The sequence below is a fragment of the Notothenia rossii genome (assembly GCF_949606895.1).
Source record: "Notothenia rossii genome assembly, chromosome: 4".
In the NCBI taxonomy this organism is placed as follows: Eukaryota; Metazoa; Chordata; class Actinopteri; order Perciformes; family Nototheniidae; genus Notothenia; species Notothenia rossii.
The window spans coordinates 74635758-74687485 of NC_136902.1; the positions used below are offsets into that span (position 1 = coordinate 74635758).

At 42.5% G+C, this 51728-nt stretch overlaps 3 protein-coding genes across 3 annotated transcripts; 2 read left to right on the forward strand and 1 right to left on the reverse strand.

Moving 5' to 3' along the window:
• Nucleotides 1-5635: 5635 nt before the first annotated feature.
• On the reverse strand, nucleotides 5636-9666 carry LOC307037467 (extracellular calcium-sensing receptor-like). The gene is made up of 9 exons (XM_079678352.1): nucleotides 9524-9666; nucleotides 9158-9452; nucleotides 8830-8916; nucleotides 8357-8626; nucleotides 7992-8192; nucleotides 7629-7904; nucleotides 7049-7276; nucleotides 6817-6940; nucleotides 5636-6637 (listed from the first exon to the last, which is right to left on the reverse strand). Exons 1-9 carry the CDS (start codon nucleotides 9631-9633, stop codon nucleotides 5739-5741), a joined length of 2490 nt encoding a protein of 829 aa, XP_079534478.1. The 5' UTR covers nucleotides 9634-9666; the 3' UTR covers nucleotides 5636-5738.
• An 8471-nt stretch (nucleotides 9667-18137) lies between these two features.
• Nucleotides 18138-23006, forward strand: LOC307037468 (extracellular calcium-sensing receptor-like). Its single transcript, XM_079678353.1, has 8 exons — nucleotides 18138-18259; nucleotides 18659-18953; nucleotides 19041-19330; nucleotides 19565-19860; nucleotides 20741-20946; nucleotides 21066-21287; nucleotides 21778-21901; nucleotides 21978-23006. The coding sequence occupies exons 1-8, from the start codon at nucleotides 18153-18155 to the stop codon at nucleotides 22877-22879; spliced, it is 2442 nt and encodes an 813-aa protein (XP_079534479.1). The 5' UTR covers nucleotides 18138-18152; the 3' UTR covers nucleotides 22880-23006.
• A 1384-nt stretch (nucleotides 23007-24390) lies between these two features.
• LOC307037294 (extracellular calcium-sensing receptor-like) lies at nucleotides 24391-30865 on the forward strand (the record flags this gene model as incomplete). Its single annotated transcript, XM_079678065.1, has 9 exons — nucleotides 24391-24512; nucleotides 25268-25498; nucleotides 25941-26235; nucleotides 26323-26612; nucleotides 26857-27152; nucleotides 28746-28948; nucleotides 29069-29290; nucleotides 29600-29723; nucleotides 29800-30865. The coding sequence occupies 9 exons, from the start codon at nucleotides 24391-24393 to the stop codon at nucleotides 30699-30701; spliced, it is 2685 nt and encodes an 894-aa protein (XP_079534191.1). The 3' UTR covers nucleotides 30702-30865.
• Nucleotides 30866-51728: the final 20863 nt, after the last annotated feature.

A 51728-nucleotide genomic window follows, 5' to 3' on the forward strand; every position in this document is an offset into this window, starting at 1 on the left:
AAGGGTTCAAAGGGAGGTGAGCATAGGGTGTCCAGTACCAAGGGCAGGTCCCATGTAGTATCCCTTGGGACGTTCGGGGGGCGCAACCTCAGAGCTCCCCTTAAGAAGAGGGATACCAGCCTGTGGATCCCCAGACAGTCTCTTCTCTGTCATTGTAGACCGCAAATACCTCATTCCTTCCGTCTACTTGGGTCCGAATGCGCCGCCCCGTTCAAATGAAATCGCCGCCAATCACATTTCCTCGCTCGCGCCAGGGCCGGGGGAGGGGTTACAAGGCTCGCGTCTTGTGCTGCATTCACTTGGACATTAGGGATTTTCTCTCATAAATGTCCGATGAGCCACAACCTTTATTTCAAAACAAAGCTGCCAACTGGGGTGGCAAGGCTATTTTTAGGGTGGCAGTTGCCACCGCATGCCACCCCGGTAGATCCGCCCCTGCTTGACCGGTACTTGCTTTTTATTAAAGTCAATGCGGAAAATCCGCACTCACACAGGTAGGCGGAGGTGAAGGGAATGAGCCCTTTTACAGCCTTTTTGGCGAGGTGGGGGAACTCGGTTTCCACAGAGAGCCAAAAGTGTGCAAGTGACGCTTTCTGCCAGACGCTGTCTCCTCTTTCACTTTAGGTAACTTCACAAAAAATCGATCCATGTTGCCGTTCGCATAAAGTTAGCTGAAGTTAACTAGAGATTTCACTGTTTCTCGTTATTTTTTTCTCACGCTGCGCCTCCCCTGAAGCTCTCTCGGGCGCGCCTCACACTTTGAAAACCGCTGGTTTATATGAAACGGGGGGTTACGTATTGTAACCCTAGTTATATAAGCACAGGCGGAGCCCTCTACTGGACTCTATGGGTACTACTCTCTATCATGCTATGCGGGCATTCACCTACTGAGTTGCATGAACGTAGCCGGCCAATCAGGGCGAGCCTACCTGAATGCAGGCGCAGGCCTACAGTATATAAGGGGGCTACGCCTCCCGACTGTCATCCTACACCCTCTTCAGCGAGCGGCATAGGAAAGACAGGGCCCCAGGTAGAGGGCTCCGACTGTGCTTATATAACTAGGGTTACAATACGTAACCCCCCGTTATATATCAGACAGGCTCAGCCCTCTACTGGACTCTATGGGTACAGTGGGTGGAGCCCTGATGTATAAACGCCCTGTCGTCCAACAACATCGACCCATCACACTGCCCCTGACCGGCCTTTGGTTAACAGCCACCACGAACCCCACTTCCTCCCATCCGGTTGTTACCGTGGAGAAGTCGGGGCCGCAGCTTGGATAAGACACACTCACACACGCTTATGTAAAGGAGGGGTAATCATTTATGGAGAGGAAAAGGGTTCTTTTACATCAGGTGGAGAGCAAAACTGGGTAATCAAGGAGCCGACTACCAAGTTTAAAACACAATAATTTATTCAGTAGAACATAACATCTTTACTAAGAAAACTAAAATCAGAGCTGTCTAAAATATAATCTCAGTAAAAAGATAGTTTAAAACTATTTTAAAATACAATTAAACGCAGTTAAAACAATACAAAGAATTCAAATGTTAAAAGGGTTAAAAGTCTTTTCTCAAAACCAGAGTCTTTCCAGGGCTGCAAAGGTGCTCCATCGACCCTCTCTTGGACTGCCGTGGTCTTTTAATCCCTTTGTTGCGTGTGCCTCTGCTCCTGCTGCATTCTGTCTCCTTCAGTTTCTCCCAGTCCCAGTCCCAGTCCCAGTCCCAGTCCCAGTCCCAGTCCCAGTCCCAGTCCCAGTCCCAGTTTCCGTCTGTCCTCTGCTGCTCTTCTCCTTCCCATTATAGGTGTGTAAATTGGCTCCAGGTGTGGTCACTCATTGTCAATCAGCATGGCAAGGCCAATCCAAACATTTCAAAAATAAAAGCATGCAGCAGGAAGTTAAAACCAGTTAAAAAGGCAAACACATTTCAGAGTAAAATAACACAATAAAAAGGTATAAAACACACACACTTAAAACCATGCAATAATGAATAATTAAAATACATTGCCATGTGACACTTACCTCGAGTGTGCATGGAAAAATTTTTGCGGAAGACTCTGTATGGAGCTTACTGCGCATCATGTTCCCCAGGTCCCTAAGGAGCATGGGAAAAACATAAGTGCACTCTATATCAGGGGGGGTCAGCAGACTACTGACCTCCCCCCTCTCACCAGTCATGTGTTGCCCCGACAAGCACAGACGACGAGAAGGAGCCAGACATGTCCAAGAGATAAAACTTTATGAAGGGGCCTGGGGTAGACCAAGACGCTGCCGTGCATATATCCTCCACACTCACGCCGTTGAATAAGGCTGCTGACAAAGCCATAGAGTGTGCACGGACCCCAGTGGGGAGGGCTCTCCCCACCCGTCCATAGGCATGTGTAATGTACTCGCAGAGCCATCCTGTCAGGCGCCTCTTGGAGAGAGCTTTTCCAGCCACACCATCCCCAAAGCACACAAACAGCTGTTCAGTGCGCCTAATGGCAGCCGTGCGCTCTACATAACATGCCAGCTCGTCGCAGCCTTTTGGAGGGCGAGTTGCGTTTAACCCGAAGCTCCAACCGACGCGATCATAAGGCTACAGATAGCAATGAGCTTTGAATAAGCAAATATTGATAGCTTAGCTTGGCTACTGCTCTTAGAGTAGTTGCCTGCGCAGCGAGAAGATGAAAAAGGACTGAACTCGTTGACAGCACCGGAACACAAATGATTTCAGAGGTAAGAGAGAGCACGCTCGTGAACTGTCAACGGGGGCGGACGCACGCTCGTGAACTGTTAGCGCCGTGTTATGCATGCCCACTGCACCTCGCGGGAACGCGCACAGCGTAAAGCAAAAACTTGCAGAAATTTCAATGATTTGTACGGCAAAGTTAGGTTTGGAAATGGTATCATTTCCTTTTTGGCGGGCATGCATAACACGGCATAACACCGGAGCCTCGCTGCTGGGAAACTTTGGCGCTGTTCTAACTTTGTTCTAATCTGTCAAAATGAAAATCCGGAATGTGTCCGGAAAATATTCGGTTAACGCGACATCTGCGTGAGACAGAAGATATCCAGTGCTAAGTAGGGGTGGGCGGATCGATCCCAAAATATCGATACTTCCGATATTACGTTACGTTTCAAAATATCGATACTAGAGCCAATAGGATCGATACTTTTATACTTTTTTTCCCGTCTCCTCTACGCGTCAATTTCTTCAAAAAACAATGTGCAGACGAATATAACGAGTATATGCTCTTTTCTTCTCTCTCCACTGCTGTCCTCCTCTCCTCGAGGCTCGCGCAGCGCGCTCCCTGCCTGAACGCCGATTATCAAGCTGACTGACAGCAGCCGGCAGGGCAGGACAGCAGCAGCCAGCGACTCGCGAGTGCAACACACACACGCGCATGATGGCTGAGAGAAAGAGCAGCGTTGTGTGGAGCAATTTCACAACTGGCAATTAAAACTTAGCGAACTGTGATGTGTGCAAGAACACAGTTCACTACTCTGGCCACTTTGTATTATTATTTTTCATTTTTGCACTTTAAATTTGCAAAAGTAAAACGTTTATTTGTCTATAAAAACTGTCCTGTCTTTATTCATGAAAATGAATTCAAATTTAGTCTATTTATGATGATTTCTTCTCAAAAATCATGTCATGCAACTCCCCCCTGAAAGTACATAAGACGCTTTTCATTTAAAAAAGTATCGATATCGGTATCGGCGATACTGGCCCTGAAATACTTGGTATTCGATCGAATCCAGATTTTGTGGTATCGCCCACCCCTAGTGCTAAGCACTGCCGCTGGGGTCAGTAAGGATGAAATAGAACTGCTTTTGACCCGTTGAATCATGTGGAACTTATGTGCAAACATCCCGACCACAGCTGTTATAGTCTTTAACAAATGCACAATTGTTGTGAATATATAAAGTATACATTGCATGTTACACAATGTAAATAGTTAATTTATATACAGGATATATTTGTTAAGAGGATATTTATTTGACTAATCAGACAAGTTGAAAATATTTTTACATTTGAACAAAGTTTTACTTTAAGAATTATGTCATTTCAAATACACAATATAACAATACTAACGATTTTTAACATGTATTTCATAATTCAAAAGTATCTTTAGAATTTCATTAAAGATTGCTTCTTGTGTTTACATTCAGCAAAGTAAGATTTTCTTCCTCAGTATATATAACGCATAATTTGTACACATGTGTAAAACGTAGCCTTTTCAGCTGAGCTGTTGTGGCTTTCGATAATGTCTGCAGAGGAAAGAAAGATATGTGTAGTGCACCTAAAACAGCCCTACTATAACCACATAACAAGGTTTTTGCATTTAATTAAGATTAAGGATGAGGGACAACAAGAAAAAGGAGAACAAAAAGACAAGGTAGATACACAACAAAAATGATGTGTCTCATGGCCTCCCCGCTCACATCTGATTCTATTCTTCATATAAGATTACTTAATTGTATAGGCAGGGATATTGTATGTTGTGCCACCCATCAGGGAACAGACTGGGGGCAGGACAAAGTACACGTTTTAATTAATCATGTTAAGTAAACTTTAGAATATATGCTATGTCATATCAGCAAATACATTATTTGTTTCAGCAAATAAGTCTATAACCATATATTTAATTTTTTATTCTTAAGTTTTCTTCATGGAATAATGAACACACCAATATCAGTGTTTTTTTTATGAAAGCAACATAGAGAAGCTATAAAATGCAATAATATAAAGGGTTTCAATCTAGGAATAATAGTTGAAAAATCCATTCATCCAAAAACACATCATTTTTCTAGAACAGATTACAAATCACCTGAAAATGGTACAAACAAGTGGCAACATGTGTGATGAAGGCGTTTTGCTGGGCTATATCATGCAATCGAAAACTTAAACTTGCTCCATTGCGGAGATATTCCCGCGAGAGTGCGGAAAACTTTAATTCATTTATTTCAAATGGGACATTTTACCAATATACTCACGGACCACTAGGGGGCGCTCACGGACCACCAGTGGTCTGCGGACCACACTTTGAGAAGCACTGGTGTATATGCACATGATATTTAATCTGTTCGTCTCAAATGCAAAAATGCAAAATATGATACAGTAAAGGAAAGGTGTACAATTCAGATGGTAAAGTAAGAGCAACCTAGGCTGAGTTATGATTCTTTTTTAGACAATGTTATCTTTACATCAAACTGTCATATATTTGCTTGTGTTATTGTATTAAAACACAGGGAATGAAGGGAATAATAAAGGAATAATCAGTTTTACCCAGACATTTAATTATTTATTCTAGAAATAGATTAAATATTTAAGTCCTCAGGCAACACCACATGGGTATTTTCAATAACATACCAATTACGATGGCCTTTGGTCCACACCCAAACAGCTTCTAAGTCCATTGAACATTAAGCTTATGTAAAACTACCAAGGTGTTCAGGAACTTCATTTTCAATGTAAATGCGTGGACAAGGAGAACAGAGTTTTGGCTTGTAAGTACACAAATGTGGCTGCCAACGCCATTGGTTATTGACCTGTTTGGCTTTTGACCCGTTGTGTTTTCAAACCTTCCCATTGGCCTCAAATACCAACTCATTGTGTTGTGACTTTTAAAGTGTGAACAGGACTTCTATTTGGACAAAGGAAATAAAACATTACAAAAAAAAAGTTTATATGTTATAGGCCTCGGACCATTTTATCTATTTATTGTTTGTGCTACATTTCCATATTGGTTATTCAACGACCCATGATAGCTTTCTTTGTGTTCCTCTCTGGTCTCAGCAGCATAATGTAACATTTGGGACCAAACAGTGCCATCAAGAGGCCAAAACTGGAGGCCAGGATGGCAAATACTTCTACTGCATCTGCATATTTGCCTGGGGAGTTTATGTAAGCAGGAACAAAGGCCACCCACACAGCACAGAAGATCAGCATGCTAAAAGTGATGAGTTTGGCCTCATTGAAGCTATCTGGAAGATTCCTTGCCATAAATGCTAACAGGAAACTAAGTATAGCCAGTAGGCCAATATAACCCATTAACACTGAAAATCCAACTGTGGACCCGACTACACACTCATACACTATTTTGTCATTGTAGTATTGAGTGTTTTTTTGAGGCACTGGTGAGGAAGAGACAAGCCAAGCAGTACAAATCACTGACTGAATGGATGTAAGAAGCACAACTGTCCCTCTCTGCTGTCCAGCACCAAACCACTTCAGACTGGCTCCACCTCCTGGCTTGGAGGCCTTGAACACAGCCAGAACCACCATGGTTTTAACAAGAATACAAGAGATACAAAGTACAAAGCTTATCCCAAATGCTGCATGTCTCAATTGACATGTCCACAGTCTGGGACGGCCGATAAATAGCAGTGAACACAGGAAACATAGCTTAAGTGATGCTAAGAGCAGGAAACTCAGTTCTGAATTGTTGGCACGTACCATGGGTGTGCTACGGTGATGGATAAAGATTCCTAGGACAACAGCACAGATACACGTGCCGAGTAAAGAGGCGGTTGTCAAGCAGATACCAAGAGGCTCTTGATAAGAGAGGAACTCCGTTTCTTTAGGAATACAGTGGTCACGCTGGGGGCTGGACCAGAAGTCCTCTGGACAAATGCTGCACTCCATGGAGTCTGTTAAAATAAGAAAAAAGAGAACACTGACAGTTAAGTTGAATGGGCCACTAATGCCCAAAACTTTATTGCTCGCTATGTATCTAGTAGTGGACATGTGCTTTTTTTACACCTGGGCATCAAGAAAGTGACAAATGTATAATCGCTGTTTTCGGATGTCGTTTTATAATGATACCAACCAGTTTCATTGCTGTACTTTCCCTCAGAACAAGCGACACAGTCATAACAGCAAACAGGCTGTCCCTTTTTTCTGGTCATGCGGCTACCTGGAGAACAGCTCTCACTGCACTTGGACTGGGGTGGCTGTCAGGATTGTAAAAGTTGTAGAAGAGTTATTCAACACTTTTTGATTGTGTTATTGTGTGTCATAAAGTACCAAGATAAAAAGAAAAAACAATAAACAGGATTAACCTGTTTGAAGACAAAGCTCCAGAAGATGTTTTCTTCATCAAGTGTGAGTTCTTCACCTTTGGAGGCAGACTTCTTAACAACACCCACATTCTGAACATTTATTTTTCCATCAGGGAGCCACTGCCAGTTTATGATGTCATATATTGGTAAGGCATCACCATTCTCATCAAATGATACTTGATCCCCAAATGTTGTTGTAAAGTTGACCTTTTCCAAGTAATGTATAAGCTACAAAGGGATACAACACAGACATACAATTTGAGAAGGTCAGACAAGACACTTACTGTTGTTGATTTTGGATTAGTATTGTGATGTTCTGTATGATATATTGTGGATTTATTTGTCAATTATTATAGTCAAAAACATCAACCACTGTTGCCATTAAGTAATTAAGTTTGTCACAAGAAAAAAAGGGAATTTTATTTTGTCTTGTAACTTCTATGATTAAAGATGTCCTCCTCTACTCAAAAACAATCAGGAGAGTATGTCTTCTTTTCCCCAAATCTATTTAATTAATTAACTCAAGATAAACCAGGAGATTTCAAAAACTAAACAGCTTTAGTGCAAACTGATATCACACCTGCCATGGCTCCAGTGTTTGCAAAGCAGCACAGCTGTGCCCACTGAAAGGCCCTCTCCCTGGCACACAGCGCAGCATATCATCAAGGGCATATGCCAGGGAATACACAGCCTTGTAGATATTGTATTCTGGCCTGAGGTTTGAAACATCCAAAAACTCAGTCTCCACACTTGCTAGATCTTCCTGCCCAGTGCATAGAGCTCCCCCAGCTTCCACCCAACCTGCTGGAGGTGGTGCAAATTTACACCGAAATGTGTATTCCCAAAACTGACTTACCTGAAATGTAATTAAAACAAATAATTTACAGAAATAGCAATTATAATTATGGAATTTATAGAAACGTTTGTAAGGTAACACTCTTACCATTCTATTTCTATGATTATTGGACTTGTCAGGACTTGTTTTAAGTAGAAAATCCCTAAGCCCAGATATTTCTCCTCGACGGATGGCAATGCCCAGGGTGCCACCCAGGTACGGCATGAAGCGTGGGGTCTGGAGCCCAGTTGCTGTAGTCCAGGCTTCACTGGCCATCCACTGCAGGCCTGTCATATTCTGCCTTACCACCTGTAATTTGCTCTTTTTTAATCACATTTTTCAGACTGATGTATACATAACATCATTTACTTACTAGGAATGAATACTTAAACTAGTACACATTATATTTAAAACATATATTTAAGATGGGTAGATTATAAATTGATAGAGATATAGATTGATAATATAAATACCTCTTCCATTAGTTTAATCATGTGGATCTGATGTGCAAACACAATGACCACACGAGCGGTTGATTTCTTCATTAAATGGACAATCCTCTTAAGTTCAGCTGGGTTGTCACCCCAGGGCAAAATCTCAGAGTAGGCCAGACAACCTCCAATAGACTCAGTTAAGTCAGATTGGAAGGACCGGGCAACATGGCGGCCATAATCATCATCACTGACCAGCAGACCGGCCCAAGTCCAGCCAAAGTGTTTCATAATCTGAATCATAGCACGCACCTAAATAAATATAGAGCACAGGGATACATGTTCATGTCTCACAATAAAATAAGAGTCAATTTTACCACTACACTTATTTTCTATATCTACGTAGTTTCATTAAGGATACACAACGCAAACACAGTACATTTACACAAAATTACAGCTCAGTAAACTCTTTGTAAAACATATGTATTGCATTTCTAGAACATAGTTTGTTTCACCTGGAAAGCATCACTTGGGATTGTTCTGAAGAAGGATGGAAACCTCCGCCTATCACTCAGGCATGAACATGTGGCAAAGTAACTGACCTATAAAAAGGTACAGTATTAACACAAGTAGTATGACTTTTTTACTATTACTTCAATTCAGGGTAAATAAATAAATAATTTCAGATTTTACAAAGGAACTGTTTTAAAATATGCATTAAAAATATAACTTCTACCAAATAAAGCCTGAGATTTAATGTAATATTTACCATCCTTTCACTTTTAAGTATATATACATTTGGTGCGTCAAAATAACAGCTAAAACTGAAGACAGGAAACTTACCATGGGCAATTTGAATAAACCTATCACATCAGATGTGGCGATAGAAAATGTTGAAAAAGGATCTCCCACAATCCCAAGGACTGGGGGGGTTCCTAAACAGGTCTCTTGAAGCAGAAACTGCTCCTCTCGACCGCTGGCTAGTGACAATGCAGCACTGAATCCAATTACAAGTGTGGCACAGTTGTCATAAAGACTGTATCCCAGAGACACATTCTGTAGCAGGTTGGGGTTTTTGTTGATCTCATCAATAGCATAGGCCATTGTCATGGCATGTCTAAACCCTGGAGGGTCAAAACTAACAAAAACATTTCCAGATTAAATATAATTATCGGTAAATGGTGTCTACTTCATGTGTTTGAAACTTACCCTTGGCAGCTGACCTGATTTGGCTCTGACGTGAATGTCGGCTCATGGAAGACAGAGGTGTAGTGGACCTCAAACAGACCACCGAGGATCACATCACCAGCCTTGTGCATATCATTCAAATTAAACTGTTTCCTTAATGTACAGGAGGAGAAAAGAGAGGAAGACTCAGACAAGAACCAAATCAAGAACAGAAATTTGTCTAGAAATGCCCCCATAATGGCCCTCCTTCCTACACCCATTTCATGGCTTCATGCAATGTTACCTAATTTTATTAATAGGGCTAAGTCATGTCTTTTGCTGGTTTTCGTCATAGTTTAACACCGCCCATCGGGGCACAGGCAGTAGTGTAAGGGCAGGGCATACATATCAAACCAGATTTACAGGCAATGTGATGATGACTTATTTATTTGCTGTATTTTCTGTTAATTTCTTCGTCCGAGTTACTTCATTTGTTTGTTATTTTGAAGTTAGAGTGCAACCTAAAACTCTGTAAAAATGTTGCCGAATGGAACAATTGATAAATCATCTTTATAACTCAAATACATGTAGAGGAAAATAAAAGTAAACAGGAATAAAGAAATATAACAGAGATAGCAATTATTTTCCAGCTCCGGATCAACCCAGAATAGTCGATTACTCGAGGATTGGATCTTAATGTGACTGATTTGTCTACCAGTTACACTGTTGCTTTATAGTAAGAGTAGGAAAATATGGTTTTGAAACAGACACTCATTCCATTCAGGCTGTGGTGTTGATGAATATCTGATTCGATCTCTCTCTGTGATGTGTATATCTTTTAGTCTTTGGATTGCTCGGGTTGTTTGGAATTGGGGCCAAAAGTTTTATATTGTAGAGCCGATTGAATTGGAGTCGCGGCGGTGTGTTAAGTATGGAACTCCACACTTTTTTTTTCATTAGGTTACAGACAAAATAATATACTTGCTACATGCTACCGTGAAGCTGGAATGCTAACAACAACAACGACTGTAGCAAGGTACCACCCACTAACTGGTCCGTGGTGCAACACACTATATATGAATAGGTGAATAGGTGAATTATGTCCCGTAATGTTCCACCACACAAGCCCCCCCAGAAATCACCCATACACAAAGTCCGTGCGGCGGGGAGGAACGACAAGCCGACCACCACGACTCCGGAGAACAGGAGCCGGAGAGGCAACCCCTGCAGGGGCGGCCAATGGGAGCGGTGGGACCAGAACCGCAGGCCCCAGGTCGGTGACAGGGGTCAAGGTCGGGGGGTGGCCCCGTCACGGAGGCCGTGCCAGCAGCCGGCTGGTGCAAGTCCAGGTGAGCAGCCTTCACCCAGTACACCAAGTGCTTGCCCCCATGTTTCAAGACTCGGAAAGGCCCTTCGTAAGGGGGCTGCAGGGGGCTTCTGTGAGTGTCGTGACGGATGAACACGTGCTCCGCCTCACAGGAACCCAGGACAAAGGTCTTAGCGCCGTCCTGCAGGAAAGCTTGCTGGGCTGTCGCCGACCAGGGGACCGATGTGTTGGGGAGGAAATTCCCTGGAACCTGCAGCGGCTTCATGGAGCGATGGAAACGCTCGCAGAGGCCGTTGGCCTGAGGGTGATAATCTGTTGTCCGGTGGAGCTTAACCCCCAAATCATGTCGTTCCAGAGCTCGGGCATGAACTGCGTAGGTCTGAGGAAATGTCCGAAGGGATGCCGAAACGGCACACCCAGGTTGCAATGAAAGCCTGGGTGCCGCTGTCTACGCGAATGGGATCGCCTCTGGCCAGCGGGTTGTCCTGTCCACCATAGTCAGGAAGTAGGTGGGTAATGGGCCAATCAGATCGATGTTGAAGTGGTCAAACCTCCTCTCAGGCACGAGGAATTGCTCCAGGGGGGCCTTCGTGTGGCGGTGCACCTTAGCACGCTGGCAAGCCACGCACGTGCCGGCCCGTGCCCTCATGTCCTTTTTGAGCCCCCGCCAGACGAACTTCGCGGCCACCATCCGCTGCGAAGGATTCCCACCGGGGTGCCACAGGTTGTGCACCGCCTCGAACATGGAGCACCTCCAGCTGGCGGGAACGACCGGAGACGTCACACAGGAGATCAACCTCAGCCTCTGCTGTCCAGCTGATTTCCTGGATGGGGGCCTTACCCTTCAATGCCTCATACAGCGGACGCATAATGTGGGCGGCCTGGGTGATAAAACGGTGATAAAAGGTCACCATCCCAAGGAACTCACGGAGCGACTGTGCCGTGTGTGGGCGAAGAAACGCTTGGTGACGCGATGCCCAAGGAAGTCAATGTCGGACAGCCCGAACAGACACTTTGCAGGGTTGATCATCAACCTGTGTAGGCTGAGCCTCCTCAAAAGGGCCCGGAGAAGGGTTATCCAGGTAGACGAACACAAACGGCAAGTACCGCAGCACCGAATCCATCAGGCCAATGTTTCCGCCAGACCAGGGCTGAGAGGGCGTCCAACCAAGCCCCCAGGAAGTGCGCCGGACTCTGAGGAAAATATTCGTTGTGGCCAAATGGCGGTACTATACTTCCGTATCAGTCGCTGGGCCCAGAAATACTTTTTCCCATTGACTAACATTGGGAAAGAGACGTCGGTAAATCGCTGGATAATTGTTTTTAAACAAAATAAACTACCCAGTATGAACATTTGTATAGCCCTTATTAAAAACATTCGGTCCTCAAGTTGTAAAATGTGCTACTAACGTTATTCTGAGAGTTATTTTCCTCTGCATTATGAACGCGGATCTAGGCACTTTCATGTGATGTGTTCAGTACTACATGAGTTTTGCCTTTACCCATGGATGCACAATAAGAACGGATTATATGATTATATGAATACTTTCCTGACGTTTCGCGCTCTCAAAAGTTGGGCAAATTTGTCTTCATGCCCCAATGAGCAACTCTCATAGGAATGAATGAGGCCCAGCCTCCCACGTTGTATCCTGTTCTTATTATACATCCATGCGTCCACCCCGAGAGCGAACGGCGGGGGGTAGTTGACGTCACGTTGTGTCACGTGACTTGCATTTTGAATTGAGCCGTCCCTTATAGATAATATCTCTTTACGTTAGTGATGGGAATTACGGCTCTTTTTAGTGAGTCGGATTATTTGGCTAAACTCACAAAGAAGAAGAGTCGGCTCTTTTTACCACAGTTTTTACCACAGTTTACCAAAGATCCTGCTCGACCGCTCATCGCGTCCAAATCGCGCACGTTGTTGTCCTGTGGCAGGTACCGTGGGTCCAAGATACGAAAAGCTGAAAAGAGGCCGATGTTGGGGAAACGATCTTTAATACTCCAAAAAGAATCCCACCAGGCTCCTTTGCCCCTCCAACAAAGGGATGTCCTTGTCCTTTTTCATTTTCGTTATTTATTTTGGACGGCCTCGGCTCGTGTTCAAGGCGTTCCGAGTTGTATAAGGCCCCCTTGGCGGAAACACTGCATCAGGCGCTGGAATGTTTGAGCGGCGTTCTTGAGCCCAAAAGGCATCCGCAGGAACTCAAACAACCCAAATGGCGTTATCACCGCTGGTGGTATCCACACACAAACGCGAGCTTATCTGCCAGGTGCGCCGAAAAGTCCTGAATGTAAATAACTCCGCCTCTGCGAGTTTGGAAGGGTTCAACCGCCGGGCCCTGGCGTATACTGGGGGCCCCCCAGTGATGACGTGGTGCTCCACCCCATGCTTGGTGGTGGGTGCAGAGAAGGTGGGCAGCATCAGGTCTGAGAACTCGGCCAACAACACAAGGTACTTGTCCGCACCTGACAGTGAGTTGTATGCAACCTTGCCAACCGTACACACGAGGGAGGAAAACGTCAAGGCATCAACCAAGCATTTGTTTCTAACGTCCACCAGGAGCCTTTGAGCACACAAATAAATCTGGCCCAAGGAGGGGAAAATAAATGTCTGCTGTGACGAAGTCCCAGTTGAACCGCTGCCCCCCAACATATAAACACATAGGCCTCACGCCATATGTGCGGATGGGGCTGCCATTAGCTGTCGTCAACTGCGGTCCGTTCCCCCCCCCGACGACGTGGAGCTCCCCAGCGCCGCCACCACGTGAAAATACTTCAGGTCCTCGTCATGGACCTGACGGCCGGCAAAGTGCGCCTCCACGTGTGCGAACCATGGCGTAGTATAGAACTCCACACTTTATTTCCTATTAGGTTACAGACAAAAGAACATACTTGTTACGTGCTACCCTGAAGCTGGAATGCTAACAACAACAACGACTGGAACAAGGTACCACCCACTAACTGGTCCGTGGTGCAACACACTATCACAGTGAATTATTTCCCGTAATGTTCCACCACAAGATACAAATACCAAAAACAACCAGGTCAGAATCGCTTTGTCTGCCTATCTACGTAGATCTCGACCAGGGCCGGCCCTTGGCATAGGCAGTATTGGCGAATGCTAAGGTCGCATCCATCGATTGGGGGTGCCGAAAATTGGGGGGAGGTAAATTAATAAATAATACTATTAACGATATTTGAAAACAAAACAATTCCCCAATTTGGGATCAATAAAGTAAATCTTATTATCTTATCCTAACAGAACTACGCCTACATTGTGTACAGTGCCCATAAACTATGGAGGAGAAACGGGAGAAAGACAAAGGTACAGTAACGTTAATGTGATAACAAACATAACAAACTAATCTCTTCTAACTCTGCACCTGTCCGCCGTAACCTTCGTTCCCTCTCCCCCTCTAGGCCTCTACCTTTGCCTCATCGGTGCTCTCAGCCCTCCCTTCCTCTGATTCGTTCCAACTACTGCCTCCAAACTCGGCTGCAGAAACTCTCCTCTCTACTCTCTCATCCTCTCTGGACTCTCTCTGTCCTCTCACATCTCGGCCGGCTCGTCAGTCCCCTCCTGCTCCCTGGCTAAATGACGCACTGCGTGCTAATAGAACCATCCTTCGGGCAGCAGAGCGGAAATGGTGGAAATCCAAACACCATGACGACCTCCTAACCTATCAGGCTCTCCTCTCCTCTTTCTCTGCTTCCATCTCTCAGGCAAAAAGCACTTTCTTTCAAGATAAGATCCAATCTTCCTATTCCAATCCCAAAAAACTATTTTCTATCTTCTCCACCCTCTTGGACCCCCCCAAAGCCCCTCCCCCATCTCCCTTCTGTCAAACGACTTTGTTAACCACTTTGAAAAAAAGGTTAATGATATTCGCTCCTCTTTTTCTGACTCACCTTTACTCACCGCTGGGTCACCAGACCCACCTTTCACCCACACACTGACCTCCTTCTCCCCTCTCTCTCCAAGTGAGGTTCTTACCCTCATTACCTCTGCCCGTCCTACCACCTGTCCTCTGGACGCTATCCCCTCAAACCTCCTTCAGACTATCGCTCCTGATATTCTACCGTTTCTCACCCATTTCATCAACACTTCTCTAACTTCCGGTCACTTTCCAAACAGTCTCAAGGAGGCAAGAGTAAACCCTCTCCTAAAGAAACCCACTCTCAACCCGTCTGATGTTATAAACTACAGGCCTGTCTCTCTCCTCCCGTTCCTGTCTAAAACACTTGAACGCGCTGTCTTTAAACAACTCTCCTGTTATCTCCATCAGAACAACCTTCTGGATCCGCACCAGTCTGGTTTCAAGGCAGGTCACTCAAAAGAAACTGCTCTCCTTGCTGTCTCTGAGGAACTGCACACTGCTAAAGCAGCCTCCCTCTCCTCTGTCATCATCCTTCTGGACCTGTCTGCTGCATTCGACACGGTGAACCATCAGATCCTCCTTCGCACTCTCCAAGAACTTGGAGTTTCAGGCTCTGCATTTTCCCTCCTCACCTCATACCTCAAAGACCGCACCTACAGGGTTACTTGGAGAGGGTCCGAGTCCGACCCTTGTCAATTAAATACAGGGGTCCCTCAGGGCTCTGTTCTTGGTCCCCTCCTCTTCTCCTTGTACACAAACTCGCTCGGGTCTGTCATTAGCCCGCATGGTATTCATACCACTGCTACGCTGACGACACCCAACTAATTCTGTCCTTTCCCCGCTCAGAGACCCAGGTCGTCGCACGCATCTCTGCTTGCCTAGCAGACATCTCTCGGTGGATGTCTGCTCATCACCTCAAGCTCAACCTTGACAAGACTGAACTGCTTTTCCTTCCGGGAAAAGATTGTTCCACTCTTGACCTAACAATCAACATCGGCACCTCTGTTGTTTCCCCGACTCAGACTGCAAGGAATCTGGGTGTGGTCCTAGATAACAAACTGTCCTTCACTGCAAACATTGCTGCAACAACTCGCTGCTGCAGATACACGCTTTACAACATCAGGAGGATAAGTCCCCAGCTGACCCAGACATCAGTGCAGGTTCTGGTCCAGGCCCTCGTCATCTCACGGCTAGACTACTGCAACTCCCTCCTGGCTGGTCTACCTGCATGTGCCATCCGACCTCTGCAGCTCATCCAGAATGCAGAGGCTCGTCTGGTCTTCAACCTTCCTAAATTCTCCCACACCACACCACTCCTCCGCTCCCTTCACTGGCTTCCAGTAACTGCTAGAATCCACTTCAAGACACTGGTACTTGCGTACCATGCTGCGAATGGATCTGGCCCTTCCTACATCCAGGACATGGTTAAACCGTACACCCCAGCACGTGCACTCCGCTCTGCATCGGCCAAACAGCTCGCTGCACCCGCACTGCGAGGGGGACCCAAGTTCCCTTCAGCAAAAACACGTGGGTTTGCTATCCTGGCTCCAAAATTGTGGAATGAGCTCCCAATTGAAATCAGGACAGCAGAAAGCTTACACATCTTCCGGCGCAAACTGAAAACTCATCTCTTTAGACTCCACTTCGAGAGATTGAATTACTAACAAAGCACTTATATACTAATAAAGGGCTGGCTTTCCAAAGCCAGTTGAGTAGCACTTGAAATGTTTGGCTCTATGAAACCTGATGTACTTATATGATTCTGTTTTCTTCAAGGTTGTATCTTCCTGGTCGAATGCACTTATTGTAAGTCGCTTTGGATAAAAGCGTCAGCTAAATGTAATGTAATGTAATGTAATGATGATTAATCAAAAGTCAATTGAAATGTAGTTACCGTTGATGGAACAGAGTGTTAACTTGGTAGTGTTAAGATCGTGGAAAAGGTAGGACCCAAATGCAGACTACAAAAAGGTAAGAGGTCTATAAACAAAAGGCAAGCTTTATTTTCAAAGCTGAAGATCACAAAACATGGCATGGATAACATAGGTAACACAAGGAAAATACTTCATCAAAAAGCTGACCGTGACTGACATGGAGGGAGACAGGAAAAACAAACAATGAACCGACAGGGGAACAATGGGAAAAACAAGACTAAATACAGAGAGGGGTAATCACGGGACGAGAAACAGCTGGGTAAGGGAGGCAGAAACACAAGGGCAACAGGTGAACACAATGAGACAATCAGTCACAGGAGGAAAACAAGAGACAGGGAGAACAGAACAGCAGAACAAAACCCATTACCAGAAAGACAACACTAAACCGTGACATAACACCAAGATCGTGACAGCTAGCTTACTTTTAGAAGATGGCATGGTTGTTTGTTTGCTAATCAATAGTTATATTTATTGTTAACGTCAATTAACGTTACTCCCATCTTAAATTCAGGCACATTTGGAAAGATTATTCAGATGTTACATCATCTGTTATATTTTCATCTACATCTGTTGAGGTGAGCCAATGTTTGCCCTGCTTGTAGTAATAGGCTAGTCATTACAATGCTATTCCTATTACATCCCCTTCATAGTTCATCGTTGTAGGCCTTTATTTTATTGCCCTACAGTTTATGCTGTCTAAAGTATTTTCAATAGTGTAGAGTTAGATGCTAAAGCTGAATCAACAGGTGCATCTCAAACAATTACTATATCATATAACTTTTTCTCTGTAATTTAATAAAACATTTTTTAGCACTAGCATAAATCTTGCCATGGGCAGACAATTGGTTCTCCGCTGCTCTGTTTCAGCCTTTATATACAATCTATGGTTTCAGCACTCTGGACACACTGCACCCCATAACAAACAACGTTGTTCTGAAACCGCTAAATAAATCACAAGATTCTCGGATTCATTTTTGCTTTTTTTTTTAGAAGACACATAAAGCCTAAAAAAGATGGGGAGCAATGAGCAAAAAAACATACGTGAAACAAGATTATTTCTAATATTCCCCCCACCTCCTTTTCTGAAAATCAAATACTGAACCTAGAAAAAATATGGACAGTATATTGGCCATTTAATGACATGTCTTGCTTGTCAGGGCAAGTTCTGCTGTGATGGCTTTAGATCAGGGTATTTGGGCATCCATCCAAACAGCATGACGGATTATAATTTGAAGAGAAGTTATATATAGAATAGAAGAAATACATCTTGTCAGCGCTGGGCATGGCAGCGCAGTGACGTATGGTAGAAGGAGGGAAGCATAGTCTGGAAATCTTTATAAACCATTGAGAACACACAGTAGAGTTTGCCACCTTGACGACAGTTGATGATGTCTCTTATTGGTCTGATACTGTCTATAAGTCTGTGTGAGCTGAACTCAGCTGTTGTTTTGAATAGTTATGGGGATGGCTCTGAAGCTTCATCTGTTACATGTAAGCTACAAGGTACCACTCGTCAACCTGCATTCTCTATGGACGGTGACTATGTCATTGGGGGTGTTTTCTCCATTCACTATTACATGCACACAGTGAAGCATAACTACACCACCATGCCCGAGCCACTAAGCTGCACAGGGAGGTTAGTACAGGGAGATTTTGGCTAGACTGTGGAGATATATAGTATATTGATGTTTATATTGTGAATTTGTGTTGACATGTAGTTGTATGTAACATAATGTGGATGTGTTTTCTCTTTCATCAAAATGTAGAGTTTAACTGATTTATATACATTTCAAAATGTTTAAAGAGAGATATGTGTAATTTAGGATTAAATTGACCATTGAATCAATTCAGCAAAGTTATTGTGAATTTTGGATTTCAAGTGTTTGGGATTTTGACACATGTTTATTTTGTGTATTTAATTGGTTCAAATAAAGCCTAAAGAGAAGCTGTTCCTTATTATCCAGACCATATATTTGAATCACGTATTATTTTCAAATCTTAAAGTTTTAACATTAACACCGATGTCTGTGTGCAGTATCGACTCCCGTGAACTGCGCTTCTCTCGTGCAATGGTCTTTGCCATCGAGCAGATTAACAACAGCACAGAGCTGCTTCCGGGCATCAAGCTTGGTTATGAGATCTACGACTCATGTGCCTCGGTGTCCGTGGCGGTGCATGTTGCATTTCAGCTTTCAGGGGGACTGGACCCGGTGTTTAACACCGGCGACAAATGCTCGCAGTCTGGTATGGTGATGGCCGTCGTTGGTGAGTCTGGGTCCACGCCTTCTATCAGTATGTTGCGCGTCATCGGGCCCTTCAACATACCTCAAGTAAATATTAAGAATTTATTACAAACTGTGTTTGAGTGCATTACTTGTTTTGCCTCCATCCCGTGAAACAACTCTTGTTTTCTTTAGGTGAGCCACTTTGCCACGTGTGCATGCCTGTCTGATAAGCAGCAGTACCCGAGTTTCTTCAGAACAATCCCGAGTGATCAATTCCAGGCTGACGCGCTGGCCAAGCTGGTAAAACACTTTGGCTGGACTTGGATAGGTGCTGTCCGGTCTGATTCTGACTATGGCAACAGTGGCATGGCATCTTTCCTGCATGCAGCACGTAAAGAGGGGATCTGTGTGGAATACTCAGAGTCTTTCGATCGGACCCACCCACGTAGCCGGATCCAGAGAGTAGCTGACGTTATCCGCAGGTTTCTATACCACTGATTCTCCTTTAGTTCCCTTTGCTGATACTGACCTTCTGCACACAAAACCGAAACAAGTTCTATAAGTGATGGAACATGTTTTTATTACAACAGGAAATATCTGTTTTTCATCTCTTATGTTTTGTTTTTCTTCACACTTATGACTTTTATTGTTATAAAATACAATATTAATCATATATTATAACTTTTGTTTTTATATGTTGCTGAACGTCCCTCCAGGTCAACGGCTAAAGTTGTTGTGGCATTTACTTCCACTGGAGATATGAGGATTCTGCTGGAGGAGCTGTCACGCAAGCCTTCTCCACCTCGCCAGTGGATAGGTAGTGAGTCCTGGGTAACCGACCCAGACATGCTGAGGTTCAGCTTCTGTGCTGGAGCCATCGGATTTGGCATTGAAAAATCTGTCATCCCAGGTCTGAGGGACTTCTTGCTGGATCTCTCTCCCTCTAAAGTGGCTGAATCCCCATTGCTTACCATGTTCTGGGAGGAAGCATTCAACTGCAGGCTGGTAAAAAGTGAGAAAGTTGTGCCAATTTTAAACATACATGACACTCACGGTAGTGTCTTGATTGTGTTAGTTTTTTATATCAAAGTCAAAGTCAACTTTATTGTCTCTGTCTGTACACACAAACTGGAAGATATATACGTTTTTATATCGTATTATTATTATAATATAAGTATTATAAAAGTGAAGCTCCCTGAATTGATCTGCCTCTTAAAGACAAAACCCTGTCTGCTAATCCTGCTTATCTAAAACATATAGTGCAGAGTTAAAATATATGTAAAATAAAACACATAAGATGTGGAATATATTTGTTGACAGCTTTTCAGTAATTGTAAAATAAGGACGATGAACTGTAAACAGGAATGTAGTAAATGTATGCTTTATGAGAATATAGTTATCCAAAGCGACTTACATACGGTATATGTACATACATAATGTCGGCGAGTTAAAGTACTAGTATTTAAATGTAGAGGGACAGTATCAAAGTCCTGACTTCAAGAGTTCAGCAGTCTTATTGTGTGTTGAATCAAGCTGTGTAGGCCTGTTAGTGTGTTACAGTTTACCAGACAGCAGAGGGCAGAAAGTGTATTTCTAGTGTGATAAGGGTCTCTGATTATCCTGTACTGCTGGTTCTAGTGTCCATCATGCATCATTAAAACATACAAGTCAGTATTACTAAAAATAAATAAATAACGTAAAAAACAGATAGACATATCGGCTTGCGTGAAATTTGATGTAAAGTAAGCATGTTATAAGAATAAATCTCAACACTCGAGACGTTTATTTTTGCAATGCTTGTTTGGCAGGTTAAATAACACAATACAAACATAAGAATGAATGAATGAAATCATCATGGCTAAAAACACCTCCCTCTGTCTCTTTGTTTTTAGGTGAAGCCACAGACAGGAGTGTGTGTGATGGAACTGAAGATATAAAGACGCTCCAGAGCTCATACACTGACACATCTCAACTTCGAGTCACTAACATGGCGTACAAGGCTGTCTATGCAATAGCGCATGCCATTCATAACGCAGTGTGTCAGAAAACTGATTCTACTACACAGTGTGATATGTTCACTAAGCTAGAGGCCAAAGAGGTCGGTAAAAATTATGATGTCATTTTAAGTTGCACGTCTCTTTTATACATTTGAATGCTCATTTTATTTTTAATTGATCTCTCTATCCCCTTCACTGTCTTCCTTTACTTCATCCCTAGGTTTTTAATCAGCTGAAAAAAGTAAACTTTTCCCAAAATGGTTATGATGTGTCATTTGATGCCAACGGGGATCCTGTGGCCACATATGAGCTGGTAAACTGGCAAAGAAATGAGAGTGGCAGCATTGAGTTGGTGACTGTGGGGCAATACGATTCATCACTGCCGGTGGGCCAGGAGTTCCTTATCAACAGGAACTTCACCTGGGTGGAGGGTGGAACACAGGTGAGGGGCCCCAAAGCAATAGTTTAACATGCTACATTTTCATATCACCTCAAAGGGTATAGAGTCTTTAATTTTTATAAAGAGTTGAAGGTCTCTGAAATTGTTTATTCTGACCATAAATATTATGAGGGTACCTCATACAAGTTCCAATGTTACAAATAATGAGAGAGTATTTTTAGTATGAAAGTTACGTTTATTATTTAAAATACACATTTAGTTACTGTTTATGGAGTGGAGAAAAGTGACACAATTAAAGGTGATGTATAAAATACTTTTATCTAGACAAGATAATCACTTTCAGACTGCTGAAACTTACTTTAGCTTTAGCTGATTATTTTTCTCACAAAAACTGGATTGTATCGTCTTGGCAGTGTGGTTGACAATACAAAAATGTAAAAGACACAAAGAAAAACATTGTGAAGAAAAAAACATGAATTTATTTAGCTTCAGAGCACACCTGTCTACATGTGAGTTAATTTGTATGTGACAGGTGCCTGTGTCAGTGTGCACTGACAGCTGTCCTTCAGGAACTCGTAAAGTGCTTCAGAAAGGAAAACCCATCTGCTGTTATGACTGTACACCGTGTCCCGAGGGAGAGATTAGCAATGCTACAGGTATTTGTTTTTCTAATGTATGTCTACAACATAAAATATAAATTCCAACTGCTTAAAGCTCTTTTCTTTTTTTCAGATTCCTTTGATTGTTTCCCTTGCCCCAAGGAATTCTGGCCTAATGCAGAGAGAGATAAGTGTCTTCCCAAACCTTTAGAGTTTATTTCCTTCAACGAGGCCCTTGGAATCGTCTTGGCTGCTTTTTCAGTCGGTGGCGCCTGTCTCACCATTATAACAGCGGCTGTGTTCTATCGTCACAGGAGCTCACCAATTGTGAGGGCCAACAACTCTGAGCTGAGCTTCTTGCTGCTCTTCTCCCTGACTCTATGTTTCTTATGTTCATTAACGTTCATTGGAGCACCCTCGGAGTGGTCCTGCATGCTGCGCCACACAGCGTTTGGGATCACATTCGTCCTCTGCATGTCTTGTGTTCTTGGAAAAACTATAGTAGTTCTGACGGCCTTCAGAGCTACACTACCAGGTAGTAATTTGATGAAATGGTTTGGGCCTTCACAGCAAAGATTGACTGTAGTGTCTTTCACGTTTATTCAAGTTTTGATATGTACTATTTGGTTAGTTCTTAGTCCCCCCTTTCCGATGAAAAACCTCACGACATACAAGGAGAGAATCATCCTGGAGTGCGCATTAGGATCAGCTTTGGGGTTCTGGGCTGTACTTGGGTATATTGGCTTACTGGCTGTCTTTTGCTTTGTGTTAGCTGTCCTAGCTCGGAAACTACCTAATAACTTTAATGAAGCCAAGCTTATCACATTCAGCATGTTGATATTCTGTGCAGTCTGGATCACATTTATCCCAGCATATGTCAGCTCTCCTGGGAAATATACTGTGGCTGTGGAGATATTTGCCATTCTGGCCTCCAGTTTTGGACTAATTACGTGTATATTCGCTCCAAAATGTTTTATTATTTTGTTTAAGCCAGAGAAAAACACCAAGAAACATTTAATGAGCAGGGGTTTGTAAAAACTGTAGATGGCTTTATAAAGCTTATACTGTGCACATTCCAATTTGCTGTCCTTGTTGATTTAAATATTCATATTGGAGTTTCTTTTATGCTCAATATTTTACTAATTGTAATGTCATTTTGTGAATTTACTAATAATACCCTATTTTACAATACATTTTTATCAGTTACTGAAAATATAAAATAAAGTGAATAAATAAAGTCAACATTCAGACCGTGTGTAGTACTTGATTAACATTTCCAAAAACATATTAAATACTGCATAATCGTAAGAAAAGCTGGCTGAATTGCTATAACATTATTGCCAAAGAGGAAAATTCAACATCCCATAGTCCACAAATCCTTCAAAAAGTTCTTAAAATGTGTTTTGAATATTCTTATTATTATATTTAAAATATAAGAATTTTCATAGAATGCATCTTTTGGGACACATAAGCATACGCACCAATATAAAATGCACATTAGCTTTACAATATGATGTAGCCACCCGTAGGTGGTAGGTCTGGATTTGTTTGGTCTAAAATACATCTGATATTTCTGAATCATCTGAGTCTTAAAAGGCAACAATTTAAATAAAATGCAATTGTTCAAATGGAATGTCATAAAGTACATTTTGTATCACCTTTAATATATATTCTCAAAAGTAACCTGGAATTTGTCCATTCTTAGTAATAGACACTTAAAAACCTTTTAATACTATAGTTTGAAATGAATTGAATAATTAATCACATTATTAGTCAATCTCCAAACACATTTCACACGAGCCGTCCGTAGTCTTCACCTATGCAATTGTTTTTCGTTGTGATTGATTAAACCAAATACTTATTGGCCTTTATGGGGTCAGTATGTACACTACAATTTGTCCTTGCCGGAGGTCCTGCCTGGCTGCTTATTTGTTCCTTATTTAGTCTGGTTTTTCCAGTTGTTTTTAATGTTCCCAAAAGTGTGATAGGAAGCAAAGATCTATATTAAGAGAGAGGTGTGTCAAATTAAGAAGAGACTGAAGCGGAGAAACAAAGGAGTTTGGGAATACTTAGATCAAGTGAGAGGTGTTGCATCTATCTTACCTCAGTGTGTGAAACTGGCGGACAGTGATATAGAATTTTTTTATTCATTGGGATAAACCCCTTGAGATGCACCATCTCGTTTTCAAGGGGGTCCCGACAATAGCAACAACTTACAGACATATATAAATAAAAAAGACAAAATTCAAAACATGACACACAAGACAAACCACATACAGTCTGTTAAGTACAATTCAAGCAATGCATACAATCATTACAATTTGAGAGACCGTCGAGCAAATCAGTTTCATCAATATAGGTTTCATTAATAACAAGTACAGACCAGTTGAAAGTGAGATGATAATGCATGTTTAAACATACCCAATGATGCAAGATATCTAATAGCAGCAGGTTTAAGTATTCCAGTCAGTTGGGGCTTTGAAAATGAACGCTCTTCTGCCAATCAATTTTTTTGCAGAGGGGACAGAGAAATAAATCTGAACAGAATGTCTGGCTTGGCCCTGCAGTCGGGAGGGGATGTTGTGATTGGAGGGCTGTTCTCTCTGCATTTTGTGACTCCTAAGCCGCAGAACAGCTACAACAACAAACCCCAGCTCACACCTTGTGGGTAAGTTTGAGGATACTGATGATATCTTATACAGGCCCCTGTTGATGCTTTTGGTTACAAATCAGACTCTAAAAACAATTATTTGTCCTTGTTCAGGCCTGTTTTAGGTAAAACAACCTCTGTTAAAGGGGCAATTTATGAAAACTATAAAGGTGCTGCTGAAAAGCCTTCACTGGTTCAGAGGATCTGCACAGCACAACAAACAGCGTTGTTCTGAAACCACTAAGCAATAGTCACAAGAATCCCAGCCAAGATTTTTGCTTTAAAAAAAACAAAATCATAAAGCTTAAAAAGATGGGGAACAATGAGCAAATAACCCCCAAAACAAGATTATTTCTAATCATCCATCCACCTCCTTTTCTGAAAATCATATACTGATCCTAGATAAACATAAAACATGTACAGTATATTGGCCATTTAAGGACTTGTCTGGCTTGTCAGGGCAAGTTCTGCTGTGATGGCTTTGTATTTGGGCATCCATCCAAACAGCATGACTTTGTCAATGATGATTATAAGAATAAAAGTTAATTATAAAATAAAGACATCTCGTCAGCGCTGGGCATGGGCATGCTCTCTCTCTAATAGCAAAGTGACGTATGGTAGAAGGAGGGGAGCGTCTGAAAAATGTTATAAACCAGTGAGAACACACAGTACAGTTTGCCCACTTGGCGACAGTTGATGATGGAGATGTCTCTTATTGGTCTGATACTGTCTATAGCTTTGTGTGAGCTGAACTCAGTTCTTGTTCTGAATAGTTTTGGGGATGGTGTGAAACAAGCGGCTGGGCTTACAGGGGATAGGACTGCTGCTGTGCTTAGCAATAAGGCTTCATCTGTGACATGTAAGCGACAAGGTACCACTCGTCAACCTGCATTCTCTATGGACGGTGACTATGTCATTGGGGGTGTTTTCTCCTTTCACTATTACATGCACACAGTAAAGCATAACTACACCACCATGCCCGAGCCACTAAGCTGCGCAGGGAGGTTAGTACAGGGAGATGTTGGCTAGAATGTGGGCATATACAGTATATTGATGTGTATATTGTGAATTTGTGTTGCAATGTACTGTAAAAATAATAATCATTTATTTACATTATGTTTTTTACATAATGTGCATTTTTTTTTTCTATTTCATAAAAGGCAATAGTTTAACTGATGTATACATACTTAACCATTTGTTGAATGGAGAAATGTGAAACTTATGATTTATTGGACCATTGAATCAATTCAGCAAAGTTATTGTGAATATTGGATATATATCTAATCATGTGTTTGGGTTTTTGACAGATGAAATTCCCATAAAGCCAACAGAGATGCTATTAGTTATTATCCAGACCATATCTTTGAATTTCAGTCATCTTGTAGTCTATCACGTATTATTTTAAAATCTTAAAGTTTTAACTTTAACACCAATGTCTGTGTGCAGCATCCTCCCCCGTGGACTGCGCTTCTCACGTGCAATGGTCTTCGCCATCGAGCAGATTAACAACAGCACGGAGCTGCTTCCGGGGATCAAGCTTGGTTATGAGATCTACGACTCATGTTCCTCGGTGTCCGTGGCAGTGAATGTTGCATTTCAGCTTTCAGGGGGACTGGACCCGGTGTTTAACACCGGCGACAAATGCTCAAAGTCTGGTATGGTGATGGCCGTTGTTGGTGCGTCTGCATCCACGTCTACCATCAGTATGTCGCGCATCATCGGGCCCTTCAACATACCTCAAGTAAATATTAAGAATGAATTGCAAACTGTGTTTGAGTCCATTACTTGTTTTGCCTCTGTCCCGTTAAATAACTGTTGTTTTCTTTAGGTGAGCCACTTTGCCACGTGTGCATGCCTGTCTGATAAGCAGCAGTACCCGAGTTTCTTCAGAACAATCCCGAGTGATCAATTCCAGGCTGACGCGCTGGCCAAGCTGGTAAAACACTTTGGCTGGACTTGGATAGGTGCTGTCCGGTCGGATTCTGACTATGGCAACAATGGCATGGCGTCTTTCCTGCATGCAGCACGTAAAGAGGGGATCTGTGTGGAATACTCAGAGTCTTTCTCTCGGACCCACCCACGTAGCCGGATCCAGAGAGTAGCTGACGTTATCCGCAGGTTTCTATATCACTGATTCTCCTTTAGTTCCCCGTGCTGACACTGACCTTCTGCACACAAAAACCAAAACAAGTTCTTAAAGTGATGGAACATGTTTTTATTACAACAGGAAATGTGCCAATATATCTGTTTATCATCTCTCATGTTTTGTTTTTCTTCATACTTATGATAATATTGTTATAAAAGACAATATTAGTCTTATATTATAACTAATTTTTGTATATGTCATTGAACATCCCTCCAGGTCAACGGCTAAGGTTATTGTGGCATTTACTTCCACTGGAGATATGAAGATTTTGCTGGAGGAGCTGTCACACAAGCCTTCTCCACCTCGCCAGTGGATAGGTAGCGAGGCCTGGGTAACCGACCCAGAAATGCTGAGGTTCAGCTTCTGTGCTGGAGCCATCGGATTTGGCATTGAAAAATCTGTCATCCCAGGTCTGAGGGACTTCTTGCTGGATCTCTCTCCCTCTAAAGTGTCTGACTCCCCATTGCTTACCATGTTCTGGGAGGAAGCATTCAACTGCAGGCTGGTAAAAAGTGAGAAAGTTGGCCAATTTTAAACGTACATGACACTCACGGTAGTGTCTTGATTGTATTCGTTTTTTTTTATTTTCTGTCTAAGTGTAACTCCCTGAATTTATCAGCCTGTTAAAGACCAAACCCCAGATTTTGACTGAAAGGGAAATCTAATATTTGTAATGAAATACATGAGGCGGACATAAGGTGCATCTCTGTGATTTATCTCACAATGTGATGTTCAGGTCATGTTTATTAACAATGCTGTCTAATATATTGTAAATAACATACATGAACATTATTCTACTTAGGCTATTATGCAGTGATTCTAGACTGTTTATTTGTTTAGATGAAAGCTATTTATTCCTCAATGCACAACAATTTAGGGAAAGTCTCCCTTCAAAAATGGTCATAAAATAAATGCTGACAAAAAAAAAAACACGCTCTAGAATATGGTTATCCAAAACATATAGTGCAGAGTTAAAATATATGTAAAAAAATATATATATATACATTGTGGAATATATTTGTTGATAGGTTAGTCATTGTAAAATAAAGAAGTTGAATTTTAAAAAGGAATGTAGTAAATGTATGCTTTATGAGAAGTAATATATACACGGTATTACATTACATGTTACTTGTTAGACGCTTTTATCCAAAGCGACTTACATACGGTATGTGTACATACATAATGTAGGTGAGTTAAAGTACAATTATTTAAATGTAGAGGGACAGTATCAAAGTCCTGACTTCAAGAGTTCAGCAGTCTTATTGCGTGTTGAATCAAGCTGTGTAGGCCTGTTGTCAGGGTGCGTGGAAAAGGTAGGACCCAAAAGCAGTATTAACGAAAAATGAGTTTTATTAAATAACAAAAGCTGTGGCAAAAAATGGCAGTATCCAAAATATCGAAAAACAAACGAGCAGCACAAGGAACACAGACCGTGGAATAACATGGAGGGGAAACAATGAACCGACATGGAACACAGGGGAAGACTACACTAAATACATAGAATAGTAATCACAGGACAAGACACAGCTGTGCAGGGGAGGGAGAAACACAAGGACATCAGGTGAACACAATGAGACAATCAGACACATCAGGGAAACTAACAACAGGGAGGAGGACCAGACAAAACACAAGGAGGAAGACCAAACACCGAATGAACAGACTTACAAAGCCCATAACCAGACAGACAACACTAAAACCGTGACATAAACCTAGGAGTGTGACACCTGTTAGTGTGTTATCGTCTACCAGACAGCAGAGGGCAGAAAGTGTATTTCAAGTGGGATAAGGGTCTCTGATTATCCTGTACTGCTGGTTGTTCATCATGCATCATTATAACAGGAAAAGTCAGTATTAAATAAAATGAATACATATTTTGCCTTATACAATAAGTGTTTGTCTGATGACTAATTTGTGTAAATATGAGCTGCTAAATTAAACTAATAACGTAAAAAAACAGATAGACATGTCCGCAAAACAGTGATTTGTAACGTGATGTAAATCCTGCAATGCTTGTTTGGCAGGTTGAATAACACAATGCAAACATAAGAATGAATGAATGTAATCATCATGGCTAAAAACACCTCCCTCTGTCTCTGTGTTTTTAGGTGAAGCCACAGACAGGAGTGTGTGTGATGGAACTGAAGATATAAAGATGCTCCAGAGCTCATACACTGACACATCTGAACTTCGAATCACTAATATGGTGTACAAGGCTGTCTATGCAATAGCGCATGCCATTCATAATGCAGTGTGTCAGAAAACAGATTCTACTACACATGATATGTTCACTAAACTAGAGGCCAAAGAGGTCAGTAAAAATAATGACTTTCTTTTTAAACTGCACGTCTATGTTATCAAATGAATGCTCTTTTAACTTTTAAATTATTTATCTTTTCCCCTTCATTGTCTTCCTTTACTTCATCCCTAGGTTCTTGATCAGTTGAAAAAAGTTAATTTTTCCCAAAATGGTTATGATGTGTCATTTGATGCCAACGGGGATCCTGTGGCCACATATGAGCTGGTAAACTGGCAAAGAAATGAGAGTGGCAGCATTGAGTTGGTGACTGTGGGGCGATACGATTCATCACTGCCGGTGGGCCAGGAGTTCTTTATCAACAGGAACCTCACCTGGGTGGAGGGTGGCACACAGGTGAGGAGCCCCAAAGCAATAGTTTAACATGCTACATTTTCATATCATCTCAAAGGGTATGATGTCTCATACCTCGGTACCTCATTAGAATTCCAATGTTACGTTATAATGAGAGAGTATTTTTAACATGACATTTACGCTTTATTGTTTAAAATACATGTTTACTTACTTACTTTTATTTTTTTAACTAAAGAGAAATGTAAAAGACACAAAGAAAAACATTGTGAAGAAAAAAACATGAATCTATCCTTTTATAATTTTAGCTTCAGAGCACACCTGTCTACATGTGAGTTAATTTGTATGTGACAGGTGCCTGTGTCAGTGTGCACTGACAGCTGTCCTTCAGGAACTCGTAAAGTGCTTCAGAAAGGAAAACCCATCTGCTGTTATGACTGTACACTGTGTCCCGAGGGAGAGATTAGCAATGCTACAGGTATTTGTTTTTCTAATGTATGTTTACAACATAATATATAAATTCCAACTGCTTAAAGCTCTTTTCTTTTTTTCAGATTCCTTTGATTGTTTCCCTTGCCCCAAAGAATTCTGGCCCAATGCAGAGAGAGATACGTGTCTTCCCAAACCTGTAGAGTTTCTTTCCTTCAACGAGCCCCTTGGAATCGTCTTGGCTGCTTTTTCAATCGGTGGTGCCTGTCTCGCCATTATAACAGCGGCTGTGTTCTATCGTCACAGGAGCTCACCAATTGTCAGGGCCAACAACTCTGAGCTGAGCTTCTTGCTGCTCTTCTCCCTGACTCTATGTTTCTTATGTTCATTAACATTCATTGGAGCACCCTCAGAGTGGTCCTGCATGCTGCGCCACACAGCGTTTGGGATCACATTCGTCCTCTGCATGTCTTGTGTTCTTGGAAAAACTATTGTAGTTCTGACGGCCTTCAAAGCTACACTACCAGGTAGTAATTTGATGAAATGGTTTGGGCCTTCACAGCAAAGATTGACTGTAGTGTCTTTCACGTTTATTCAAGTTTTGATATGTACTATTTGGTTAGTTCTTAGTCCCCCCTTTCCGATGAAAAACCTCACGACATACAAGGAGAGAATCATCCTGGAGTGTGCATTAGGATCAGCTTTGGGGTTCTGGGCTGTACTTGGGTATATAGGCTTACTGGCTGTCTTTTGCTTTGTGTTAGCTGTCCTAGCTCGGAAACTACCTAATAACTTTAATGAAGCCAAGCTTATCACATTCAGCATGTTGATATTCTGTGCAGTCTGGATCACATTTATCCCAGCATATGTCAGCTCTCCTGGGAAATTTACTGTGGCTGTGGAAATATTTGCCATTCTGGCCTCCAGTTTTGGACTAATTACGTGTATATTCGCTCCAAAATTTGTTATTATTTTATTTAAGCCAGAGAAAAACACCAAGAAACATTTAATGAGCAGGGGTTTGTAAAAAATGTAGATGGCTTTATAAAGCTTATACTGTGCACATTCAAATATGCATTCCTTGTTGATTTAAATATTCATATTGGAGTTTCTTTTATGCTCAATATTTTACTAATTGTAATGTAATTTTTTGAATTTAATAATAATACCCTATTTTACAATACATTTTGATCAATTACTGAAAATATAAAATAAAGTGAATAAATAAAGTCAACATTCAGACCGTGTGTAGTACTTGATTAACATTTCCAAAAAAATATTAAATACTGCATAATCGTAAGAAAAGCTGGCTGAATTGCTAACATTATTGCCAAAGAGGAAAATACAACATCCCATAGTCCACAAATCCTTCAACAAGTTCTTAAAATGTGTTTTGAATATTCTTATTATTATATTTAAAACATAACAATTTTCATAGATTGCATCTTTTGGGACACATAAGCATACGCACCATTATAAAATGCACATTAGCTTTACAATATGATGTAGCCACCCGTTGGTAGGTCTGGGATTGTTTGGTCTAAAATACATCTGATATTTCGGAATCATCTGAGTCTTAAAAGGCAACAATTAAAATAAAATGCAATTGTTCATCTTGCACATCTTCCGGCGCAGACTGAAAACTCATCTCTTTCGACTCCACTTCGAGCGATAGAATTACTAACAAAGAACTGCTAACAGAGCACTTATATACTAATAAAGGACTGGCTTATCTATAGCCAGTTGAGTAGCACTGGAAATGTTTGGCTCTATGAAAACTGATGTACTTATATGATTCTGTTTTCTTCAAGGTTGTATCTTCCTGGTCAAATGTACTTATTGTAAGTCGCTTTGGATAAAACCGTCAGCTAAATGCAATGTAATGTAATGTAATGTTCAAATGGAATTTCATTAAGTACATTTTCTATCATCCTTTAATGTATATTCTCAAAAGTAACCTGGAATTGTTCCAGTCTTAGTAATAGACACTTAAAAACATTTTAATACTATTGTTTGAAATGAATTTAATAATTAATCACATTATTAGTCAATCTCCAAACACATTTCACACGAGCCGTCCGTAGTCTTCACCTAGGCAATTGTTTTTCATTGTGATTGATTAAACCAAATATTTATTGGCCTTTATGGGGTCAGTATGTACACTACAATTTGTCCTTGCTGGAGGTCCTGCCTGGCTGCTTATTTGTTCCTTATTTAGCCTGGTTTTTCCAGTTGTTTTGAATGTTCCCAAAAGTGTGATAGGAAGTAAAGAACTATATTAAGAGAGAGGTGTGTCGAATTAAGAAGAGACTGAAGCGGAGAAACAAAGGAGATTGGGAATACTTAGATCAAGTGAGAGGTGTTGCATCTATCTTAACTCGGTGTGTGAAACTGGCGGACAGTGAGCCTTTGGCCCTGCAGTCGGGAGGGGATGTTGTGATTGGAGAGCTGTTCCCTCTGAATTGTGTGGCTCCTAAGCAGCAGAACACCACGGTAAACCCCAGCTCACACCTAGTGGGTAAGTGTAAGGATACTGATGATATCTTATACAGGCCCCTGTTGATTCTTTTGGTTACAAATCAGACTCTAAAAACAATGATTTGTCCTTGTTCAGGCCTGTTTTAGGTAAAACAACCTCTGTTAAAGGGGCAACTTATGAAAACTATAAAGGTGCTGCTGAAAATCCTTCACTGGTTCAGAGGATCTGCACAGCACAACAAACAGCGTTGTTCTGAAACCACTAAGCAATATTCACAAGAATCTCGGCTAAGACTTTTGCTTTATAAAAATCAAAACCATAAAGCTTAAAAAGATGGGGAACAATGAGCAAAAGAAGACTAGATAATGCAATTCCTGAAGAAATTGCTAGTGGGAATGCTTTATGCTTTAAATCTGACGCTAAACTGCTATGCTGAAATGTAATGTGTAAGAAGAAAGTGAAGAATTTAGATTGAAATGATACATGAACACAGGGGCCTTGAATGTGTGATGAGAGAAGAAAATAAAGTAAAAAGGCTTGGAAAAGCAGCAGAATATTTGAACAGCAAACTTGTGAACTAACTTGATGGCGAATGATCTGTCGCCATAGCAACGGCATTTTACGACACCCCATAATACGCTTAGATGCGTTGATGGCTGCATCGTTACCAAACCTGTGAAGTTTTGGGCTGTTTGGAGTATTTTCACTGAAGTTTTTTGAAAACCGTGTTTCAAGGCGAGCATTGTGTTGCCATGGCTACGGCATTTGAAGAAATCCCAAAACTGTCCGGTAGATGTCTTCACGGCTGGACTGTTAGTTCACATGTGAAGTTTGAGAGCTTTTTGAACATGTTCATAGGAGTTATAGTGACATCATGTTTTATGGCGAGGGATGCGTTTCCATGGAAACGGCATATGATGAGATCTCAGATTTGGCGTAGAGCTGTTGAGGCATGGACCGGTGATATACAAGTGAAGATTGGGGGACGATTGGACCGTGTCCATTGGACTTATAGCGACATCATGTTTTATGGCGAGGGATGCGTTTCCATGGAAACGGCATATGTTGAGATCTCAGATTTGGCGTAGAGCTGTTGAGGCATGGACCGGTGATATACAAGTGAAGATTGGGGGACGATTGGACCGTGTCCATTGGACTTATAGCGACATCATGTTTTATGGCGAGGGATGCGTTTCCATGGAAACGGCATATGGTAAGATCTCAGATTTGGCATAGAGCTGTTGAGGCATGGACCGGTGATATACAAGTGAAGATTGGGGGACGATTGGACCGTGTCCATTGGACTTATAGCGACATCATGTTTTATGGCGAGGGATGCGTTTCCATGGAAACGGCATATGGTGAGATCTCAGATTTGGCGTAGAGCTGTTGAGGCATGGACCGGTGATATACGATTGAAGATTGGGGGACGATTGGACCGTGTCCATTGGACTGATAGCGACATCATGTTTTATGGCGTGGGATGCGTTTCCATGGAAACGGCATATGGTGAGATCTCAGAATTGGTGTAGAGCTGTTGAGGCATGGACCGGTGATATACAAGTGAAGATTGGGGGACGATTGGACCGTGTCGATGGGACTTACAGCCACATCGTGTTTCATGGCGAGTGGTCCGTCGCCATGGCAACGGCATTTGATGACACCCCATACTACGCTTAGATGCGTTGATGGCTGCATTGTTACCAAACCTGTGAAGTTCTAGGCTGTTTGGAGTAGTTTCACTGAAGTTATGAGAAAACCGTGTTTCAAGGCGAGCATTGTGTTGCCATGGCAACGGCATTTGAAGAAATCTCAAAACTGTCCTGTAGATGTCTTCACGGCTGGACTGTTTGCACACTGCTATCTGAAGTCTGCTGCTCTGAGCATGTCAGCTGGAGTGATGACATCATGGTGTTCCATTACACAGGTGTTTATAGTTGAGCTAACTGTAGAGATCAAAGGCTTCATTGTTCTGAATGAGAGATAAACCTCTTACATGTGAACGTTTTGTGGAAGAACCATAACAAATATCTTTGAAATTTCAAAACGTGAAGCATGTCAAGGAAGTTGAGTATCTGAAGTGTAATTTTCGTGTAGTTTCGGTTCAATAATGTGGCCTTTTTGGCACCTTTTTTAAAGGTGTGCGTGCGGCTGCTGCCGTGAGGAAATATCTGCCCGAAATTACAATGGGGTTTAATGGAGGAATGTTGAACGTTTTTGTCACTTCATGCCCTCAAAAAGCATTTTTCTTTAATTATTTTTTGCTTAATTATTTGTCATTTTTCAAGCTACGAGATGTTTTCCTACGTTTGTCATGATAAATTATGTCTCAGGAATGTAGGGTTTGGGAATTATGGCAGTTTAAAAAAAATATATGAATGCAAATTTCAAGCTGTCCTCCACTGTGACATCACACACTCTAGTTAATGTTAAAATGTGAAGAAAACCTCTAAAACAAGGTCTGAACAATGTTTAATATCTCTAAAAGTAAGAATCAGATTTAAAAGTTGTTTTACACGAATAATGTCAGAAAGATGTGTAACATTTTAAAGTTGAAATGAGGTGTCTGAGTGAAAGTATGAATGAACAGTTAGCAATTGAATTGCATGACGATTTGTTGAAGTCTGAAGATTTTCTCCATTGACTTCAATGTTAAAAATGTGATGTATTATGGGATGTATCTCTGGAATTATGAAAGTTATGAATGAGAAAAGTAATAGCCATCAATTCCCGACCGAGCTGAACGTTGTGATGTTTGATCCGGAGTTTCTGCGATGTTCAATGCGGGAGGAGAAGCGCGGCAAAATACCGGCGGAATAATAATAAACTTTTCGTCCGTAGAAGAACGGTTAGTTGGAATGCTGTTAACAGCATTCCCACTAAATTATTTCTAATCATCCATCCACCTCCTTTTCTGAAAATGATATACTGATCCAAGAAAAACATAAAACAGGTACAGTATATTGGCCATTTAAGGACATACAGTAGGCTTGTCAGGGGAAGTTCTGCTGTGATGGCTTTAGATTAGGGTATTTGGGCATCCATTCAAACAGCATGACTTTGTCAATGATGATTATTTGAAAAAAAGTTACATATAAAATATAGAATAAAATAAATACATCTTGTCAGCGCTGGGCATGCTCTCTCTCTAATAGCAAAGTGACGTATGGTAGAAGGAGGGAAGCGTCTGAAAAACGTTATAAACCAGTGAGAACACACAGTACAGTTTGCCCACTTGGCGACAGTTGATGATGGAGATGTCTCTTATTGGTCTGATCCTGTCTATAGCTTTGTGTGAGCTGAACTCAGTTCTTGTTCTGAATAGTTTTGGGGATGGTGTGAAACAAGCGGCTGGGCTTACAGGGGATAGGACTGCTGCTGTGCTTAGCACTAATGCTTCATCTGTGACATGTAAGCTACAAGGTACCACTCATCAACCTGCATTCTCTATGGACGGTGACTATGTCATTGGGGGTGTTTTCTCCTTTCACTATTACATGCACACAGTAAAGCACAACTACACCACCATGCCCGAACCACTAAGCTGCGCAGGGAGGTTAGTACAGGGAGATTTTGGCTAGAATGTGGGCATGTACAGTATATTGATGTGTATATTGTAAATTTGTGTTGCAATGTAGGCCTACTGTAAAAATAATAATCATTTATAAATATTTTTGTTTTTTACATAATGTGGATTTTTTTTTTCTATTTCATAATATGCAAAAGTTTAACTGATGTATACATACTTAACCATTTGTTGAATGGAGAAAAGTGAAACTTATGATTTATTGGACCATTGCATCAATTCATCAAAGTTATTGTGAATATTGGATATATATCTAATCATGTGTTTGGGTTTTTGACAGATGAAATTCCCATAAAGCCAACAGAGATGCTATTAGTTATTATCCAGACCATATCTTTAAATTTCAGTCATCTTGTAGTCTATCATGTATTATGTTTAAATCTTAAAGTTTTAACATTAACACCGGTCTGTGTGCAGCATCCTCCCCCGTGGACTGCGCTTCTCACGTGCAATGGTCTTCGCCATCGAGCAGATTAACAACAGCACGGAGCTGCTTCCGGGGATCAAGCTTGGTTATGAGATCTATGACTCATGTGACTCGGTGTCCGTGGCGGTGCAAGTTGCATTTCAGCTTTCAGGGGGACTAGACCCGGTGTTTAACACCGGCGACAAATGTTCAAAGTCTGGTATGGTGATGGCCGTTGTTGGTGCGTCTGCATCCACGTCTACCATCAGTATGTTGCGCATCATCGGGCCCTTCAACATACCTCAAGTAAATATTAAGAATGAATTGCAAACTGTTTTTGAGTCCATTACTTGTTTTGCCTCTGTCCCGTTAAATAACAGTTGTTTTCTTTAGGTGAGCCACTTTGCCACGTGTGCATGCCTGTCTGACAAGCAGCAGTACCCGAGTTTCTTCAGAACAATCCCAAGTGATAAATTCCAGGCTGACGCGCTGGCCAAGCTGGTAAAACACTTTGGCTGGACTTGGATAGGTGCTGTCCGGTCGGATTCTGACTATGGCAACAATGGCATGGCGTCTTTCCTGCATGCAGCACGTAAAGAGGGGATCTGTGTGGAATACTCAGAGTCTTTCTCTCGGACCCACCCACGTAGCCGGATCCAGAGAGTAGCTGACGTTATCCGCAGGTTTCTATATCACAGATTCTCCTTTAGTTCCCCGTGCTGACACTGAACTTCTGCAAAGAAAAACCAAAACAAGTTCTTTAAGTGATGGAACATGTTTTTATTACAACAGGAAATGTGGCAATATATCTGTTTATCATCTCTCATGTTTTGTTTTTCTTCATACTTATGATAATATTGTTATAAAAGACAATATTAGTCTTATATTATAACTATTTCTTTATATGTCATTGAACGTCCCTCCAGGTCAACGGCTAAGGTTGTTGTGGCATTTATTTCCCCTGGAGATATGAAGATTTTGCTGGAGGAGCTGTCACGCAAGCCTTCTCCACCTCGCCAGTGGATAGGCAGTGAGTCCTGGGTAACCGACCCAGACATGCTGAGGTTCAGCTTCCTTGCTGGAGCCATCGGATTTGGCATTGAAAAATCTGTCATCCCAGGTCTGAGAGACTTCCTGCTGGATCTCTCTCCCTCTAAAGTGGCTGACTCCCCATTGCTCACCATGTTCTGGGAGGAAGCTTTCAACTGCAGGCTGGTAAAAAGTGAGAAAGTTGTGCCAATTTTAAACATACATGACACTCACGGTAGTGTCTTGATTGTGTTAGTTTTTTTTATTTTCTGTCTAAGTGTAGCTCCCTGAATTGATCAGCCTGTTAAAGACCAAACCCCAGATTTTGACTGAAAGGGATATCTAATATTTGTAATGAAATACATGAGGCGGACATAAGGTGCATCTCGGTGAATGATCTCACATTGTGATGTTCAGGTCATGTTTATTAACAATGCTGTCTAATATATTGTAAATAACATACATGTACATTATTCTACTAAGGCTATTATGCAGTGATTCTAGACTGTTTATTTGTTTAGATGAAAGCTATTTATTCCTCAATGCACAAAAATTTACGGAAAGTCTCCCTTCAAAAATGTCATAAAATAAATGCTGAAAAAAAATCACGCTCTAGAATATGGTTATCCAAAACATATAGTGCAGAGTTAAAATAAATGTAAAAAAAAATACATATATAAATTGTGTAATATATTTGTTGAAAGGTTACAGTCATTGTAAAATAAAGATGAACTTTAAAAAGGAATGTAGTAAATGTATGCTTCATGAAAAGTAATATATACACGGTATTACATTACATGTTACTTGTTAGACGCTTTTATCCAAAGCGACTTACATACGGTATGTGTACATACATAATATAGGTGAGTTAAAGTACAATTATTTAAATGTAGCGGGACAGTATCAAAGTCTTGACTTCGAGAGTTCAGCAGTCTTATTACGTGTTGAATCAAGCTGTGTAGGCCTGTTAGTGTGTTACCGTCTACCAGACAGCAGAGGGCAGAAAGTGTATTTCTAGTGTGATAAGGGTTTCTGATGATCCTGTACAAATGGTTTTAGTCTCCATCATGCATCATTATAACAGGGCAAGTCAGTGTTAAATACAAGGAATACATATTTTGCCTTGTACAATAAGTATTTGTCTGATGACTGATTTGTGTAAATATGAGCTGCTAAAATAAACTAATAACGTAAAAAACAGATAAACATGTCCACAAAACAGTGATTTGAAATGTGATGTAAATCCTGCAATGCTTGTTTGGCAGGTTGAATAACACAATGCAAACATAAGAATGAATGTAATCATCATGGCTAAAAACACCTCCCTCTGTCTCTGTGTTTTTAGGTGAAGCCACAGACAGGAGTGTGTGTGATGGAACTGAAGATATAAAGATGCTCCAGAGCTCATACACGGACACATCTGAACTTCGAATCACTAATATGGTGTACAAGGCTGTCTATGCAATAGCGCATGCCATTCATAATGCAGTGTGTCAGAAAACTGATTCTACTACACAGTGTGATATGTTCACTAAACTAGAGGCCAAAGAGGTCAGTAAAAATAATGATGTTCTTTTTAAACTGCACGTCTATGTTATCAAATGAATGCTCTTTTAACTTTTAAATTATTTATTTTTTCCCCTTCACTGTCTTCCTTTACTTCATTCCTAGGTTCTTAATCAGTTGAAAAAAGTGAATTTTTCCCAAAATGGTTATGATGTGTCATTTGATGCCAACGGGGATCCTGTGGCCACATATGAGCTGGTAAACTGGCAAAGAAATGAGAGTGGCAGCATTGAGTTGGTGACTGTGGGGCAATACGATTCATCACTGCCGGTGGGCCAGGAGTTCCTTATCAACAGGAACCTCACCTGGATGGAGGGTGGCACACAGGTGAGGAGCCCCAAAGCAATAGTTTAACATGCTACATTTTCATATCATATCAAAAGCTATGATGTCTCATACCTCGGTACCTCATTAGCCTCTTAAGCCCCACGGACCGCCGAAGGGGCCGGAATCACAACATCTGCAAGCAAAAGTGTCTGAGGGCTTCTTAAGATTGAATAAACTATGAATGTTTCATATCTATGTAACCGGAAGAAACTCAGCTAACTGAAAAACCTCAAAGCTAACGCTGAGCCTCTGAATTTGCCATGGGCAAAAAAATATTAAGGCCGTTAGCACAGAACTTTAGCTATACCGATCTATATACTAATTGGATCTGCACAAACAACAAACAAGCTTGGAGAACATCCTGAGGTTCCACAGAGTATAGAAATGTAAGGATCATCACTGAGCGATCAGAACTCGTGACAGGGGAAGCAAATACAGACAACACACGAGTAGCTTTAGGTATAGCAAAACACGGAAATATGCTGACTTTAGCTGTTATTCTGATCAAAAGTCGTGTTCAATGGCATTAAAACGAGAAAAACGCGGTTGAAGATGAATCCATAGGCTATAGCAATGTGTCTGTCACTTTGAAAAAAGTATTGATAATCCATAATTCAATTTTTATGCAAAAATCGGAGAAGAAAAATTAGCTGCCAATGGTAGCCACCAGAGGCTAGCGCAGCTTCCGGTTTTTCTACGCGTCACTATCACTCCTTATTTGGTAACCTGTGTGTGTATGTGGAACTTTCCCTCGAATCCATTGGCTCTGATGGTTAGAGAGATGTCAATCATTAAAATCGACAAAGGGGGGCCAGAAATATGGAAAATCCACCCAAATGACCCCAGAACTGTTTTTGTGTTGCTAAATCTCTCTAAAAAGGTCAAATGGCACTTGTTTTGCATCAATCTTGATACAGGGTACTTATTATATGTTGTACTTTGGATTCCTAAAGCTTTTAGTCTACTAACCCATCATCCAAGGGTAGTTTTCACTATAACTATAACTGGCCCCCACAAAAACAAAAAATGTCTCTTTCATACACTCCGCCGCCTGGTATACCCCCGAACTCCGCCAAATGAAATCAAGGAAACGTCAATTTGAACGCCAACACAAGAAAACCACACTAACAGTCCATCTTCAAATCTACAAAGACTATCTCCAGCAGTACAGTAATGCACTCAAAGCAGCCCGGTCTAATTACTACTCACAACTCATTCAGTCTGGCTCCAGCAACCCCAAGCGTCTGTTCTCCACCATCAGCAAACTTCTCAAACCCTGTTACAACGCCACCTCGTCCTTCACCACCGAACAGTGCAACTCCTTCCTTTCGTTTTTCCAAACCAAAATCAGCAACATTTACAGCAATCTGACACCCTCATCAGCACCCCCCACCTCCTCTCCTGGCTCCCCCCCCTTCCCCTCACAGCCCCTGTCTCACTTCTCCCCTGTGACCCCCATGCAACTGTCCCACTTCATGACTGGAATTAACTCCACCTGCACACTTGACCCAATGCCCTCCAAATTTGTTAAAGAGAGCCTCCCTGCCATGTCCCAGCTCATCACCAATATCATTAACTCCTCCCTCAGATCTGAATCAGTTCTCCCCTCTCTCAAACTGGCTGCTGTCACACCCATTCTCAAAAGACCTGGACTCACACCTGACATCATGTCCAACTTCCGGCCCATCTCAAATCTCCCCTTTCTGTCAAAAATACTTGAACGTGTCATTGCCTCACAACTAAAATCCCACCTCAGCTCCAATGACCTCTTTGAGCCATTTCAATCCGGTTTCCGATCAAAACAAAGCACAGAAACAGCTCTTCTGAAAATCACAAACTACCTCCTCCTCTCCTCTGACTCCGGCAACCTGAACATCCTCATCCTCACCGCAGCATTCAACACCATCAACCACACCATCCTGCTGTCCCTCCTCGAATCATCACTCAACATCACTGACACTGCACTCTCCTGGCTGAAATCCTACCTCACCGACAGACATCAGTTTATCAACATCAACAACTGCACCTCCTCCACTGCTCCTCTGTCCCAAGGCGTCCCCCAGGGTTCGGTGCTTGGCCCCCTCCTCTTCATCCTTTACATGCTCTCCCTTGGCAAAATAATTCGTCGCCACAACCTTCAATTTCACTGCTACACTGATGACATCCAACTTTAAATCTCAACAAAAACCATCACCCCCACAACACACTCCACTCTCACCAACTGTCTCTCAGAAATAAAAGCATGGATGCAAACAAACAATCTCCAACTGAACAGTGCAACATCAGACATCATCATCATCGGCCCCCCATCCCGTATCAAAGACATCCAGAATTTCAACTTCACCATTGACAGCCACACTCTATCTCCCCCCGCTCACATCCGCAACCTCGGATTCATTTTCGACAGTCAGCTCAAATTCAACCACCACATAAATCACATCACCAGGACCGCCTTTTTCCACCTCAAAAACATTGCCCGTCTCCGCCCATCACTCTCCTCCTCTGCTGCTGAAATCCTGATTCATGCATTCATCACTTCACGACTCGACTACTGCAATAGCATCCTCTATAGCATACCATCCAACCTCCTCAATAAACTCCAACATATCCAGAACTCTGCTGCCCGCCTCCTCACCCACACCCGCTCCCGAGACCACATCAATCCCATCCTCCAGAACCTTCACTGGCTCCCCGTCCGTCAAAGAATTCACTTCAAAGTCCTCCTCATAACTTACAAAGCCCTCAACAACCAGGCCCCCCCCTACCTCACAGACCTGCTGCACCACCACACCCCTTCCCGCTGCCTCCGCTCATCAGAAGCTCATCAGAACCTCCTATCCATCCCCACCCGCACCAATCACCGGACCTGGGGGGACAGAGCCTTCTCCGTCACTGCCCCCTCCCTCTGGAACTCACTCCCACAACCCATCAGAGACTGCACCGACCTCACCACCTTCAAAAAACTCACAAAAACTCACCTCTTCAATCTGGCTTTTCATGTGTGATTGTTTTTGTATTATTTGACTTTAACTTTAACTATATATTTATTTGTTGTTCCTTTCTTCTCTTTTCTTTCTTTCTTCACTATTATCTGTAAAGCGTCTTTGAGCACCTGTAAAAGCGCTAACAAATTAAATCTATTATTATTATTATTATTATTATTATTATTATTATTATAAGTAAAAAAATAATTTTGGGACGGACACTATCATTTACAGTTTTTTACTATGTTCAATCTGAATTTTCTTTAAAATGAAAAACATCTATATTGATTCTGACTTTTCTACATCCAACTCACAGGTTTATCATTACTTTGAGAAAAAAGATTATAAATGTTCCCCTTTTAGAAGTGTAGTTATATCTCTCACAGGCTCCGCCCCCTACTGGACTCTATGGGTACTACCTTACCCTGCGAGCATTCTCCCACTGAGGCTTCTATAGAGTGGCGAAGATTACGCCCACTTACTTCCGCATCATGGGACCTTATTCCGAAAAAATAATACATTGAAGTCAATGGAGAGAGAAAACTTATCTTTTGATCCCGTTTGAACTGTGCCATGAATTACACATATGTTGTTTGTCAATCTTAAAAAATCATTTCCATGTCAAAAAATTCAACGTTTGTCTTAAAACTGTTGAAATATAAGACTGTGAAAAATACGCAACTAGAAAGACTACAAATCCCAGAGTCGCGTAAGTGCTGTCATAACTGATGTATTCCCTCCAGATAGCTAAAAATACATTTACTTACTGTACTTACTTACTTACTTACTTTAACAAGATGCCTGTGTGCTTTGTACCAGGTTGTTACCACTCGTACCACTCGTCGACGTAGCCGGCCTTGGGCGGGCCTACCTGAATGCGCGCGCATCACACCTTATAAAAAGAGGCCTCGTCTCCTGACTATAATCCTTTTCTCATCAGCAGCGGAAGTGATTCCACGAGAGACAGATGTTTGGAAGAAGAAGAAAGAGTTGTCATACCTCCAGAGAGTCGCCACTGCTAGAGACCCGGGCCTGTCCTTCGTGCCCTGGCTGAAATAGCGGGCGCCGATCCCCACCACCTTTGCGTCGAGTGTTTGGGGGACCAGGATATGGCAGAGGCAGTGCCATTCACGTTCGCCATTCCTTCCGGGTCCGGCGTCCATGGAAGTACACCGCCCAGGGCTGTACTCTCGCTGGATGATGATCATGGCGGCGGGTGTGTGGGCTACTCACTCATTGCTAGAGATGCCCCCGCCTCACCAGGTCAGAGCGATTATTGGGCCGCAAGGCCGAAAAAGTAGCTTGGTCCACGGGCCTTGCCCCAGGCCCGGTACCCCCGGGGACCGGTGCCTTCACATGATATATAGGTTCGACACTACTTTATCACAGGCCGCCGCCGCTGCCCGCCGTGTGATGCCCCTGGGATATCACGCCGCGTGGCCCTTTCCAAAGAGGATCGTGTTTATCTCCTGGGAGCCCCCGTGTTTACGGAAGGGCTCTTTGGATCGATCTCCTTGCTCACCGGATGAGGAGTAATCGCAGCGTGGCTGCTTCTTGCCCATCCCCAGGGGAAGAAACACTGTCCTACACTCCCCGCCCCTGCTGTAAACACCAGTATAGGTTGCCAGCAGGTGGGCGTGTCCACGTGAGTGGAATAAACAGAGTACTGTCAAAGCACTGTGCGGGTTCAAGAGACGCTATTGCCGGCGTGCTGTTGTCAGAAAACACACCTTGGTATAATAGCTCCGATTAATGCATTTCACCGTTGCAATGGGAAATACAGCGTTAATACGTGGGCGCGCGGCCCTCGTGAGGTGGTTTACGTTTGTAAACTCTAGTTCTGGAGTGAGGTGTGTGTGTGTGGAAAAAATGCATTCAGTAAAAACTATTGCATTTATCCCAGAGTAAGAGTCATTTCTCTCCCAAATTTCCCTTTCCCCCATAATGTCCGTTTCAAAGAGACGGCATTGTGATGGCGCGCGCGGCCCGGCCCCCCTCCCCCGAGTGTGGGCCACGGTGCTTTCAAAGACCACAGTAGAGAGAAGAGTCACCGCAGGCGCGCTCCTCTTCCACAGGCTTTCCTGCAGACGAGGGAGCGCAGCGCGAAGGTGAGACGAAGGGAGAGGTGCCGGCACGGAGATCCCGTGCCCGCGCGCCCTCCACCTCTTAGGCCCACTCCGTGTTGCCGGCACTCACGGGGTCGGGCTTCCGTCTTTGCGGATCTGACTGGCGGGGGGAGAAAATCTCTCGGCCCGGGACAAGGGGGCGAATCCCGCCTCCTCCCTGTATAATGCACAGATCACAACGTTTTCTAATAAGAATGAGGTTGATCTTTATCCAAATGTAAGTGTCTTTTGTTTCCACAAAGGCTACACTTACACACAATGTTAACCGTACACATTCCCCATTCGCTGCCCCAGCTGTAGCTCCTGTAAAGGAGGTGGCTAGTGGGCATGCGCAGATGAGAGGGATGAACCGCAGGGAGTGCTATCTAAAGGAGAGCGCTATGCGGGTACAGGGACATTATGGCCGGCGTATTACTGTCAGAGAACACACTACACCGAGAGCAAAGACCCCAATGCAGTTTACCGTAGTGGTAAAGGCTGCATTATGGCGGAGCCCGCACTCACACAAGAGCGCGTGGCGGTGCGTTCAGCGACCTTAGTAAAACACACTACGCCTATAAAGACTCCGATTAATGCTGTTTACCGTAGTGGTGAGAACAACATTAGGGTGGAGTGCGCGCTCACACTAGAGCGCGCGGCGGTGCGTTCAGGGTCCTCAGTAAATAATCAGCCCTTTCTGTGTCAACAAAGTCATGGGCAAATCTTCCCTTCGCGGGAGTTTTGCGGCGGAACGGGTCACCAGAGAGTATCACAGCTTCATAGCTGCGGCCCCACAGCTGAGGGCTTGCCCATTAACACAATGTTCTGGGGAATGGAAGCTCAACTGTGTGCTAACAAGGTGGAGGGACAGCGTCCAACTGTACCACATGTCTGCTGTACCACTGTATCACATGGACCACTGTCTTGTGGGTGTCCCACACCCACCTCTTTTTATGGGCATGCGAGAGGTAAATCTGTCCTCCCAGGAGGAGATGTGTTTCCTCTCAGCAGAGATTCAGGCTCTGGTGCAGAAACAGGCTGTGTCTGTTGTGCACCCTCAGCACAGAGAAAAGGGTCTTTATTCCATGTACTTCCTGGTTCTCAGGAGGACAGGGGAATTCAGACCTATTCTAGATCTCCACGGCCTGAATCGCCACATTTCCTGCAGGAAATTCCGCATGTTAACTATGAAACAGTTACTGGGGCTTGTGCAGCCAGGCGATTGGTTCACCACCATCGAACTGAAAGACGTGTACTTTCATGTAAAAATTGCTCCAGAGCATAGAAAGTGTCTGCGTTTTGCCTTCCAGGGGATAGCCTACGAGTACAACAGGCTGCAACCGATGCGCGCCCACGGCATGAGAGTTTTCTTTTACTAGACGACCTCATAGTCATGGCTGGGTCCCGGGAACAGGCAATGTTTTGCACAGCATGACAATTGATCACACACCTAACCAAATTAGGCTTTGCGATCAATTGAAAAAAGAGGCAGGGTGGAGTCCGCTCCGCCGCCTTGTTGGCCACAGCGGAGAGGCTTTGGTTATGTGCTTCAGAGGTGGTGTTATCTGTGAGAGCCCTCCATATCCCGGGACTGGAGAACAGGGGGGCCGACCTCATGTCGAGGAGCGGCCCCCTGCCAGGCGATTGGACGCTTCACCCGGAGGTGGTGAAGAAGATCTGGGCCCAGTTCGGGAGAGCGGAAGTGGATCTGTTCGCCAGCCGGCGCAACAACCACTGTGCCCTGTGGTTCTCCATGGCCCTGAGCGACGACCCGCCCTTGGGGGTGGACACGTTTGCACACGAGCCATGGCCAAGGAAGTTGCTATACGCCTTTCCACCGCTGCGTCTTATTCTCCCCCTCCTGGGGAGAGAGGGGGGGGGGGGGGTAGGTCAGTTGGCATCTGACCCCCTCCCCGGACGTGATGCGCCTTCCACCACAGCCTGTTACAGGCCAAATTGGAGGGCGCGCTGGGACCTTACAGGGCTGGAGGGCTGCTCTCCTCCTGCCGAGAGGCCAGATTTCTCCTCTGTCACAACCGGGTTAAAGGAGAATGTGGGGCAGCAGCTGCTGACCAGAAAAGCCGGTCAGGGGCAGTAGGGTGGAATGTTGTTGTTGGACGACAGTGCGCGTATACATCGGGGCTCCACCCACTGTACTCATAGAGTCCAGTAGAGGGCGGAGCCTGTGAGAGATATAACGTTGGGTTACATATTGTAACCCTTGTTATATTAGCACAGGCGGAGCCCTCTACTCAGGGCACTGTCTGTCCTATTCCGCTCGCTGAAGAGAGGTGTAGGATCATAGCGCGCATTCAGGTAGGCCCGCCCAAGGCTGGCTACGTCTATAGAAGTCTCAGTGGGAGAATGCTCAGAGGGTAAGGTAGTACCCATAGTGTCCAGTAAAGGGCTCCGCCTGTGCTAATATAACAAGGGTTAAAACACGTAAACCAACGTTATGGTCATTTGTTCTGGAAATGTCATTTTCGAGCTTGAGACCTGAAGAACAGGCTTGGGGGGCTAACAGGTTATTATTCCAATGTTATGAATAATGAGAGTATTTTTAACATGATATTTATGTTTGTTTTTTTAACTAAAGAGAAATTTAAAAGACACAAAGAAAAACATTGTGAAGAAAAAAACATGAATCTATCCTTTTATAATTTTAGCTTCAGAGCACACCTGTCTACATGTGAGTTAATTTGTATATATGTGACAGGTGCCTGTGTCAGTGTGCACTGACAGCTGTCCTTCAGGAACTCGTAAAGTGCTTCAGAAAGGAAAACCCATCTGCTGTTATGACTGTACACCGTGTCCCGAGGGAGAGATTAGCAATGCTACAGGTATTTGTTTTTCTAATGTATGTTTACAACATATAATATAAATTCCAACTGCTTAAAGCTCTTTTCTTTTTTTCAGATTCCTTTGATTGTTTCACTTGCCCCAAGGAATTCTGGCCTAATGCAGAGAGGGATACGTGTCTTCCCAAACCTGTAGAGTTTCTTTCCTTCAACGAGCCCCTTGGAATCGTCTTGGCTGCTTTTTCAATCGGTGGTGCCTGTCTCACCATTATAACAGCGGCTGTGTTCTATCGTCACAGGAGCTCACCAATTGTCAGGGCCAACAACTCTGAGCTGAGCTTCTTGCTGCTCTTCTCCCTGACTCTATGTTTCTTATGTTCATTAACGTTCATTGGAGCACCCTCGGAATGGTCCTGCATGCTGCGCCACACAGCGTTTGGGATCACATTCGTCCTCTGCATGTCTTGTGTTCTTGGAAAAACTATAGTAGTTCTGACGGCCTTCAAAGCTACACTACCAGGTAGTAATTTGATGAAATGGTTTGGGCCTGCACAGCAAAGACTGACTGTAGTGTCTTTCACGTTCATTCAAGTTTTGATATGTACTATTTGGTTAGTTCTTAGTCCCCCCTTTCCGATGAAAAACCTCACGACATACAAGGAGAGAATCATCCTGGAGTGTGCATTAGGATCAGCTTTGGGGTTCTGGGCTGTACTTGGGTATATAGGCTTACTGGCTGTCTTTTGCTTTGTGTTAGCTGTCCTAGCTCGGAAACTACCTAATAACTTTAATGAAGCCAAGCTTATCACATTCAGCATGTTGATATTCTGTGCAGTCTGGATCGCATTTATCCCAGCATATGTCAGCTCTCCTGGGAAATTTACTGTGGCTGTTGAGATATTTGCCATTCTGGCCTCCAGTTTTGGACTAATTACGTGTATATTCGCTCCAAAATTTGTTATTATTTTATTTAAGCCAGAGAAAAACACCAAGAAACATTTAATGAGCAGGGGTTTGTAAAAAATATAGATGGCCTATATACTGTGCACATTCAAATATGTTTTCCTTGTTGATGCAAATATTCATTGGAGTTTCGTTTATGCTCAATATTTTAATAATTGTAATGTAATTTTGTGAATTTAATAATAATACCCTATTTTACAATACATTTTGATCAGTTACTGAAAATATAAAGTGAATAAATAAAGTTAACATTCAGACCGTGTGTGGTACTTGATTAACATTTCCCAAAAAATATTAAATACTGCATAATCATAAGAAAAGGTGGCTGAATTGCTATAACATTATTGCCAAAGAGGAAAATACAACATCCCATAGTCCACAAATCCTTCAACAAGTTCTTAAACTGTGTTTTGAATATTCTTATTATATTTAAAATATAACAATTTTCAAAGATTGCATCTTTTGGGACACATAAGCATAAGCACCATTATAAAATGCACATTACCTTTATAATATGATGTAGCCACCCGTAGGTCTGGGTTTGTTTGGTCTAAAATAAATCTGATGTTTCTGAATCATCTGAGACTTAATAGGCAACAATTAAAAATAAAATGCAATTGTTCAAATGGAATTTCATTAAGTACATTTTCTATCATCCTTTAATGTATATTCTCAAAAGTAACCTGGAATTGTTCCAGTCTTAGTAATAGACACTTAACAACCTTTTAATACTATTGTTTGAAGTTATTGAATAATTAATCACATTATTAGTCAATCTCCAAACACATTTCACACGAGCAGTCCTTAGTCTTCACCTATGCAATTGTTTTTCGTAGTGATTGGTTAAACCACATATATATTGGCCTTGGGGTCAGTATGTAGACTACAATTTGTCCTTGCTGGAGGTCCTGCCTGGCTGCTTATTTGTTCCTTATTTAGCCTGGTTTTTCCAGTTGTTTTGAATGTTCCCAAAAGCGTGATGGGAAGCAAAGATCTATATTAAGAGAGAGGTGTGTCGAATTAAGAAGAGACTGAAGCGGAGAAACAAAGGAGTTTGGGAATACTTAGATCAAGTGAGAGGTGTTGCATCTATCTTACCTCAGTGTGTGAAACTGGCGGACAGTGAGCCTTTGGCCCTGCAGTCGGGAGGGGATGTTGTGAATGGAGGGCTGTTCCCTCTGCATTTTGTGGCTCCTAAGCAGCAGAACAGTTACCACGGTAAACCCCAGCTCACACCTTGTGGGTAAGTGTGAGGATACTGATGATATCTTATACAAGCCCCTGTTGATGCTTTTGGTTACAAATCAGACTCTTAAAACTATTATTTTTCCTTGTTCAGGCCTGTTTTAGGTAAGACAACCTCTGTTAAAGGGGCAACTTTTGAAAACTATAAAGGTGCTGCTGAAAAGCATTCACTGGTTGAGAGGATCTGCACAGCACAACAAACAGCCTTGTTCTGAAACCACTAGGCAATGGTCACAAGAATCTCAGCCAAGATTTTTGCTTTAAAAAAAACAAAACCATAAAGCTTAAAGAGATGGGGAACAATAAACAAATAACCCCCAAAACAAGATTATTTATAATCATCCACCCACCTCCTTTTCTGAAAATCATATACTGATCCTAGAAAAACGTTGCATGCTTAAACCCTCCACCGCTGTTCAGTTTTCTGCAGACTGCAAAAATGTTGTGGATGACAGAGCATATCCTATTACTGGTGATACAGAGGGGATATTTTCTTTCTTCAACTCCTCTTGTCAAGACATCCTTGATACTATTGCTCCACAAAAAGCTGTTCGCCCTAAAGTTAAGTCTGAACCATGGTTAAATGAGTCCACTCGTACTGCCAGACAGGAGTGCAGAAGGGCTGAACGCAAATGGAAAAAAGACAGGCTGCATGTGCCTTATGATATTTTAAAGGGCTCCTGGTGTAGATATCAGATGTTATACGTAATAACTGTCATAAACCCCTTGTTCTTTTGAGCACTATAAACTGTATACTAAATGTCCCACAATCTATCAACTTACCTCCACTGAAACCTGTGAGGCGTTTCTAGTTTTTTACTGACAAGGTCGCCGCCATCAGAGCAAACATCTCACTTCCTTCCCATGATCCATCTGTCATGGACACTTGCTCAGCTTTTATGGATCAGTTTGAGCTTGTGTCACTTCCTGCTCTAATGGAAATTGTTGCTCAATTGAAACCCTCGGGTTCTCCAAGCGATGTTGTCCTTCCGCGATTTTTTAAAGAAATCTGGGACATCGTTGGACTTAACGTTCTTAATTAACAGCAGCCTGACTACAGGAATAGTACCAAAGTGCCTAAAAAATGCTGTGGTCCAGCCTTTGATAAAAAAAAGAAACCTGGACACCTCTGTTTTTGACAATTTTCGACCTATCTCTAAACTTCCTTTTATGTCCAAATGTTTTGAAAAAGTGGTACTGAAGCAGTTGCAGTCTTTCTTAAATGTGCATGGCATTCTTGAGGTATCCCAGTCTGGGTTTAAACCCCTCCACAGCACTGAATCTGCTCTTTTAAAAGTTTGTAATTACGTGTTTTTAGCTACTGACTCTGAGAACAGTGCTCTTCTTATACCTTTAGACCTTACAGCTGCGTTTGACACTGTAGATCACAGTATTCTCATTTCTCGCCTGCAGCATTTGGTGGGAATCAGTGGTACTGCTCTAGACTGGTTTAAGTCGTATCTGTCTGAAATAAGTTTTAATGTTATTTAATGTCTTGATGATTTTACTTCCTCCTCTGCTCCTCTCCCATACGGGGTACCCCAAGGCTCCATTCTTGGGCCAATTTTATTTTCCCTGTACCTGCTCCCCCTGGGCGCTATCATTAAAAAATATGGCGTCTTCATTTTTTATGCAGATGACTCGCAAATCTACATGCCCCTGCAAATAAATGACCCAAACCCTCAGCAACGCCTGTCTGACTGTCTGCAGGACATCAGAGCCTGGATGGCCTTATACTTTTTAAAATTCAATGAAAAGAAGACAGAGGTCATAATATTTGGACCCAGTGGTGGCCCCAATGCCCCGCCTGTGCTGGATTCTCTTGCCCCATATGTGCAACCCATTGTCACAAACCTGGGTGTACGGATTGATCGTGATTTAAAACTAGAAAAACAGATTAATTCTGTGGTAAAATCCAGCTTCTTTCAGCTAAGACTTTTAGCAAAGGTCAAGCCTTTCCTTTCTTTTAATGACTTTGAGAAAGTAATACATTGTTTTATATCCACTAAACTGGATTACTGCAATGCTCTGTACATTGGAGTAACCAAGGCTTCCCTGTCACGCCTACAGCTGGTCCAGAATGCTGCTGCCCGCCTCCTTACAAGGACAGGCAGGCGTGAACATATTACGCCTGTACTCGCCTCGTTACACTGGCTACCAGTCAGTTTTAGAATCCAATTTAAAATGTTACTGTTCGCATACAAAGCCCGAAACGGTTTAGCCCCACCGTACCTGGCAGATCTTTTAAAACCATACACACCCACACGGTCACTGAGGTTGGCTGACAGACTCGTTCTGGTTGTCCCTAAATCGAGGTTAAAGCAGCGAGGAGACAGAGCCTTTGCTGTTGCAGCTCTAAAGTTTTGGAACAAATTGCCCCTCCAGGTTAGACTTGCTCCAACTCTGCCTGTTTTTAAATGTCGTTTAAAACCCCACTTCTTTTCCCTGGCATTTACAGGCCAGGTATGACACTTGTGCTTTTAAATTTGGGTTTTTATCTTACGAGTGTTTTGTATTGTTTTTACGTCATATAGGAGAGTTTCTCAGTCTGCTGGCTAATCATCTG

What these genes read in the sequence shown, in the direction of transcription:
- LOC307037467 (XM_079678352.1), bottom strand. Translation starts at nt 9,633, where the DNA reads ATGCACAAGGCTGGTGATGTGATCCTCGGTGGTCTGTTTGAGGTCCAC. An exon ending in TCCCAAGTGATGCTTTCCAG is followed by an intron (nt 8,627 to 8,829) that starts GTGAAACAAACT and finishes ATATTTATTTAG; the next exon opens with GTGCGTGCTATGATTCAGAT. An exon ending in AAACACTGGAGCCATGGCAG is followed by an intron (nt 7,277 to 7,628) that starts GTGTGATATCAG and finishes ATCCCTTTGTAG; the next exon opens with CTTATACATTACTTGGAAAA.
- LOC307037468 (XM_079678353.1), top strand. Translation starts at nt 18,153, where the DNA reads ATGGACGGTGACTATGTCATTGGGGGTGTTTTCTCCATTCACTATTAC. An exon ending in CCACTAAGCTGCACAGGGAG is followed by an intron (nt 18,260 to 18,658) that starts GTTAGTACAGGG and finishes GTCTGTGTGCAG; the next exon opens with TATCGACTCCCGTGAACTGC. An exon ending in CAACTGCAGGCTGGTAAAAA is followed by an intron (nt 19,861 to 20,740) that starts GTGAGAAAGTTG and finishes CTTTGTTTTTAG; the next exon opens with GTGAAGCCACAGACAGGAGT.